This window comes from Schistocerca serialis, chromosome 4, assembly GCF_023864345.2.
Source record: "Schistocerca serialis cubense isolate TAMUIC-IGC-003099 chromosome 4, iqSchSeri2.2, whole genome shotgun sequence".
Lineage (NCBI taxonomy): Eukaryota > Metazoa > Arthropoda > Insecta > Orthoptera > Acrididae > Schistocerca > Schistocerca serialis.
In genome coordinates, this window is record NC_064641.1 from 788,886,388 (window position 1) to 788,958,476 (window position 72,089).

Sequence of the window (72,089 nt, forward strand, 5' to 3'; positions counted from 1 at the left end):
CCTCGAAAACCACATCACTAAATTTTCTCAGCAGTGTATCGCGAAAAGTGTCGTCTTCCGTCCAAAGATCCCATCTGATTTCATGAAACACCTCTATAGTATTCACGTGTCGACTGAACCTACTGGTAACAAATCTAACGGCACATCTCTAAATCGTTTCGATGCCTTTCTTAAATACCACGAGCTAGGAATTCCCAAGACATGGCCGGTCATGGTGGCCGAGCGGTTCTAGGCGCTTCAGTCTGGAACCGTGCGACCGCTACGATAGCCGGTTCGAATCCTGCCTCGGGCATGGAGGTGTGTGATGTCCTTACGTTAGTTAGGTTTAAGTAGTTCTAAGTTCTAGGGGACTTATGACCTCAGAAGTTAAGTCCCATAGCGCTCAGAGCCATTTTTGAACCCAAGACATGAGCTGTACACAAGAATAGGTTGTACGAGTGTTTTGTATTTGGTCTCCTGTACGCATAAGCTACACTTTCCAATCTAGGTCGACCATTCGTCTTCGCTGTTACGGATCTTACATGATAATTACATTTAGTATTGCTTTGGAACTTTACGCCTAAATATTTAACCGATATGACTGTTTCAGGCAGTATTCTACTAATGATGTCCTCGGACATTATGGGATTCTTTTTCTTACTCATTTGCATTAACTTACATCTTTCTACTTTTAGCGCAAGCTGCAATTCATTTCAACAAGTAGAAAGTTTTGCCTAAATAATCTTATATCCTCCTACAGTACCTCAAAGACGTTACCTACCCGTACACCACAGCATCATCGGCAAAAGGCCGCAGATTGCTGATCGCAATTTCCGTCAGGTTATTTACGTAGATGCAAAATAAGAGCGGTCCTACCACACTTCCCTTGGGCCCTCCTAATGATTCTTGTCTCTAATGAACATTCGTCATCGATTACAACGTACTTGATTCTATTACTTAAGAAGGCTTCGAATCAGTCACGTATCTGGGAACCTATTCGACAAGCTCGTACCTTCGTTAACAGTCTGCAATGGCACATGATGACAAACGCTTTCCCGAAATCTAGGAATGTAGGAACTGCCTCTTGCCCTTCATGCATGGTTCGCAGGATATTATGTGAGAAAGTGATAAACTGAGCGTCGCACGAGCGATGTCTTCTAAAACCGTGCTGGTCTGTGGACAGATGCTAGTCTCTCTCGGGAAAATATTCGAAGTTAGAATATGCTAAAGAATTCTGAAGCAAACCGATGTTGAGGATATTGGTCCGTAATTTTGAGGAAAATCATTGGGGAAAGTGGCAACAAAACATTCATGCTGGTGTGCAAAATATATGACTCTGGCGATATACTATTTCACTTTCGAAAAAATTTTGTCCGCACAGTCGCCAAAACTGACAACTGCGAGAATTATCGCACAATCAGGTAAATAGCTCACGTAGCCAAGTTGCTGCCAAGTATAATACCCAGCAGAACTGAGAAGAAAATTGCTGAAGTGTTACACGACGATCGGTCTGGTTTTAGGAAAAGTAAAGGCACCAGAGAGGCAGTTTTGACGTTATCAAATGGAAGCAATAATAAAAAAAATCGGAGCACGTACTAGGAGTTTTCCAGTTGGAAAAAGCGTTCGACAGTGTAAAATGGTGCCAGACGTTCGAAATTCTGAGGAAAACAGGGGTAAGATATAGGGAGAGACGGGTAATATACAACATGTACAAGAGCCAAGAGGGAATAAAAAGACTGGAAGACTAAGAACGAAGTGCTTGGATTAAAAAAGGTGTAAGACAAGGATGCAGTCTTTAGCCCCACTGTTCAATCTAAACATCGAAGAGGCAATGATGGAAATAAAAGAAAGGTTCAAGAGTGGCATTAAAATTCAGAGTGAAAGGATATCAACGATGAGATTCATTGATGACATTGCTATCCTCAGTGAAACGAAGAAGAATTACAGGTTCTGTTGAATGGAATGAGCAGTCTACTTAGAGTACAGAATATGAATTAAGAGCAAATCGAAGAGAGGTGAAAGCAATGAGAAATAGGTGAGGTTTAGGAATTCTGCTACCTAGGCAGCAAAATAACCATTGACGGACAGAGCAGGGAGGATATCAAAAGCAGAGGTGTGTTGGTGCATGTCAGGGTACGGTGCAGCGAGTAAGTGTGCAGACGTTTTCAGACGTACTAATAGTGACTGTGTATTGAAAATGGCTCAAAGAACACATAGTGACGACGTTATGACGGGTAGAATACTAGGGCAACTGGGTGCCACAAAGTGTGATGTCAGGTTTATCGCAACGAGTCCACCAGATAGGAAACGCATCCAGGCGCTACAGTGCGGGACGTCCACAGTGTACAACACCACAGGAAGACCGATATCTCACTATCAGTGCCCGCAGACGGCCACGGAGTACTGGAGGTAGCCTTGCTCGGGACCTTACCGCAGCCACTGGAACAGTTGTCTCCAGAAACACAGTCTACAGATGACTGAACAGACATGGTTTATTCACCCGGAGACCTCTGGTCACAGGAGAGCCCGTAAAGCCTGGTGTCAAGAACACAGTACATGGTCACTGGAACAGTGGTCCCAGGTTATGTTCACGGACGAGTCCAGGTATAGTCTGAACAGTGATTCTCGCCAGATTTTCATGTGTCGTGAACCAGGAACCAGGTACCAACTCCTTAATGTCCTTGAAAGGGACCTTTATGGAGGTCGTGGTTTGATGGTGTGGAATGGGATTATGATAGGTGCACGTACACCCATGCATGTCTTTGACAGAGGAACTGTAACAGGTGAGGTGTATCGGGACGTCATTTTGCAACAGTATGTCCGCCTTTTCAGGGCTGCAGTGGGTCCCGCCTTCCTCGTGATGTATAATAACGCACGGCCCAACCGAGCTGCCATCTTGGAGGAGTACCTTGAAACAGAACATATCAGGCGGATGGAGTGGCCTGCCTGTTCTCCAGACCTAAACCCCATCGAGCACGTCTGAGATGCTCTCGGTTGGCGTATCGCTGCACGTCTTCAAAGCCCTACGACACTTCATAAGCTCTGACAGGCACTCGTGCAAGAATAGGAGGATATGAGGCTATACCCAAGCAGCTGCTAGACAACCTAGTAAGGAGTATGCCAACCCGTTGTGCGGCCTGTGTGCGTGTTCATGGTGATCATATCCCGTATTGATGTCGGGGTACATACGCAGGAAACAGTGGCGTTTTGTAGCGCATGTTTTTCGGGACGGTTTTCTCAAATTATCACCAATACCGTGGACTTACAGATCTGTGTCGTGTGTGTTAGCTATGCTATTAGCGCCAGTTTTGTGTAGTGCCACGTTGTGTGGCACCACATTCTGCAATTATCTTAATTTATGTACATGAATGTCGTATCAAGCACAGACCATCTGAGGAAGAAATTTCTGAGAAAGTACGTTTGGGGCACATCACAGTGTGGTAGTGAAACCTGGACAGTGGGAAAACTGGAACAGACGCAATTCGGAGGAATAGTGATGTGATGCTACAGACTGATAAGGTAAGGAATGAGGAGGATCAACGCAGAATCAGAGAGGAATGGAATATATGGAAAACACTGACAAGAATAAGGGACAGGATGTGAGCTAGAGAGAGTAATAAGAGTAGACGAAGATATATACACTACTGGCCATTGAAATGGCTACAGACGCGAAATTTAACCGACAGGAAGAAGATGCTGTGATATGCAAATGATTAGCTTCACAGAGCATTCACACAAAGTTGGCGCCGGTGACGACACCTACAACGTGCTGACATGAGGAACGTTTCCAACCGATTTTTCACACAAACAGCAGTTGACCAGCGTTTCCTGGTGAAACGTTGTTGTGATGCTACGTGTAAGGAGGAGAAGTGCGTACCATCAGGTTCCGACTTTGATAAAGGTCGGATTGTAACCTATCCCGATTGTGGTTTATCGTATCGCGACATTGCTGCTCGCGTTGGTCGACATCCAATGACTGTTAGCAGAATATGGAATCGGTGGGTTCAGGAGGGTAATACGGAACGCCGTGCTGGATCCCAACTGCGTCGTATCACTAGCAGTGGAGATGAGAGGCATCTTATCCACATGGCTGTAACGGATCGTGCAGCCAAGTCTCGATCGCTGAGTCAACAGATGGGGACGTTTGCAAGACAACAACCATCTGCACGAGCAGTTCGACGACGTTTCCAGCAGCATGGACGATCAACTCGGAGACCATGGCTGCGGTTATCCTTGACGCTGCATCACAGACAAGAGCGCCTGCGATGGTGTACTCAACGACGAATGTGGGCGCACGAATGGCAAAACGTCATTTTTTCGGATGAATCCAGGTTCTGTTGACAGCATCATGATGGTCGTAATGATGATGGCCGCATCCGTGTTTGGCGACATCGCGGTGAACGCACATTGGAAGCGTGTATTCGTCATCGCCGTACTGGCGTATCACCCGGCGTGATGGTATGAGGTGCCATTGGTTACACGTCTCGGTCACCTCTTGTTCCCATTGACGGCACTTTGAACAGTGAACGCTACATTTCAGATGTGTTACGACCCGTGGCTCTACCTTTAATTCGATCCCCGCGAAACCCTACATTTCAGCAGGATAATGCACGACCGCATGTTGTAGGTCCTGTACGGGTCTTTCTGGATACAGAAAATGTTCGGCTGCTGCCCTGGCCAGCACATTCTCCAGATCTCTCTCGAATTGAAAACGTCTGGTCAATGGTGGCCGAGCAATTGGCTCGTCACAATACGTCAGTCACTACTCTTGATGAACAGTGGTATCGTGTTGAAGCTGCACGGGCAGCTGTACCTGTACGCGCCATCCAAGCTCTGTTTGACTCAATGCCCAGGCGTATCAAGGCCGTTATTACGGCCAGAGGTGGTTGTTCTGGGCACTGATTTCTCAGGATATACGCACCCAAACAGCGTGACAATGTAATCACATGTCAGTTCTAGTAAATTATATTTGTCCAATGAATACCGGTTTATCATCTGCATTTCTTCTTGGTGTAGCAATTTTAATGGCCAGTAGTGTGGTGGGATACATCCAGCTAATAATTGAGGACCTAGGTTGCAAGTGCTGCTCCGAGATGAAAAGGTTGGCACAAGGGCGCGAAGCATGCAGGAGCCCGGCAGTCGGCAAGTAATCTGTGGTTGGCGTCGGTGGGTCGGTCCGGCGTCGGCGTCGCGGCGTGTCAGGCCGGGCGCCGCGGAGCAATACTGCCAAGACGCAATCAGCGGCGGCGGCGGCTGCTGCGGCGGCGAACGGCCTCATTACGGACGGCGCCGCAATTAAACGCCGGCCTGTCTGCCACCGCCGCCTCCGGCTGACACCTCCCAGCTGCCGGGCGCCCTGCCAGCGCCGCCGCTGCATAAAGGGGCCGTGCTCTTTGCTGCTCCCAGGCGGCCGCGTTTGGCAGAAAGGATTAATGTACGAACTCCACCATTGTTTACAGAGGTAACAGTTTCCACGTCCAACTGGCGCCTCTATGCCACCGCGGACAAGGCCAGTAGTGCCTAAAGAAAATACCGAATTGGAAGGAAATCGACAGGTGTGACGTACATGTACAGTCAAGCAAGTGACTACTATTTTGGAAAAATTGTGTGATTTATTCAAAGAGCTTCACAAATTGAGCAAGCCACTAACGTGTCAGCCCTTTATTGACAGAGTTGCTGGATGCCCTCCTGAGGCATATCGTGCCGAATTTAGTCCAACTGGCGCTTTAGATCGTCAGAATTCCAAAGTGGTTGGAGGGCCGTGCCCACATTGCTCCAAAAGTTTTGAGGGAGGGAGAGATCCGGCGACATTGGTGGCCAAGGCGTGGTTTGGCAAGCACGATGACAAAGCAGTAGAAACTCTCACCGTCAGCGGGTAAGCATTAGCTTGCTGAACTGTAGGGCCAAGATGATTTGCCATGAACGGCAAGAAAACACGTCGAAGAATATCGTCGACGTACTGTTGTGCTGAATGGGAGCCATACATTACAATCGCAGGGGTTTTGCTACGAAAAGACTTGGCACACCATCAGTCGTGACTGTCGGGCTGTATGCCGGGCGAAAGTCATGTTCGAATTCCATCGCTATTTTGGGCCTCTCCAGACACGTCTTCTGCCTGGAATCTCATTTACTGGAGTAAAACACTGCTCAGTCGTGAGCCCCACTACCAACTGAGCGCAGCTGATGGCGTCTGCAGACGCCCCAAACCGTGTTGGGATGCCAACCGGCAGGTCAATGTGGCCGAGCGGTTCTAGGCGCTTCAGTCTGGAACCGCGCGACCGCTACGGTCACAGGTTCGAATCCTGCCTCGGGCATGGATGTGTGTGATGTCCATAGTTAGGTTTAAGTAGTTCTAAGTTCTAGGGGACTGATGACCTCAGATGTTAAGTCCCATAGTGCTCAGTGCCATTTGAACCATTTGAACCGTTTGATACCAACTCGACTGTCGTCCACCACACGGTTAAACAACCAGGAGTAATCGGTCTGAGGTCATCAGTCCCCTAGAACTTAGAACTACTTAAACCTAACTAACCTAAGGACATCACACACATCCATGCCCGAGGCAGGATTCGAACTTGCGACCGTAGCAGCAGAGCCGTTCCGGACTGAAACGCCTAGAACCGCTCGGCCACAGCGGCCGGCACCAGGAGTAATGGCCTGAGGTGGCACTTCTTTTCATAGCAGGACCCCTTGGTTGCTATACACGGCAACCTTTCCGCACAGCGGTACGTCAACGATATTTAACGTCTCGTTTTGTCGCGCTTCATGGCAAGCCACCTATGGGCTTACATTTCAGCAAAATAATACCCGCCTCCACATGACAAGTGTTCCTATTGCCGCATCTCTCTCCAATTGAGAAAGTTTGGAGCATTGAGGGCAGGGCCCTCCTACCATCTTGGGAGTTTGACGATCTAGTGCTTCAATTTGGCAATATCCCTCATCTCTGTCAATCAACGTCAAATCGAATACTGCTTGCATAAGTGCCAGAGGCGGACAAACGCGTTATTGACATGCTCAAATTGTGAATATCTTTGTCTTGAACAAATCGTCCAATTTTTTTCTGAAATTGTAATCATTTGCTTGTCTGTACTTTTTTGCCTTGGAGTGTACACCAAACATGTCCCCGAACACCTTACGGGGGAATAGCTTATATGCTAACGATACGGCAATATATTGCAATGCGCGAAGCCTTAACTACACATCTACGAGCCTCGGAATGCACATTCTAAATCTACATCTACATTTTTACTCTGCAATTCACACTTAAGTGCCTGGCAGAGGGTTCACCGAGCCATTTTCATGCTACTTCTCTACCTTTCCACTCTCGAATGGCGCGTAGGAAAAAGGAGAACCTAAATCTTTCCGGTCGAGCTCTGATTTCTCTTATTTTATTATGATGATCATTTTTCCCTACGTAGGTGGGTGTCAACAAAATATTTTCGCATTCGGAGGAGAAAGTTGGTGATTGAAATTTCGTAAATAGATCTCGCAGCAAAGAAAACCGCCTTTGTTTCAGTGACTGCCACCCCAACTCGCGTATCGTATCATTGACACTCTCACCCCTGTTGCGCGATAACACGAAATGAGCTGCCCTTCTTTGCACTTTTTCGATGTTCTCCGCCAATCGTACCTGGCAAGGATCCCACATCGCGCAGCAATATTCCAGCAGAGGACGGACAAGTGTAATGTAGGCTGTCTGTTTAGTGGGTTTGTCGCATCTTCTAAGTGTTCTGCCAAAAAAGCGCAGTCTTTGTTTTGCCTTCCCCACAATTGACGAAATTAATGTTGTAACCATAGCAAAATCAAAACTGAGCGCAATAAATGTGATCCATCATGTCCCCTCCAGGTCGTGTGATCTCATACATAAGTCACAGTCGAAAACAGAGTCGCCTTCTGGAGGGAATCGGGTACGTACTTAGGACTTATAATAGTATATCAGTTTTACTTTGCAAATCACAGAGGAATGTGACAAAGATTTAGCGGCTATTTCTCACGAACCGTCTCCTTAAAGGAGATGGGGTTACGGTGAGTACGAAACTAATAATAAATCAGGTAGTGGTTCTCTCCGTTGTTCTCCACATCAGCAAATCGGAGCGCTACGTGGCGTTCCGATGCACTGTGGTTCATTTTGAATTCCATCATTCATCAACATCAGGGACTTCGAACATCACCGAAATAAACAAAGAATGCTCTCAAAAATTTCATAATGAAAGAGAAACATTGTCTGAATATCTCATTTCATTATTAGGCCAAAATACATTGTCTGACAAAAAAAAAGTGAAGCACCGAGAAGACATGGTCCATATTTATGGAAATGGTTAGATTTTCAGTTCTCTGCGACACGCAATACGGCCACGGATGAGACAATGTTTCGATCTTGGACTGCATGAGAATATGAAGGCAGGCGGTTATGGCGGCGAACTTGGGAGAGGTCACTTTCTTCAAATATTTTGGAGGGGCAGAGTGGTACTATTCCTGAAGTTCTGATGTGGGGAGCCATCTGCTATGACTTCAGGTTACAGTTGGTAGTGGCCTAATTGAGGGAACTGTGTTGGCACGACAGTACGTGACGGTCATCCTGCATCCTGGATCCTCATGTGCTGCCTCTCATACGACAGTTTTTGGTGCCTTTTTGAACAGGACAATCCTCATTCACACGTGAAATGTGTGTCTATGAACTGTCTGCCTTATACTGAGAGACTCCCGTGGTCAACAAGATCCTCAGGTCTATCCCCAATAGAAAATCCGTGGCACCAGCTCGGACATCAACTCCGTACCAAAGTTATTAACCAGGATATAAAGGACCAGTTACAACAGTCGTGGGTCGCTTTCCTCAGGAGATGATACAATGCATATATGACACCCTCCCCAACCGAATCAGTGCATGCATCCAGGACAAAGGGGGTGCAGCTTCACAGTGATAAGTGGGCTCATGCTGCCAAGTTCTTTATACATCTGACTCGTTTTTGTAGTCGCTGAATTAACACCCGTTATCTTCGTGAAGTTCATTTCATTCGCTCTTCCTCTTCTGGGTGATATTTCATTTTCAATTTTTTTTATTATTTTTATTTTTTTTTAAACGCCCCGAACTAACTACGCCAAGAACAGTCAACTTGTCCACCGTTTCATTCAGTGGCACACAAAAATCCCTCCTGACTGCATTACCAGTCACTTACATCGCAGACTAGGAGAAAAGGGACGACTACTGGACCTTCAACAAATCTTAGTTTCTGAGCCAGTCATTGAAGGCATTGCACTTTCCGTATCATTTCATCCGAGAAAGAATTTACACATATATTAGTAAATAGACACGCCTCATCTTGCTTTTACGTAAGCTAGTAATGGGAACTTACCGAATAGGGTGACAGGCGAAGTACAATAACGCAGACAAAACAATACTCGAGACTTCTTCCATTTAAAAAAAAGGACGAGATGCTATAGATTGGTAGGAGTAGTTAATTGCACAATGAAAGTATCCGGGCACGTATGTCACTCTTCATCAGCGTTTTCTCCCTCCGGGCCTCTAGAAAGCAGTCGATCTTCTTCCTTAGTCATCCTTTCTCTTTGTTCTATTACTATCTCTATCACATTTCTAGCAAATTATAATTCGATTGGAATACTTTCTCTTGGCCTTTCTTGGACACCTCAGTAGCTTTTAAATAGCTTCGGATTTTGTAATAAATATTCATGTCCATTTTGGTAACATTTTCCGTACATCTTAGCTACAGTTAGCCACTTGTACTGGTTTAATAGTCGGACAAGTCACGTCCCTGTAGAGCAATTCCCCCATCATGATTGTCTTGCACGTCTCTTCTTTAGCTTTGACGTTTATGTTTCTGTCAGAGAGAATTTTTTTTGGTTTCTCCATACAGCTTGCGCTGCGTGATCTGTCTCAGAAGGCAAGTTCCGGTTTTTTGCCACAGTTGGTTCAAAAATGGTTCAAATGGCTCTGAGCACTATGGGACTTAACATCTGTGGTCATCAGTCGCCTAGAACTTAGAACTACTTAAACCTAACTAACCTAAGGACATCACACTCATCCATGCCCGAGGCGGGATTCGAACCTGCGATCGTAGCGGTCGCGCGGTTCCAGACTGTAGCGCCTAGAACCGCTCGGCCACTGTAAGGGTTCATTTTATGTAAGAGGAGATATTACTATGCCTAATATGCACATTAAATTATGACCTTGCGGGTAACAATCATCGTTAATTTAGTTTTGGGTTTGGTTAGAAACCCGCAGGACAAACAATTTGAAAAGACTGTTGGTCAAGTAGATGTAGTCATAGAAGTTTGGAAGTTCTGTGTGCTGCTGGACTATATTATTGTGGGAGGAGACACTTAAAAAGGAGACGGGATTTCCCGAGAAATGGAGCACGATTGTGCCAGTGTATGAGAGGAGAGCTGGCATAACGCTGTGTCAACCATAAAGGAATTAAACTGATGCCACACGCCATAAAAATCGAAGAAAGGATCGTGGAAAAGTGGCTCAGAGTCGAAAAGAGAGCATCGAGAGAGAGACGAGATGCATCATATAGTCCTCATAGAGCTAGAGAAAGCACTTGCTGGAGCGCCACGACAAGAAATTCGGAGATGAGTGCGAAAGAAGCTACTGCCTGAGAAGTATTAACGTACCGTGATGTCCTTAGGTTAGTTAGGTTTAAGTAGTTCTACGTTCTAGGGGACTGATGACCTCAGCAGTTAAGTCCCAGAGTGCTCAGAGCCATTTGAACCTTTTTTTTTTGATCCCTTAAAATAATAATTCTGTGAAATGAAATGACGTTGCAAGCCTCTGGAAGTGTAGGATCCAAAACGGATAGTCTGTTTGATCGATAACTACTCATCCAAAAATGTTTATTAATCCCAATTATTTCGACCAAAGTATCAAAACTGTAATTTCAAAGCATATCTGTTTAAGTAGCCAAACACACACACACACACACACACACACACACACACACTCAGGATAATTTCTCATTATCAATTTAAACAGGAAAAATTTCACGCATATAGCTAGGTTAAATGGATTTCTGAGCTTAAAAAAGGCGCAGGTGAATGAGAGGATGATTCGTAGTACGGCAATATTCAGCATAATGCTGAATGTTATCTGACACATAAATCAAAATTAAGTTTATTTCTCCACATCTTGGCATCATCTAGCACCCAGAAAATCAAGATATTACACACCATGTAAGTGATACACATTCTAACCAATTTCATAGTAGTGTGATGACAAGAATAAATTCGATACGCTTCAATTTCGAATTAAATACATTTCAATACAGTTTGCCGCCTAACATTACTGAAGACCTTAGAGGGTTGCACTTAGGGTGCCACGGCAGATATGTTTTTCGACTCAGCAAAGGTCGCATACAGCACGTTTGGTTGAAGCTGGTGTGTTCCAGTTCATGTCGATAGCACTCAAGGGACAGCTTACACGTGGTCGACACCACATTGCTGTCGATGTTCGTTGCTAGGTGGTTATGAGTAAGTGAAACTGTTTCATCGTAAGGCGTCAAGTTAGACTGAAGAAATCGGAGTAAAATAACGTGGAACTCTGATTCAGCCGTCAACAACAGCGTTGAAGGAGTTGGTATTGGAAGATAAATATAGATCTGAGGGGAGGAGGCGTCGGTTTTGAATTGTTTTCTGTCGAAAATTACAATTAATATTTTGTTAAAATGAGGATGAAGAACCTTACACCATGCTGGATATACCTGTATTTTGCTGTTGCGTTCGCCACACGAGACACAAAGGATATTCTCCATCTGTTAACAGCGTTAGGCTTGGTGCATCGCACTTCATCGGATATGTTTCTCACGTACTCGCTCAACGCCACTCCAGCAACCCAACCGCCGACATCCTCCGACAGCAAACATCAACACGGGGAACGCAGTTCCTGGAATAAATGCAATGGAAATCGTATTCGCCTGTCTACATAGCATTCGATCCCAAGTGCCTGTTTTAATTTCAGAGAGTGTAAGCAGTTTTGACCACCTGAATTTGATGCGCACGGCAAGGAAAGGGGAGCGGCACTCAGTTTCTGACTACTACCCGTGTACCGAGTTTCTAGGTTAAACTTGAAACCTCTCTGAAGTGCTTCATAAATGTTAACAGTGGTATAACTTCTTAAAAAGACTTCACATTCGCCACGACTGTTCATCGTTACGATATCCACAATTGCAATTTCGACCTTCTAGCCATTGTAAAATGGTTCTAGGTGCTGAAAATGCAACAGTAGTCACCTTTAAAAGATAAAAAGGGGCGATTCCAACTTCCGTCGCTCATGACAGTCTTCTTTTTATTAACGCTGACTCCTTCTGTGTTTTCAGCACATGTAACCACCAGAAAATAGCCAAAAGGTCGAAATTGTAATAGTGTGTGTTGTAATAAATGTGCAGTAATGGCGAATCTGAAGAGAGCGGTGCAAAGAATTCAGGGGCGTAGAAAGTAGCCATACTTGAAGTTGTTCTGGAAGTCGAGCAGCGGGAAAGCTGACTTGGGCAAGTGACGTATCATGTGGAGGAGCCACATTGGCTTTTGTACCTTCTAGTAGGTTAGCGTATGGATAGACTTCAGGAGAAAAGAAAAGTAAGACGCAATTTGAGTGAAGGCATAGCATTTGGGTCGAGAGGAATTGACACATCCATGACTCGGAAGTGGACGACATAAAATAGTGCATCAGTAAATGTGCTGCTTGGATAATAAAAATACATAGTAAGATTTCCGTAATAGTTGATTCGACTGAGAATAAGCTTTCGTCACAGACGGAGCTAACAAAAGTTTTGATTACTCTGTTTACAAAAACTTACATCTCTGACGTCACAAGTAAGGAATAATGTAGTTATAGAAGTACACTACTGGCCATTAAAATCGCTACACCAAGAAGAAATGCAGATGATAAACGGGTATTCATTGGACAAATATATTATACTAGAACTGACATGTGATTGCATTTTTACGCAATTTGGGTGCATAGATCCTGAGAAATCAGTACCCAGAACAAGCACCTCTGGCCGTAATAACGGCCTTGATACGCCTGGGCATTGAGTCAAACAGAGCTTGGATGGCGTGTACAGGTACAGCTGCCCATACAGCTTCAACACGATACCACAGTTCAATAACTGGCGTATTGTGACGAGCCAGTTGCTCGGCCACCTTTGACCAGACGTTTTCAATTCGAGAGAGATCTGGAGAATGTGCTGGCCAGGGCAGGAGTCGAACATTTTCTGTATCCAGAAAGGCCCGTACAGGACCTACAACATGCGGTCGTGCATTATCCTGCTGAAATGTAGGGTTTCGCAGGGATCGAATGAAGGGTAGAGCCACGGGTCGTAACACATCTGAAATGTAACGTCCACTGTTCAAAGTGCCGTCAATGCGAACAAGAGGTGACCGAGACGTGTAACCAATGGCACCCCATACCATCACGCCGGATGATGCGCCAGTACGGCGATGACGAATACACGCTTCCAATGTGCGTTCACCGCGATGTCGCCAAACACGGATGCGACCATCATGATGCTGTAAACAGAACCTGGATTCATCCGAAAAAATGACGTTTTGCCATTCGTGCTCCCAGGGATCGACGTAGAGTACACCATCGCTGGCGCTCCTGTCTGTGATGCAGCGACAAGGGTAACCGCAGCCACGGTCACCGAGCTGATAGTCCATGCTGCTGCAAACGTCGTCGAACTGTTCGTGCAGATGATTGTTGTCTTGCAAACGTCCCCATCTGTTGACGCAGGGATCGAGACGTGCCTGCACGATCCGTTACAGCCATGCGGATAAGATACCTGTCATCTCGACTGCTAGTGATACGAGGCCGTTGGGATCCAGCACGGCGTTCCGTATTACCGTTCTGAACCCACCGATTCCATATTCTGCTAACAGTCATTGGATATCGACCAACGTTAGCAACAATGTCGCGGTACGATAAACCGCAATCGCGATAGGCTACAAACCGACCTTTATCGAAGTCGGAAACGTGATGGTACGCAATGCTCCTCCTTACACGAGGCATCACAACAACGTTTCACCAGGCAACGCCGGTCAACTGCTGTTTGTGTACGAGAAATCGGTTGGAAACTTTCCTCATGTAAGCACGTTGCAGGTGTCACCACCGGCGCCAGCCTTGTGTGAATGCTCTGAAAAGCTTATTATTTGCATATCACAGCATCTTCTTCCTGTCGGTTAAAGTTCGCGTCTGTAGCACGTTATCTTCGTGGTGTAGAAATTTTAATGGCCAATAGTGTATATTAAATCATGCTAAGTCAGTGGTTATGGTAGATGTGCGAAGCAGCCACGCATAGCCCACTTTGACCGGCTGGGATCTTTTGCATTATGGGTTTCGCATTATGGACACTGGTATGCAGGTTACCAGTGTCTCATATTCTGAGTGATTCTATAGTTGTCGATGAAGTCACCAGCTGATTGGATAAATCTCTTCTGGAGTTAAGGTATTCAATTCACCTAATGGAGTTGGTTACTGAGGATACGTTTTTCTGTACGTGGAGTATCAACTGGGCCAGTCGTGTGCCTCCAGAAGAGAGTGTACAGACCTGTGAGGGTGAACGGGGAACGGGGATCCGGGCGTCGCGTTCTGGTGTTAGCTGTCTTTTCCCTGTGCTGTTCCCCCACTTCCAGAAAGGGGAACTAACGGCGCATTTCGTATGCAGCTTGCTTGTAAACCAATGAACGGTTGACAGTGATCTACCCATATACCCACAGACTCTTTGGAGACAGAGTTCCAGAATCCATCTCATTATGTTTAAAATCTGACGAGTGTTCTTCATTAATTCTGTTGATGCTGTGCTCTCCAGATTTTCTGTCTCTCCAAAGCGTGCGGTTCTTACATACACTATCTGATCAAAAGTATTTGGACACTTTTTAGTGGACATCAATGTGAGCTGTGTCCACACTTCTCCTTTATGACGGCTTAAACTCTTCTGGGAACCGTTTAAATGAGGCATATGAATGTCTATGGAGGAGCCGAAATCATAGATGGTACTGTTGTTTGACGTTTTAACTCGTCCAAAAGGTGTTCCATTGGGTTCAGATAGGGGCCCTGGGCAAGCCAGTCCATTTGGGGTATGTCGCTGTCGACAAACCATTGCCTCACAGATGCTACTTTCTGATGAAGTGTTCCTCTACTGTACACAGTAGAGAACGCTGTAATTTGTATTCTTATCCTTCCAGATTTAACGTTTTCATAGGTGATATTCTATGAGAAATTTGGTATCTTAATAGGAAACATAATTAGTTCACAAACATGTGTCTCACACACATTACTCACTTAGGATCTCTTGCTGTGTGAAGTTTCTTGACCTTTCAGTCGGCCGCGCGGGATTAGCCGAGCGGTCTCAGGCGCTGCAGTCATGGAGTGTGCGCCCGGTCCCGGCGGAGGTTCGAGTCCTCCCTCAGGCATGGGTGTGTTGTTTGTCCTTAGGATAATTTAGGTTAAGTAGTGTGTAAGCTTAGGGACTGATGACCTTAGCAGTTAAGTCCCCTAAGATTTCACACATATTTGAACATTTTTGATCTTTCAGTCCATATGTCAAAATAGCTTAGAACTCTTTTAATCTGTATAATTTTTATCTGAAAGCTTTGGGACACTTGCATATCTTTAACCAGTGCAGTAATGCTGGAGTCACGGCCATAATATTGGTCAGAGCATTTGTCAAGCATTTGTACTGTTCACTGCTGATATAAATGTACACGGCATAAAGTGGCAATGAGTGCAGAGTTCATCGTGACATGCTTTGGACCAGAGTATTAAATACTTCCGGAATAACAATGATTTAATGTTTCGCTCTCATGTAAACGCTAGCAGTTTCTGTTATACGTGGTGTAAGGAGTATAAGTGCTGATATTTCTATCGGTAATTAATGGCGGTGTACTCAACAACATTACATCAGTATCTACGTCATTTAAAAACTAATAATTATAGCATTTACAAATTGTATGTCTTTATGTCGGTTAGAACCTCCAATTACATGTGTCAAGAGCAAGTCATTAATGCTTATTTTCTTCTGAACAGCAGGTCAAGGTATTAAAGTGGACATGTTGATGCAAAACAGATGGCCTATACTGATAGGTGTAGTTCACTCTGTGATGCAGTTAGGACTATCCAGGAACCATAAGGTCGTGAAATTTGTGGCATAGGAAGACTGATCTACACAGAGTGGCTGCCACCAGCCGTCCTATATTGTAGCAGCAGAGGGCGCTCGTAGTCCAGAGTCGCTGGAGGTTTGGCTCAGCAGGTGCGCACCACTGGGCCCGCCAGATGCTGTCTGTGGCAAACGGAAACTTGTAACTCTATTGCCACCTTAACGCCTGTGGAGTGGTACTGATACGTGATATGGCAATACTGATAAGCGGTTTCACACTGCCAAGTTTTTTTTACAAATTTGGATCGATTTTGTAATCACTGAAATAACATCACATACCCCCTCAACTCACCAAGTTTCATTTCGTTTCCTCCTCCTCCTTCACTTTTTTTTTATTTAGCAAGGAGTCTGATGTCCTTCTGCCGTGATGTTGCAAAGACAGTGGGTGAACAACAAAACACAACACAGTTAAGATTAAAGTGAACTTAGACAATATTTTTCAGACGGCCGGTAAAAGCGACCATATGCAACAATGAGAACTTAAGGGGGTGAAGTCTCTTCTCTCGTTCCCTGCCTCCCTCTAACATGCTCTTCGGCTGCGCGATTACTCCGTACACGGCCAGCAAGTTCATTATAGTATTATTAGATTCGCTGAGAGACAGTCGAGTCACCTCTGTGGTTAAGTCGCTCTATCGCCGCAGCGTGGCTTCTTCGAGCGGCGCCTAACGCGGACGGCCAGAGCGACGAGGTGGAGCCAGCCAGTCGCCGGCCGGGCTCTTATCTCTGCCCCGCTCGCCTTTCGCCGTCCGCCCCCGCCGCCCCCGCCACCGCAGCCGCTGTTTACTTAATTTGTTCTCATTTGTCGCCTGACGAGACCGCGGCCAGGGCTGCCCCCGGGCCTGCCCCGGCGTCGCGACGGCCCGGCGCCGCTGCCCACCAGGCAGCGAGTCTTCCCCGCCAGACAGCCCACTCTGCTGGCAGGGCGCACAAAGGGGAGCACACACAATTACGGCGTATCTCACTGCGACACTCCACTATTCCAGTGTTTACTATTTTAGTCTGCTATAGTTGAGTCGCGGATCTGGTAGTACAAAAGAAGGTGGGGACGGACTATTGTGTTGCCAGTACAGATGGAGAAGCAGAGGAACTCAGTAACCTCGAACGTGAACTATAGACCGATTAAAATTACTTGATTGTTGACACTTCACGCGTTATAGTTGGTTTCCTCCAATCAGAGGGTTCAACATCACGGCCGAAACTTTCGCCGCTGCCAGACAGCGTCAACAACTACGAAGATTGAAACTTCCTGACAGATTAAAACTGTGTGCCGGACCGAGACTCTAACACGGGACCTTTACCTTTGGCGGGCAAGTGCTCTACCAACTGAGCTACCCAAGCACGACTCACGTCCCGTCCCCACTGTTGTGTTGGCAGAAGAGCCAACACCGTGTTACTAGTAGGGGCCGAAATGCACGCGTTTTAGCTCACGCAGGCTGGCGTGAGGAGGGAAGCACTCTACTGACGTGAGGTCTGGAACATGACAAGGAATTAGAATTTAGAAAGCGGACGTAATTAGTTTGATACTTAACTTTAATCCATTAATGATGAGCGTCGCTCTTGACGGTACATGATTCACAATGTTATGTGTTCATAATACATTCTATGATGATAGTAATTACAGTAACTGAATATGGCGCCTTGTTCGGTCGTAGCAAATGACGTAGCTGACGGCTATGCTAAACTGTTGTCTCTGCAAATGAGAGCGTATGTAGGCAGTGAACCATCGCTGGCAAAGTCGGCTATACAACTGGGGCGAGTGCTAGGAAGTCTCCAGACTAGACCTGCCGTGTGGCGGCGCTCGGTCTGCAATCACTGATAGTGGCGATACGCGGGTCCGACGTATACTAACGGACCGCGGCCGATTTAAAGGCTACCACCTAGCAAGTGTGGTGTCTGGCGGTGACACCACACCCACAGCTTTACTTCTGCCAGTACCTCGTCTCCTACCTTCCAAACTTTACAGAAGCTCTCCTGCGAACCTTGCAGAACTAGCACTCCTGAAAGGTAGGAGACGACGTACTGGCAGAAGTAAAGCTGTGAGGACGGGGCGTGAGTCGTGCTTGGGTAGCTCAGATGGTAGAGCACTTGCCCGCGAAAGGCAAAGGTCCCGACTTTGAGTCTCGGTGCGGCATACAGTTTTAATCTGCCAGGAAGTTTCATATCAGCGGACACTCCGCTTCAGAGTGAAAATCTCATTCTGAATTACGAAGGTTGGCCAGAATGCAACGCACCCCTTTTTTCTCAGCCAAAAACAATGCTACGAATGCGAAACGTTACGTGAGGACGGGGCGTGAGTCGTGCTTGGGTAGCTCAGATGGTAGAGCACTTGCCCCCGAAAGGCAAAGGTCCCGAGTTCGAGTCTCGGTGCGGCATACAGTTTTAATCTGCCAGGAAGTTTCATATCAGCGGACACTCCGCTTCAGAGTGAAAATCTCATTCTGAATTACGAAGGTTGGCCAGAATGCAACGCACCCCTTTTTTCTCAGCCAAAAACAATGCTACGAATGCGAAACGTTCCGTATGTATTATTTGACATCCCCCGAGCGAACGCACCAAGATTCCGTCACTTTCGACAGATAGCGTGGCTGCAGGACAGTTTCGAAATGGCATCTGTAGGTGACGTACATTACAAGCAACGTGCCGTCATTGAATTTCTCACTGCAGAGAAAGAAACTGTGAGTAATATTCACAAAGCTCGCCCGGTTAGCCGCTCGGTCTAACGCACGGCTTTCCGGATAGGGAAGGAGCGCCTCGTCCCCGGCACGAATCCGCCTGACGGACTTGTGTCGAGGTCTGGGGAGCCGGCCAGTCTACGGATGGTTTTTAGACGGTTTTCCATCTGCCTCGGCGAATGCGGGCTGGTTCCCCATATTCCGCCTCAGCTACACTACGTCGGCGATTGCTGCTCAAACAAGTTCTCCACGTACGCATACACCACCATTACTGTGTCCACCGGGGGCCGAAACGAACAGTAAACCTGAAAGAGTGGTTCGGTGTGGGGCGGCGGAGGGGTGAAGTGGACTGCGGTTGTCGTCGCGGGGTTTTGGACCACTGCGGCTGCAGCGGAGACGGAGCCCCTCCGTCGTTTCTAGGGCCCCGGTTAACATGCAATACAGTACATACAATATTCGCAAACGCTTGTACAGAGTTTATGAAGCATCTGCTGTTGACAGAAGTACAGTTAGTCGCTAGGCATGGAGGGTGACGTCATCAGAAGGCGGTTCCGCGGAGCTCCACGATATGCAGCGGTCGGGGAGACCACCCACCACTGTCACATCTGACATGTTGCAGCGAGCTGATGTTGTCGTTCGCGATGACAGACGCATTACGACTCGGCAGTTGGCGCTGCATCTGTGAATCAGCAAAAGGAAGTGTGGATCCAATTATCCGCACTCTTGGATATTCAAAAGTATGTGTACCGACAGAGCAAACACGCCCTTGTTTGGCGCTGGAGGAAAACCACAGAACAGGATGGAGATTACGTGGAAAAATGGGGTGTGTAGATAAAACACCACTCTTTCGTGCATGTAATTCACATTATGTTCAATACAGAATTGTTGAAGAAAAAAATGTGGTGCATTACTTTCTGGGCAATCCTCGTAGTTCACTTCTAACTCTTTACCCGGCTTTCTTTCTTAATGTGTTAGGATCCCGAATCCCGGGTCTGGCTCTTTTATTTCGTACTTCATCATGCACGATAACCAGACCAAAAACAACACACACACACACACACACACACACACACACACACACACAGCGATATTAACAAAGTACACACGTTACATAAACTGGACTAACTAAACACTACTGGATCCTCTCGCACAAGATGTGATTTAGCGTCATTTATACCGTCATTATAATGACAGCGGTCGGCTTACATTAAATATGCTTCAAACGGCATGTTTGAAGGCTGTCAAGTAATCGTTACGAATGGGATATCAGTGTCATAAATACAAGAGGTTTTGTAGTGTAATCGCATAGAGTACTGGTGAAACATCCCCATGAAAAATTATGAATGACTGTGCTCGCAAACTTCTGCTTTATTTGATACAAAGACAGCTGAGTAAAACAAAGTGCTCAGACAGTTCTCTCATTACTTATTCTGATCATCACTAAACTGACACACAATATTTTTTAGCGCAACGCAATTTGACTTTCAATAACCCCTACAAAAGAATTCTTCTTTCTTTCGCTTACGCCATAGTCCTGCAGCGATCGCAGGGTCGGCGTGGTTGCAACGGATTTGGCAGTGTTAGGAATAGCTGGATGCCCTTCCTGCCGCCACCTCGTACCCCCCAGGACAGGATCAGTGTGCCCCAAATGTCTGCGTATAGTGGAAATCGTGAAATAGTGCGGACGTGTTTCAAATGTCTGCGACGCTTGTAACTGAGGCGGAACGTGGGACAGCCCGGTATCCACCTAGCGGGATGTGGAAAACCGCCTAAAAACCACATCCAGGCTGGCCGGCACACCGGCCCTCGTCGTTAATCCGCCGGGGGTATTCGATCCGGGGCCGGCGCCCCAACCTGAGCCCAGGAAGCAGCGCGTTAGCGCGCTGGGCTACTCTGACGGGTAATCCCTACAAAAGAACGGCCCTGACTAGCAATTACCTATACCTTTCGTGAATCACTTACCTCACAAAAATCTTCGTTACTCGAACTACTGCAATACAGAGAGCGCCGATACTGCCAGGTAAATAAAATATTCTATGTACTGAAGGCACTAACTACTGATAGGCATAGTTAGCAAATGAAAGATTTTGATAGAGAACAACCAATGTGTTTACCTTAATAGTGGTTCAAATGGTTCAAATGGCTCTGAGCACTATGGGACTTAACTTCTGAGGTCATCAGTCCCCTAGAACTTAGAACTACTTAAACCTAACTAACCTAAGGACATCACACACATCCATGTCAGAGGCAGGATTCGAACCTGCGACCGCAGCGGTCGCGCAGTTCCAGACTGTAGCACCTAGAACCGCTCGGCCACTTCGGCCGGCCCTTAATAGTGTTCAGAAGTCATCGTAGGAGTATATCTATCAATTCATGACATCTCTCTTTACAAATTTCCTTTTTCTGGCGGACACACGTCCAGATCGTTCGCTTACAGTAACTTCTCAAAACCGGAATCTCTCTCTCCACATCCACCACTGCTGGGGGCTCACCTCCAACTGCGCAAAGCTACGCGCTGTTCCCATCCAACTGCCCAACAGTACACAAGCGAATATTCCAACAATGAGTCCAACCAGCCACACACACTGCACACAGCACAGTCAGTCATTTTCATACAGAGTGCTACGTGGCGTTACCAACATAAAAACCTAAACAGCCTACTCACACTGGTAAGAAGAGTACTGAAGAAGCTCCATGGTTCAAAAATCGTCAAATGCAACATTCTTTTTATTTTTCTAAATCTAATCGAAAAAGTTTGATTATCATTTTTATTCTCCCATTTCCGTCATACCTCGCGGATGCCGCTTCCAACAGTGCTCCACGTTACACATTAACAACATTTGTGAAGTGAGCCGGCCGGAGTGGTCGTACGGTTCTGGGCGCTACAGTCTGGAACCGAGCGACCGCTAGGTTGCAGGTTCGAATCCTGCCTCGGGCGTTGATGTGCGTGGTGTCTTTCGGTTAGTTAGGTTTAATTAGTTTTAAGTTCTAGGCGACTGATGACCTCAGAAGTTGAGTCAGAGCCGTTTTTTTGTGAAGTGACCCGCCGCGTTTGTGTAGCGCCTATAACCGACCTGTAGCTGGCAGCGGATGTGGCAACACCATAGCGGCGGGTGACATACGTCAACTATCATGTAATTTTAATCGGAATATAGTCATTTGATGCCACCTGAGAAACAAATCCTTCATGGGCATCTCAATCCTTCTAAAGCCGCCGAAGTCGGATGTTGGTGATGTGACTGCAAAGCGCAAACGCGAAGGAACAACCGCAGGTAAACCAAGTCCAACCAGATCTTATGTACTGACGGACAGGAACGTCGAACTTTTCGGACGCTGGTTGTACAAAATCGCATCCAATCAGCGGAAGCAATCGCTCGCGAGCGCTACCAGCAGTCCAGCTAACGCAGTGACTATGTGAAGTCTGACCGTTTCCCACCCTCTTGTTGCCCCAAGTAGGTTTATTACTGTTTGGAATAAGTTACGAACTTGGGCGACCGATCACATATTCACAGTACTTGCCACGTTCAGATAGTGACGCTCTGCAACGAGCGACAGGGAGAGTCGAATTTAAATAACTATTTCTGTTCAAAAATGGTTCAAATGTCTCTGAGCACTATTGGACTTAACATCTGAGGTCATCAGTCCCCTTGTCTTAGAAACACCTAAACCTAACTAACCTAAAGACATCACACACATCCATGCCCGACGCGGGATTCGAACCTGCGACCGTAGCAGCAACGCGGTAACGGACTGAAGCGCCTAGAACCGCTCGGCCACAAAGGCCGGCTTAGTTCTGTTAATAATAAAAGTACTCATCCTTTTTGTTGCTCTTCTTGTTATGTATTGATGACTCTTTGCACATTTCTTTGCTGTGGTTTATCTTTCTATAATCGTCTAAACGATAATCGGGTTGATGTTTCAATAATAGTATGAAATCTGGCGGACTTCCTGCAGAATCACACATATATTTTAAGTCATTTCACTTGAATAAAACACACGTAACTCCTTTTCGTCCTCGCGCTTCGAGCTCGTACAACCAACAGCACAAAAGTACGAAGATTTACCTCTAACGACAAGCAGCAAAGAAATTACTATGATTTATCGACCTATTTATGGAAAAAAAACGTACATTTCGTAAATAAAATATTATTAATTGTCTATCTTTTTAGATAACTCCATAATTATCGTTGTAATTACATTAAGTATTTATAAGCGTTGACATTTAAACATTTTTATACTAAAACTGACATGTGATTACATTTTCACGCAATTTGGGTGCACAGATCCTGAGAAATCGGTACCCAGAACAACCACCTCTGGCCGTAATAACGGCCTTGATACGACTGGACATTAAGTCAAACAGAGCTTGGATGGCGTGCACAGGTACAGCTGCCCATGCAGCTTCACCACGATACCACAGTTCATCAAGAATAGTGACTGGCGTGTTGTGACGAGCCAGTTGCTCGGCCACCATTGACCAGACGTTTTCAATTGGTGAGAGATCTAGAGAATGTGCTGGCCAGGGATGTAGTCGAACATTTTCTGTATCCAGAAAGGCCCGTACAGGACCTGCAACATGCGGTCGTGCATTATCCTGCTGAAATGTAGGGTTTCGCAGGGTTCGAATGAAGGGTCTAGCCACGGGTCGTAACACATCTGAAATGTAACGTCCACTGTTCAAAGTGCCGTCAATGCGAACAAGAGGTGACCGAGACGTGTAACCAATGGCACCCCATACCATCACGCCGGGTGATACGCCAGTATGGCGATGACGAATACACGCTTCCAACGTGCGTTCACCTCGATGTCGCCAAACACGGATGCGACCACCATGATGCTGTAAAAAGAACATGGATTCTTTCGAAAAAATTCGTGCACCCGGGTTCGTCGTTGAGTACACCATCGCAGGCGCTCCTGTCTGTGATGCAGCGTCAAGGGTAACCGCAACCATGGTCTCCGAGCTGATAGTCCATGCTGCTGCAAACGTCGTCGAACTGATAGTGCAGATGGTTGTTGTCTTGCAAAAGTCTCCATCTGTTGACTCAGGGACCGAGACGTGGCTGCACGATCCGTTACATCCTTGTGGATGAGATGCCTGTCATCTCGACTGCTAGTGATACGAGGCCGTTGGGATCCCCAGCACGGCGTACCGTATTACCCTCCTGAACCTACCGATTCCATATTCTGCTAACAGTCATTGGATCTCGACCAACGCAAGCAGCAATGTCGCGATACAATAAACCGCAATCGCGATAGGCTACAATCCGACCTTTATGAAAGTCGGAAATGTAATGGTACGCATTTCTCCTCTTTACACGAGGCATCACAACAACGTTTCACCAGGAAACGCCTGTCAGCTGCTGTTTGTATAGAAGAAATCGGTTGGAAACTTTCCTCATGTAAGCACGTTGTAGGTGTCGCCACCGGATCCAACCTAGTGTGAATGCTCTGAAAAGCTAATGACTTGCATATCACAGATGCTGTGATATGCAAATGATTAGCTTTTCAGAGCATTCACACTAGGTTGGATCCGGTGGCGACACCTACAACGTGCTTACATGAGGAAAGTTTCCAACCGATTTCTTCTATACAAACAGCAGCTGACAGGCGTTTCCTGGTGAAACGTTGTTGTGATGCCTCGTGTAAAGAGGAGAAATGCGTACCATTACATTTCCGACTTCCTGTCGGTCAAATTTCGCGTCTGTAGCACGTCATCTTCGTGGTGTAGCAATTTTAATGGCCAGTAGTATAGATTTTCGGTTTATATGTCCTCGGTGCGGCATCGTTCACTTCATATGACCCAAGATCGGTTAGCACATTCATCTCACCGTATTCAGTTTTATTAAAGTTGGGAGTTAAAAAGAACAGGGTACAATGGTCGAGGAGTTCCTCATAAGCGACGCATTTCTCTCGTCAGTAGTAAGCAACGATTGAGGTGCTGTAAGGAACAATACCACTGGACAGCAGGTTTTGGCTATCGGATGGAAGCGTTGGGTTTGGTTCATTCCTGGAAACGTTACCTGCCGTCATGTGTGGTGCCAACAGTGAAGTACGGAGATGGTGGAGTTGTTTTCCGTAGTTAGGGTCTGGTTCCCTTATTGCCCTTAGAAAAACGCTAATTACCGAGCGAGGTAGCGCAGCGGTTAGCACACTGGACTCGCATTCGGGAGGACGGCGGTTCAATCCCGCGTCCGGCCATCCTGATTTAGGTTTTCCGTGATTTCCCTAAATCGCTTCAGGCAAATGCCGGGATGGTTCCTTTGACAGGGCACGGCCGACTTCCTTCCCCATCCTTCCCTAATCCAATGAGACCGATGACCTCGCTGTTTGGCGTCTTTCCCCCAAATCAATCCAATCTAATCCAAAAACGTTAATTGCCGAAGGGTGTTAAGACATCTTAGTGAATTGTGTACAGCGTACAGTGAAGAAACACTTCCGAGATGAAGACTGTCTGCACCGGCAAGGCAACCCACCCTACGATAAAGCAGCATCTTTAAGTCGATGGCTGATGGACAATCCCGCCAAGAGTCCTGACCTAACCCAGCAGGACACCATTTGGATGATTTAGATTGTCAACTTCGCTCCAATTCCAGTGTCGAACATCACTTTCAACTCTGGTTTCAGCTACTGAGGAAGGATGCCACGTTATTCCTCCACAGGCAACAGAGTCCAAGCCGTCGTAAAGGCGAATGGTGGACACATCCCATATTAAAGTCCCTTAACAGGCGTCCGGATACTTTCGATCAAACAGTGTAAAGCTAACACCGTTGTAAGGCATCCACACTATATTTGGATTAAGCGTTAGTTCTATAGATTAAATTCGTTCATTTTTTTCGTTTGGTGTCGTTTTATTTTGGTATCGGACTCTTGATTATGACAGCATTGGTGAACGGCTCTATTCCCAAGGTGCACATATCACGGTAACAGAGTCTCAGCAATAGGGTCTCTAATCGTGCTCCTGTAAGACACGCCCAACGCTCCTCCCCGTAACCAACTCAGCAATGTATAAACTTTGTGAAAAGGTCTCTTGCAATCAGAAACAGTTTATATTAAACACTGAATTTATTATGCTTTTACGTAATAGAAAGCGTTGTTACGATGTCAAAAGTTCATTCACAACACATTAGCATTCACACGATTTAATAACTTCACACCGAATTAGCCACTACTTTACAGATTCCGCTCGATCGTCGTGCTACTCTGTAATGATGAGACATCCCCGCGCACTTGGGCGCGGACCCGCAAAGATGAGAAAGGGTGAAATTCGATATGTAGGAACTGTATCGATGTCTGTACCCCAACACCGTCTAAAGCCGCCTCTGACGTTAATAATGGCCTCCATTCGGTGAGGTATGCCAGATACAGTTAGATAACGTAGAGCTTCCAAACTGCGAGAATTTTGATTACTGCGTTACACTCGCTTTTCCAAATAGTCTGAGTGTCGTACGGTGTCTGAGTGTCAGGCAGACGACGAAAGTGCGAATGCAAGCCTGTGAACATGGATGTTCTGTTACAGCAAAAGACGGAAATGTCCGCAAAACACTCATCATGGACATATACAGGAAACGGCAGTGCTTAACCGAAATAAACATTCTAGTTCATCTTCACGGTAACCTGAGCAACTGGATCCAAGTCAATGTGCGGAAAAGACCCTCAGAAAACAGACGGCCACCTCCGGCCTGAACTACAATCTCCACATGCTGCGGGTTAACCGCCACATGGTCCTGTCGATGCACCCGATGATTTGTATCATTTAAAAAAACACAAAATTGTGACTCGTGTCAGCCAATGTTCAGTTTGTATGCTGCTTGACGCATCGACGACGTGCAGCTATACATAATGTAGGTACCCGGCTCCAAATTTTGATTGCAAACCAGGGATGTGCCAGCCGTGGCCTGCACGCGGCCCAAAGCAGGTAACAATGTGGCCGAAGTGAGCATCTATCACACGACCGGAAAAAAATATCCATAAAATTACGTTTATGTAAGGTTATGATATTTTCAGTCTCAAAATCAATCGGCACATGATACTATTTTCTCTCTCCCCCCACTCCTCTCTCTCTCTCTCTCTCTCTCTCTCTCTCTCTGTTGGTTGATGGTTGATTTGGGAGAGGAGACCAAACAGCGAGGTCATCGGTTCCATCGGATTAGGGGAGGATGGGGGAAGGGAGTCTGACGTGCCATTTCAGAGGAACCATCCCGGCATTTGTCTGAAGCGATTTAGGTTCAAATGGTTCAAATGGCTCTAAGTACTATGGGACTTAACATCTGAGGTCATCAGTCCCCTAGACTTAGAACTACCTAAACCTAACTAACCTAAGGACATCAGACACATCCACGCCTGAGGCAGGATTCGAACCTGGGACCGTAGCAGCTGCGTGATTCCGGACTGAAGCGCCTAGAACCGCTCGACCACAGCGGCCGGCAGCGATTTACGGAAATCACGGAAAACCTAAATCAGGATGACCGGACGCGGGTTTGAACCGTCGTCCTCCCGAATGCGAGTCCAATGTGCTAATCACTGCGCCACCTCACTCGGTCTTTCTCTCTTTCCTCATCGATTATTGTTAGTAGTATTAAGTATGTTATGTAAGGTCCATACATACTCGTTTCTTCCAGTGCGACCCAGGTAAGCTAAAAGATTTGTCACCCCTGCCTTAGACGATTTAGGAACATCAAAAAATGGTTCAAATGGCTCTGAGCACTATGGGACTTAACTTCTGAGGTCATCAGTCCCCTAGAACTTAGAACTACTTAAACCTAACTAACCTAAGGACATCACACGCATTCATGCCCGAGGCAGGATTCGAACCTACGACCGTAGCGGTCGCGCGGTTCCAGACTGTAGCGCCTAGAACCGCTTGGCCACCCCGGCCGGTGATTTAGGAACATCAAAAAAACCTAAATCAGAGGTATCAAGGGGGTGGGGCGAGGGGGGGGGGAAAGTGCCGAACAGTGTCCTCCCCCCGAAAGGGAGTCCCCATAGTAGATACTTGCATAGCTGGCCTTGTCTACCAATCTACTGGGATGAGGAGTGTAAGAACATCGTCACAATTTCTCTTGCTTAAGCAGGCAGGGCAGGCTTACACTCCTAAAGGACTTGGACAGCGAGTCAGCAAGTCCAGAAGAAGTCGCTTGAGATGCTCTAGACGTTGCACACTCACTGGGCTGTACACAGAACAGCTTCTTTCGAGCCTTCCGCTTTGCCTGCACCAAATCCGCCCTGAGGCACTTCCATACATGTTAATAAATCAAGAATGTTAAACATTCGGCCGAGGTGTCCGGTCAGGGACCTCACAAATTGTTCTGCCCGGTGTCTTGGTCATGAATACAGACACTCTTCCAATATGAGCCATATGTAGGTATAAGCAATTCCAGGTAGAAGGCAGTTAATATTCAAAATGAGTAGCAGGCCATTGTCATCCGAGAGCTCACCGGCGAGGAAATTAAAAGCATCTTTAGCGTCGAAATGCCGCACAGGCAGAGGCAGTGAGGAGGCGGCAAGATGTCTGTGTTGCCGCTGCGGATGCTGTCCTTCCGGCACGGCGGGTCGCCTTCTCGGTACTTGTTTACATATCTTTATCGGTGGCCGCGGCGGTGGCGATACTCGCGAGCACGCGGTTTCATTCACGGGCGTCTTTCAATGGCCCAGCAGTCCGACAATGGCTGCGACCGGCTGTAGCGGCTCAGCTGCAGCGACAGGGACAGGCGAAGGGAAGCGGCGAGCCCGGCCCTTTTGTCCTGCCGCCTGGACGACGTCCGCTGCGGCTCCTTATGAAGACGTCCTTTTGATTTAAGTGATTATTCAGCAGCGTGGCACCCGAGGACATCGTGGAATGCTCATCCCATGAGTCATTGGAAGGCCTACGTTGTGGTCGGTGTGGTACTTCCCCTCAAAACATATTACATTTTTTTTTCAAAAACTTTCATTGAAAGAAAACAATATTCAGTTCCACAAATTCTTGAACAGTCACCAACCCAACTACAATAATTTATGAGATACGCAGATATTAATTTATTGAATGAAGTCCTAGTACACAGCACGCAGAATGACGTTGCTAACTTCGGTGATGAAGCAAGACGTATAACTGTGTACGTGACACACAGTCGTGTATTCGACTTGGAAGATCTTTCACATTTATGGTACTATCCTGAATAACTGGAGCCCTGGCTGGACATGTTTGTTTTTACTGCCTCAGTGTCTTCAACGTCAGCGTCTCCATTGGGTGATCCAGTGGGCTATTGGTCGTCTGCTTGGGGTTGTGAACACTGGCGTCCTTCGTGCACGGAAGTGCTGAGTGGCTTTTTCGTTACCCAGATAGGGATGTAGGAACCCCTTGATGTGTGTGGTTAAAGATAATTTGGCTGTCCTAATCTTATTCCCGCGGTGGCTACAGTAAAGTTGGTTTCTGTATTCAATAGGAGCTCAGCTTTTTGACAAGTTATAATAAGTTTTATTAACTATGTTCATAAATGTGGTTAGCTGTTTGTGAAAAGCACGTGTCTACACGTACGCCATGTTTGAAGCAATCTTTCCCGTCCGCCATTTTATCGGTAGTCGATGGCATTATCTCCTTGTCGCATCGACTTGAAGTTGACTTTGACTAACTTCAAATAGCCCTTGCCGGCTTTAATTCTTGCTGTAAAAATAATATATTTATAAAAACTATCAAAAAATAAAAAATGTCCTTAACATCTTCAGTGCCACACTCTAATTATAAGCTGTTTAAATGAAGTTTGGGAAGTACCAATGGTCTTACGGTCTGTTGAAAATAATCTCCCTGTTGAAGTTTCGAGTCCTCCCTCGGGCATGGTTGTGTGTGTTCTCCTCAGCGTAAGTTAGTTTAAGTTAGGTTAGGTAGTGCGTAAGCCGAGGGACCGGTGACCTCAGCAGTTTGGTCCCACTGGAACTTGCCACAAATTTTTGTTGTTGAAAATGATCATTTATTTTGTTTCTAAAAATAGTAAACAGCTGTCACTGCTGTGTATACTGGTAGCAACAAGGGAAGTATTAGTAGAAATGTGAATAAAACTTCAAGATGAATCAAAACATAGAAATTCTTCCATCCACCTGTGGCATGACTCAGCAAACCAGTGTTTAATAGTATTAGTTGAAAACAGCCTTGTTTGCAATTTTAGTTTTTTTTATTTATCAACTACGCGTTTCACCCTATTTAGGCATCTTCAGGCTGATCTTAATCTGGTATTTCTTAGGAAGATCCATTAGACAGTGTAGCTAAAGGCATCGTCGAGTACATCAAGCCAACATCCCCTTCGTTAACCTCAGTAAATACTTTCTAGATGGACGTGAGTGACTCCAAGACCTCCATAACATGTTCACTTTCACAGGAGCAAATAATAGGATAAGATGGGGCTTAAGTAGTTAGCATTATTTACTGAGGTTAACGAAGGCGTTTTGGCCTGATGTACTGACGATACTCTTTAGATACACTGTCTAGTAGATCGTCCTAACAAATACCAAATTAAGATCAGCCTGAAGATGCCTAAATAAGGTGAAACGCATAGTTGATAAATAAAAAACTAAAATTGCAACCAAGACTAACTAATACTGAATCAAAACATGTTCGTCCACCCACGATAATTTCTTGTTGCTAGCAAAATGAATGTAAATCAATGCATTTTGAGGAGGCTCCATCCGAAGATTGGGGACGAAACATCAAAATGCGTTGTAGTGAACTGGAGCAGAAATTCCGTATTTTTGTTTGTATTTTAAGGATAGACACGGCTTCAAACACCAGTGCACTATGGACGAGAATATTGTTAAAAAAAGTATGTGTTGTAGGCAATTAACACAAATAATTCAGTAACAATAATGACTTACAAGCCAATTTGACAGTTAATTTCCACGATGTTTTACAGAAACTTCATTTTTCAATGTTTTCATTGGCATTTCGTTTTTACAGCGTTTTGATTGACACATGATTTTGCAACAACGTCACTGATCTTTACATAAAATAAGCTTAGTATACAGTCGTCTTACAGCTTCATCTCTCCGCTCAAAAGATTTAGATTTATATAAATGATATATACTGCAGATAAAATAATGCTTCAGGAGCAATTTTAGGCCTGTAAATTTCATATAATGCCTTTCTTCCCCAAATTCAGTTGCTGCAGAAGATGATCACTGTTTATAAATAAGGAGCTCCTGAGTAATTTTAGTAAACGGTTCTTGGGTGAGAAAATTTCACAAACTTTCGTAGGTAGTTATGTCTTAGTAAAATAAAAATGTATGGTCAGAACAAATTTTCTTAATTGTTGAGAATATTGTGTTGCTTTACCACTAGCTTGAAGTTCTAAAAACTCCTTCACCAGATCTGTTACATTTTCACTATTTAACATATCAGAAACAGAATTACGTAATCTTTTCTTCAAACCAGCAAATCAGGTTTCTGACCGCACTGTTGTTTTTCTGTGTCGTACATTCTTCAGTAGCACATTCTCTGGTTGTGCCCCGCCATATTGTGCTTTCAGCTTTTTTTTGTACTTTGAATTTCACCATAAGATTAAAATAGTCCGTAGCTCGTGGTCGTGCGGTAGCGTTCTCGCTTCCCAGTCCCGGGTTCCCGGGTTCGATTCCCGGCGGGGTCAGGGATTTTCTCTGCCTCGTGATGACTGGCTGTTGTGTGATGTCCTTAGGTTAACTAGGTTTAAGTAGTTATAAGTTCTATGGGACTGTTGACCATAGATGTTAAGTCCCATAGCGCTCAGAGCCATTTGAACCAAGATTACAATGATAATTTTACTGCATAAAAAGCAGAACTTATCAGTATCCGTCGGTGTCTACAGACTTAATCAAAGCCGGGAATTGACGATCCAGATTTTAACTCAATGGGCTCCTCTTAATGTCCTGACCACCATGGAAATGGCGGCTGAGTTGGTTGCCCCAAGGAGCGCTGTAAGGCGTATATTAGCCACTCTGTGGTTTTTTTTCTCTTTGGGATCCGCACAGTTTTAAGGTTGCTCTAGCAGTCTATACTGACAACCGGGGCCACATATCTACTGATTTTATTATTAATCATTGGCAACCTACATACATTACTATGTTATGAGTCCCCAGTAGACTAGCTCTATTAAAGGACTATATGCTGGCTACCGGCTCCCAGGTAGTGGTCGCCGAAAGTCAGCACCATTCGGAGTAACTTCGTGTTGCCTGTGCTCTGTTTCAGATTGCTGCTCAGCAAGGCCAGATCTGTGATACGTAATTGTCCAATGAAGTGCCTGCGTTAGCAGGTGATTAACTGATTAATAACGGAAACTGTACTTATATTTAAACGCATTATGTAACCAGTGGAAAAAGGCTCCTATTGGAGAACAAAAAATGGGAGTATTTTCCTGTTTATTTAAAAGACTACAGCTGGAAAGTGGGTACCACTTGCCTCATTCTACATTCTTCAGCAACTTTAATATTTCTCCCAAAAATTTTGGCATGCAAAAATATTCGCGCTTTGTTAAACATGCAACTCACCTCAAACTCCCACAAGCTCCCCCTCAGACTCCCACAAGCTCCCGTAACTGTAACTCATTCCAACTAGCCCATCGCTGTAAGTCGCGCATGACCATCAACTCCCAGTTACCCTTTCTCACTCACTCATTCAGCCCATCTCATTGTCATTGTCTCCTTGTGTCTCTCTGTCCTATCTCCTGTGTCACAGCCACAGTCCCCTTCCTTCTGTTCTACTACTGCAGTCTCTTCTCACTGTCACTGTCTCCATTTTGCTCTTTCTTAGTGCTAACATCTCATTCCTTCCTTCTTACTGCTACTGTCTTTTCTCAATCTCTCTCTTCCTCGTTGTCACTGTCATACACTCCATCTCTTATTGTCATTGGCTCTAATCCACTTCCACTTCCTCTATCTCTCTATTCCCATCCCCCCCCCCCCCCCCCGGCACTCTCTCCTTCACTCCTTTCCTTGCACTGTTCTTTCAATGTCAAATATGTTCCACTGCCACTGTGTCCCTTTGTTTCTCTCACACTGAAATTGCCTCTTTCGCTCTTTCTATGACACGACTGCTGTGTGCTATTTCCTAATATTTATTACTGTTCCATGTCTTTGCCACTGCCACTGTCTTCTTCTCTTTCAGCATAAAAATGAGCGAATATCTTCGCATGCCAAAATTTCGGAAATATTTTTAGACGTGCTGGGGAAAGTAGAGTGAGGCAGTTGGTACCTCACTTTTCAGTCAGAGTCTTCTAAATAAAAAAAGAACATAGTCGCATTTTTTGTGCTCCGAGAGAAGCATTTTTCCGCTGTTTCCCTTCTTTTCCCTGCTGGAGCACGGCATATAACTCATACGAAAATAAATGTATTGGTCACTAAAATTTAGACAGTTACTTATGTGAAATTTAAAGAACGCTTTAGACATCAGACCGCGGATTTTATATACAAAAAAAAGATGATAATGGAGACACTTTACAGCATTTTTCTCTGTGCTACCTCTCTTTATAAATTACGCTTTCGCTTCACACAGGATATTACGCACGTATTTTATTTCTACAAGAAGGATAACTCTGAATCCGCATGTTACGGAAACGGATAAAGATATCAAGAAAATCTTCAACGTTTTTCACCATCGGGATCTCAAGAATACATAGTAAAAATTTCAGCCATTCAGTTTCTAAACTTTTTCTCGCTTACATACTTAGGGGCAAATATTTAACACATTAATTATTTTGTAAAGTAATCAGACGTTCGAAGCTATTTTATACAGAGTGGCGCACGAAATGTGTTACCATTTTGTTTTTGAATATAAACTTTATTGTCAGTACAATCTGAAAGGAGCATATACTACAACGAAGAGCCGTCCGTGGAGATTTGTTGTAAGTCAGCACATGCTCAATATATCCACAATTTCGTTTCCTAACTTCCTTCAAACGAACACTGAAGTTAGTGACTACCCTACGGCACACGTCTTCCGTAATTTCACTGCAAGCTTGAAAAATAAGTCTTTTGAGATTCATTAAATCACATGGGCGTTTGTGGAAAAATTTTTCCTTTAGGTAACCCCAAAGAAGAAAGTCACATGGATTGAGGTCTGGGCTACTGGGGGGCCAATTTTGTCCGTCATTGAAGCGACCTGGAAACCTGAGTGACATGATCCGCAATTCGAAACGCTAGTGTAAAAACTCCAACACAATGTTTGCAGTATGTGGCCTTGCTCCATCTTGCATGAATCACTGCGTACTCAAGGGAAAAGCAGTAGCAAGAAGTTGTGGAATGAAGCTATTTCGAAGCATGCTCAAATAACGCTCGCTGTTCACAGTTTCTTCAAAGAAAAAGGGTCTAATAAGTCCGTGACTGGAAATTGCTGCCCACGCTGTAATCCTTGGAGCACAATGTTGTCGTTCATGAAGCACTTGTGGGTTTTCAGTGTCCCAAAAGCGTACATTTTGTTTGTTAACCACACCGTCTAAATGAAAATGCGCCTCGTCTGAAAACCAAACGTTGTTGAGAGTTTCTTCCCTATCCTCCGCCCACTGAGCAAACAGTAGTCTCTGCTGCTTGTGTTCTTCAGTGAGCTTCTGTGCACAGGTCATCTTGTATGGGTACATATGGAGGTAACTTTTAAGAATGCGTTGAACGGAGCGTCTGGATATTCCCAGTTGCACTGTTGCCTTTCTACACGATTTCCGCCGGCCGGTGTGGCCGAGCGGTTCTAGGCGCTTCAGTCCGAAACGGCGCTGCTGCTACGGTCGCAGGTTCGAATCCTACCTCGGGCATGGATGTGCGTGACGTCCTCAGGTAAGTTAGGTTTAAGTAGTTCTAAGGCTAGAGGACTGATGACCCATAGTACTTAGAGCCATTTGAACCATTTTACACCATTTCCAGGGACTTCTCTGTACAGCAACTCGTACCGCTTCAATATTCTCCGGCGAACAAACAGGCTTAGGCCGAGGTCGCTTCGCCTCCAATACTGTTCCCTCCTGTATAAATTTATCGTACAACCTGTGGATGGTCTTCTTGCAAGAGACCCATCGTGTGTTAAACTGTTGTCGAAAACGTCTCTGAGTCACAACAAGGCTTTTCGTTTCATGAAAATGTAACACAATTGCCGATCGTTGCTGTGTCGTCAGTCTTCCATTGTCAGATATTGCTGCTTACTAGTCTCCTAGCGGCAGTATCGTGAATTACACGTCACTTCGTAACTCATTTGTTTTTCCAAGCTGTGCTGGTACTGCTGTAGAGATCCCAGCGGGATATCTAATGTGCGTCGTAAATTGTGAAAGAAACAATTGGTAACACATTTCGTGCGCCACCCTGTATATGGAAGTTTAGTTCCTTACATAATCGGTGTTTTACTGCCTAATTATAAAATACGGCTGCGAACCGTGGGCCACACCAATACTTCACTGGGACAGCATGTGGTCCACAGGCCGCAGTTTGACGACCACTGCTCTAGAGCGTAACTAGCACTCGGCGCTTCAAACGAATCCTACCTAGTCTTGTCACCTGTTGGCGCTCGTCTCGGTATCGTCAGCTGAGGATGATTTAGTGGTTTTTCCGACGTTTAGCCAGCGCTAGTGACTAGAAATGTGGAAGATTCATACTCTACTTCTAATGGCTAGAAGTGTCAGGGTAAGTTTCACCACTTTTAGAATCCCGTTTAGTTTACACATTAAATGGAAACTGGTTATATGAAAACTGCATCCCGTGGAACTGGTGCCAAGGCCTTCCCGACCGTGGGCTTTGCGACCCGTGACGTCAGCATGGTGTTTCCGACCACTAATATTTTAGTCATGGATTTTCCGACCGTCGAAGGAAGTCGCAACAGGCTCTACCGAATGTTTTGTAATAAGATTCCTTTACAGTTTATCCAACCTTAGGACACAGTACCCAAGCATGTTCAAATGTTTTTAATTATTATTCTCATTTTTTCCTATTTATTTCTATTTTTACCTTTTTTATTTCTTCCGCAGCAAATGATTAAACTTGTTGGCTTATTTTACGAATTTTAACTTTCCACTCAATTTTTAATAAGAAAGCCAGAGATTTTAAACATCTTCTTAAATCCTCCAAGTCTTTATTTAGTCTTATAATGTCTTAATCTTTTATCAAGATCCATCTACCTTTTCCTTCTTCTTTGAAGACGTCGACCAATGGAATCTTTTATTTTTAAATCTCAAATATAGCAATTACTGCTTATTCCTTAAGCATATTTTTCAGAAAGTGTACGTTTGGATGTGTTAGATTTATTTAGGAGTTTAATATTCTACGCAAATCTTAAACTGCATTCGTGGTCCTGTGCCGCTCGTTGTAAACATTCCACATTTCAATTGGTATACTAGTACTCCATCCACTGATTGACTGTATAGTCTGCGAATCTCATGACCTTTTCTCCACTCTTCATTTACACTATTTGGTGGAAAATGTGTCTCTGCAGCACATATCCCTGTATTCCTCCGTTAATTCCAGTTCTTGTATTTTCTTCGTCTAACATTGGTAAAATGAAAACTTCAACAGGACTGGGATGTTCGGGGAACTCTGTTTTCATAGCTTTCATTGTAGGCATTTCAAAGCCTAGCTCTGCAGTTTTCGGTGACCAGCCATGTGTCTTATTTTTCATCCCAGAAAAGTCTCTCATAATACGTATTTTGACTTTCGTCTTGGAGCAAAGCAAATAAAACAGGAAATACGTTCGTCTCTTCTTCTGTGCTTCCGATATCAACGTGTATAGTCTAAAGTTGCTTGAATTGTTTCGAACAACTGTCAAATGTCTCTTCCATAAGACAGTTTTCACTTTCACATAAGATTTTCTCCGCTTGTTCACAACAGAACATCAGGACTCTTTCGTCAGGAACAGACCCATCGTCAATTTTCTAAAAACTTTTACCTGCATTTCATTAAAAATGTCTAAACTTCGGCGAATCCACGAATGGATCGTCCTAATAGCTTCCCTTGAGATAATGACTTCTTAAACCACTACCCTCGTCTGGCGCCCGCAGCGAGGAACTGTGAGCCGGCCGCTGTGCCGGAGCGTTTCTAGGCTCTTCAGTCTGGAACCGCGCGACTGCTACGGTCGCAGGTTCGAATACTGCCTCGGGCATGGATGTGTGTGATGTGTTTAGTTAGGTTTAAGTAGTTCTAAGTTCTAGCGGACTGATGACCTCAGATGTTAAGTCCCGTAGTGCTCAGAGCCATTTGAACCATTTTGAGGAACTGTGCCGCCATGTCCGAGCTGCGTCAACGCCGCCATGTAGATGACCTGCAGCTGCTGCTGGAAGGAGAACTCCAGCAACAGTCTACATTAAATTCTACAATATGCCTAATTACGTACACTTATGGCACTGACTGTAATTGTTTTAACGTTTAAATTCTGTTTCACCTTATTTTATGGTGCACAATTCTTCCTGACCAAAAAAAAATCGTATTACGCATTGTCCTTTTACAATTCTTTCTGTTCGTTATTGCCTAAGTTATTTTATGACGCATGCTCCCTCCCTTCAAAGTATAACTACGTAATACACAATTTTGCAATGCTCATATATGTTCCATTTGGCAATACTGACAATGATGTGCAGAATCATATTTACAAAGCAAGAGTCTTCTACGTGTTTTGAAGCCACATATAGAGGTCGCGCGTATTATGCGCTAGGAGTGGTTAGAGAAGCTATTTATACGTTAGGCACATACATACTTGCATACTTCTCACATTTCAGTTAGTGTGATAACGCATCTCACATTAAGTGTACCATACGCTGATCCACGCATATGGACCATATTTTAATTTGCGTTTCTTTTAAAGCAAGATTTTGTCAAGTAGAAGAGATATGATTTTTAAATCCCATGTTTAAAAGTCCGTGTTTATGATCTCCAATGCAGTTTCTCAGTATCCGGTCATAATTAATAGTTTTGTGATTACGTCAGACAGCACATAGAATAAATTGTGATTGCTTCCGATTGTTGTTGTTTGTTGTGGTCTTCAGTCCTGAGACTGGTTTGATGCAGCTCTCCAGTAAAGCTGCATGCCCTCGGGAAAAATTACGGCTGTAGTTTCCCCTTGCTTTCAGCCGTTCGCAGTACCACAACAGTAAGGCCGTTTTGGTTAGTGTTACAGGGCCAAATCAATCATCCAGACTGTTGCCCCTGCAACTACCGAAAAGGCTGGTGCCCCTCTCCAGGAACCACACGTTTGTCTCGCCTCTCAACAGATACCCCTCAGTTGTGGTTGCACCTACGGTACGGCTATCTGTATCGTTGAGGTACGCAAAAAAAAAAAAAAAAATGGCATTATAGTTCCTGTTCTAGCATCTCCATTCCTCTTTATCAGTAGATATTATAAAGTAAAAAGTCATGTATTGGCCCTCGGCTCTTCTACGTAACAGAAAAGTTGCGGAATTTGGACAAGGGGATTTTTGGGCTTCCCTCAGTTTAGAGAGCACCTACAATACTAGTCCCAAACTCAATGATAACCATTTCTGAACTGTCGAAATCTTGCAGGGCTCCTACGAGCAAGGTCGGAGCTAATTTGGTCTGCCATTCCGTTCCTCTCACCTGCTACGGGCCGTCCAATGTGTACCTTGTGCGGAGTATGGTTGTGGTTATGCTGCTATGGAATGTGTAGAGCGAAAGTAACAGACAAGACATGCATTGGCATTTGCGAATATGGACAACCAGCAGCTATATACTGGAATGACGAAACGAACATTTGTGCCGGACCGGGAATCGAATCGGATTTCCCGCTTACCGAGAGCAGTTGCCTCACCATTAGGCCCCCATGCACGACTCACGGTCAGATCCAAACCACCATACTCCGTCAAGCATGTGTCTCCTACCTTGACTCGTACATTCCTTATGTATATCCTCATACATGGAATTCAAGCCTGTGTTGTTAAGAAGTACGATGGGCAAAGCTCCTTCGGACAAGCATGCACGATCGAAGGAAATTTGTACGGTACTCCCGGCCAATATAGATTCGATATTGTATTCTTCAAGAAGAATACAATAGTTCCAATCCAGAAGAAAGCAGATGTTGACAGATGTGAAAATTACCGAACTATGTTTAATAAGCCACAGCTGCAAAATACTAACAAGAATTCTTTACAGACGAATGGAAAAACTGGTAGAAGCCGACCTTCGGGAATATCAGTTTGGATTCCGAACAAATTTTGAAATACGTGAGGCAATACTGACCCTACGACTTATCTTAGAAAATAGATTAAGGAAAGGCAAACCTACGTTTCTAGCTTTTGTAGACTTAGAGAAAGCATTTGACAATATTGACTGGAATACTCTCTTTCAAATTCTGAAGGTGGCAGGGGTAAAATACAGGAAGCGAAAGGCTATTTACAATTTGTACAGAAACCACGTGGCAATTATAAGAGTCGAGAGGCATGAAAGGGAAGCAGTGGTTGGGAAGGGAGTGAGACAGGGTTGTAGCCTGTCCCCGATGTTATTCAATCTGTATATTGAGCAAGCAGTAAAGGAAACAAAAGAAATATTCGGAGTAGGAATTAAAATCCATGGAGAAGAAATAAAAACTTTGAGGTTCGCCGATGACATTGTAATTCTGTCAGAGACAACAAAGGACCTGGAAGAGCAGCGGAACGGAATGGACAGTGTCTTGAAAGGAGGATATAAGATGAACATCAACAAAACCAAAACGGGTACAATGGAATGTAGTCGAAATAAATCGGGTGGACATTAGTCCTGTGTGTTGGTCTGGATAGATGTCTGCATATTACACATTACGACCCTCTTCAGTCAACAGACGAGGTTGGCCTGTCCTTTTACGATTCCACTTCACTATCGCATCGGTAACAGTGGACCTAGGGATGGTTAGGAGTGTGGAAATCTCGCGTACAAACGTATGACACAATGACACCCAATCGCCTGACAACGTTCGAAGTTCGTGAGTTCCGCGGAGCGCCCCATTCTGTACTCTCACGATGTCCAATGACTACTGTGGTCACTGATATGGAGTGCCTGGTAGTAGGTGGCAGCACAATGCATGTAATATGAAAAACGTATGTTTTTCGGGTGGCCGGATACTTTTGATCACATTGTGTAGGTACACAGAACAAGCCTAAGTCCGACCGCCATCGTTTGTGACTTTAATTACAGCCTTGTAAGTGCTGGTTTCCTGAATCCAATGTTCCAATCTTGCAAAAATGGCGTGTGGTGGACAGGCCCGACCGGAAGTCGTTCGTGATACAGGCATTGTGCGAATCGAACATTTCGTCTACCTTCACCGTAGATGAGAAACACACCAGCGTTCTCGGAAGACATGTGCTCTGCCATTCTGTAATGCACCGTTTTCTCGACCATTAAGAACCACTGATGTACATGCGCTTCAGTTCGCTGGGTGACATGATGCCACACCAACCTCTGTCAATGCTTATTGCCTTCCATCGTTCAAAGCTGTTTGTCTTCCAAGCGGCGGATTTGCGGACATGTTTTTATTATCAGCTATTGCTGTCATGAGCCTACTCCACGCCGGCCAGAGTGGCCGTGTGGTTCTAGGCGCTACAGTCTGGAACCGCGAGACCGCTACGGTCGCAGGTTCGAATCCTGCCTCGGGCATGGATGTGTGTGATGTCCTTAGGTTAGTTAGGTTTAAGTAGTTCTAAGTTCTAGGGGACTGATGACCTCAGCAGTTGAGTCCCATAGTGCTCAGAGCCATTTGAACCATTTGAGCCTACTCCACAACATCTATAACTGTGTTATAGCAATTCTGAATCAGCCTATATACAGGGTGTCCCAGTTATCTTGACTACCTTAAATAACTGTTTGTCCAGATGCAAATCACAAAATGTTTCAAGCAAATGTTCTTTAGCCGTCAGGGGGCATCAATCAGCACGATCGCCATCGTTGTAGCTTTTTTTTTTTGCAAAGATATGAACAGCGGTATGACTTTTTTAAATGACACCCTGTGTTTTTTATTTGGTAATTCGTGGCTTCTCCTAAAGACCTACTCAAATATGTATCACAGTGTACCATTCACTGAAACACAACGTTATTAATTACATAAAACATTGACTTTGAGCCCGGGATCACAAAATTGTCGACTTACTGGAGCTGTCAGAAAACAAATGAAAACCACGTAAAAACATAGCACTTTGACTCTCCTGTACCATTGCCTAGGAGTAGAACATTCAAAGGTGCTCAAAGTGGTGACCCTGGACACCGATACACTGGTGCACTCGGTGAAAGAAAGAATTATTTACTGCTTCCAGTGTTGCATGCTGAAGAGAATTACAAGCAAGCACGATACGTTCCTGCATGTCCTCTGGAGTTGTTCGAATATCGCGATAGACAACGCCTTTAACGCATCCCCAAAGAAAAAAGTCCAGGGGATTTAAATCAGGAGACCTAGCAGGCCAAGTAACTGTTCCTCCTCGACCAATCCATCTCGCACGATACCTTCGATTCAGAACACGACGCGCACGCAAGGCATTATGTGCTGGACATCCATCATGTTGATACCACATAAGCAGTCTGATTCTAAGCGACACTTCATCCAGGGGGAAGAATTCATCTGAGGAACTTGGCATACGCTGTGCCATATACACTACCGTTGATGAAATAAGGGCCAATAATTGTAGTACCAAGCATCACACACCAGACGTTAACTCTCCATTGACGCTGATGTTCCACCTGTGTAAGCCATCGTGGGTTGTCGCTGGACCAATAATGCATGTTCCTTGTTTTTGCCTGTCTTTTGTTCGAGATGGAACATTCTTCGGTAAATAGAACATTGGAGATGAAGTTCGGGTTGGCGATGATTTGCTGCTGTACCCACTGACAGAACTGTACACGATTCTGGAAATCATTCCCATGCAATTCTTGACGTAGGTGTACATGGTAAGCATGGAAGCGGTGACGCGTAAGAATACGATGTACACTGGTTTTGGGAATGCCAATCTCGTGTTCAAGCTGTCGTGTACTCACATGTGGATTCATAGCAACGGAAGCGAGAGCAGTGCTACGACGATTGCGTTGTCGTGGACTGAAACTTCCCGTTTCCTGAAGCGTCGCAACAAGATGAGAAAACATCCGTTGGGAAGGTGGGTTCTTGTCAGGATATCGCTCTCCGTACAGTTCGCTACCTGCGTAGCATTTCGCCTACCTTACAACAACAAAAGAAACGTTGCCGGCCGCGGTGGTCTAGCGGTTCTGGCGCTGCAGTCCGGAACCGCGGGACTGCTACGGTCGCAGGTTCGAATCCTGCCTCGGGCATGGGTGTGTGTGATGTCCTTAGGTTAGTTAGGTTTAAGTAGTTCTAAGCTCTAGGGGACTTATGACCTAAGATGTTGAGTCCCATAGTGCTCAGAGCCATTTGAACCAATTTGAAAAGAAACGTTATGTGGATGCAGTTTGTAGTAAGGACAGCCTTTACTGTATGCCTACTCTACACACCAGTATTTAAAAGGATTTAACTACTGTACTAAATGTACCCGTACATAAGAAAACAGTATTGCAATTACATTCCCCATAGCTGAGTAGCATTTCTACCTTCAACTGACGATGGTTGACGGAATGACGGGTGCGCTTTCTACTTATGTTTACATTTGGCCTCTGACAACGTCAGCATGTGGATGTGTTCCATTACCCCAAGTACCTGTAATAAGCGCTGGGAGCGTCAACGTCAGTGTTGTATTACGTGATTAATAACGTTGTCTTTCAATGAATGGTACACTGTGATACATTTTTGAATAGGTCTTTAGGACAGGAAATGAATTACCGAATAAAACATACAGGGTGCAAATTAAAAAAGTCATACCGTAGCTAGTCACTGAGATACAATGTGAGTTGTAATCATCGTATGGCAGCGAAACTTGGTGGATATTCTAAATTGTTAAGGCGGAGTAGACTTACGGTGAAAAAAAAATCAGTTTTGATTTTGGCGACCACGTCAAAATCTGGCGCTGTGATTGCTAGAAAGACACATAGAAATGTTTCATTATGTAATGGGTTGGGAAAGGGGCGTGGGTAGGAATAGTCTAGCAAGTGCGAAAGGGTGGTCTAACGCAGTGCTTCCGAGCCGAAAGGCGTGCCGGTCCCCGGCACGAATCCACCGGGCGGATTAGTGTCGAGGTCCGGTGTGCCGGCCAGCCTGTGGATGGTTTTTAAGGAGGTTTTCCATCTGCCTCGGCGAATGCGGGCAGGTTCCCCCTTTTCCGCCACAGTTACACTGTGTCGGCGATTGCTGCGCAAACATGTATCCACGTACGCGTACACCATAATTATTCTAACACGCAAATATTTGGGGTTTACACTCGTCTGGTAAGAGATGTTCCCGGGGGGGTGTCCACTGGGGGTCGAACCGCACAATGGTGGGGTGTGGAGTGGCGGTGGTGTGGGTGGACTGCTGTGGCCTGTTGTGGAGTTGTGAACCACTGAGCGCTACGGCGGGACGAAGCCTCTCCGTCGTTTCTAGGTCCCCGGTTCAATACACAATACGCAAGCCGTTATGTTGATATTATTAGTCAGTGGGACAGAATGTCAATCCTAAGGGCCCGGGTTCGATTCCCGGCTGTGTCGGCGATTTTCTCCGCTCAAGGACTGGGTGTTGTGTTGTGCTCTAATCATCATCATTTCATCCCCATCGACGCGCAAGTCGTCGAAGTGGCGTCCAAACGGAAGACTTGCATCCGGCGCACGGTCTACCCGATGGGAGGCCCTAGTCACACGACATTTACATTTTATTTACATCACCACTTACACAATATGTTCAATATGAGAACCAGAGACGTCGACTAGATGCTGCACAGCACCAGATTTGCACCTGGTGGCCAAATTAGAACTAATTTTTTTCCAGCGTAAATCGGTTCCACGTTAATTCATTAGCATATCTACCAAATTTCGCTGTCATACGATAATTACATTCCACAGTGGAACTATGTGAGTGCTGCACTTTATTTATAACCACCTGGTAGATGCAGTTCGTAAATTAGAGAAATTCGACATAGGACTCGGCGAGCCAAACTCGCGAAAGGAATAGGAGAAGAGGTCTGAGGGCGGAAATGAAGCTCGTACGCCACGTAGGTTACGTCGCACGCCGTACGGTTGCTCGGGGAGTACAAATGCAGCGCGCACGCAGACAGCGGGCAGCGGCGGCGGCGGCGGCGGCGGCGGCGATGGGGCCCATAGCGCATGCAGGTCGGGCGCGGGGGTGGCGGCCCGGGTTCAAAGCCCCGTCACAGCGGCCGGCCATTAATCGGGGAGGGAGGGGGCCGGCCACACACGCTCGTGGGAACAATGCGAGCCCTCGCTGCCTAGCGCTGCCCGCGCCGGCAGGGCTATCAGCATGCGCCGGCGCGCCGCCATCAGCATGCTGCCCGCGCGCCGCCGCTCTTCCCAGAAACGCGCTCTTCCCTCCAACACTTTACACACAAAAATCATAAATATAAAAAGGTTCGCATGTAGCGCGGACTCCTACCCCGCCGGAATCGGTAAAGCCGCTTTCTGGGAATCCAGGTGTCGTAGGAATTTCTCGACGCCGCGCCGAAAGGCAAATTGCAGCCGCGTCGACGAAATGGGGGACCGCTTTGATCCTTTATGGGCTATCTGTCCCTACCACCCTCAGCGGTGTGGCGGAGTTTTGCAGTCGCTTAAAGAAACGGTCAACAAGCTGTTGCGATGGTGGCTCTACTGGATTTTGGACATAGCACGGGAGCTCCATTAAGTAAGTGTAAAGAAAAAAATCTTAATACATTTTAAAAACACAGTACAATGACACAAGAAACCAGATTATCTAGAGAAATTATAGAGAAACTTTGGAAAGTGAAGCAACAAGTAGCATTGAAAAACGAAATCAGAGAAGATATGAAAGACCTAGAATTAACATTGGGAGACTTGCAAAACAAAACAGAAAATTTAAAGAAACCGAAAACATAAACGAAAGATTTAAACCAAAAACAGACAAACGACTAACAATAAAAATATTTACAGATGAAGAACGACAAGAAACATCAGAAGGAATGAAAAGATACTGAGCAAATCGGAAAGAAAACCTACTGAAGGAGATGACCGAAAACGATTGAAGTTGTCCAATGAGACGTAAAAGCAGAAGAAGAGGATGAAATACACGAAAAACTACAGGGATTATGCAGAAATATCAGTTCAATGTTATTTCATCCATGTTGGATCTTGTGAACCCCGCGGCCGTTAATGATAGTTGCTGAATGATGGAGCCTGCCACAAATACTTTTTGAATGTTTTATTTTACTGCCAAACCGGTTTCGATCTACCACGCCCATCTTTAGATGGCTAGTACTTTTCTTTACGTAGATGTTTTGGTCAACAGGATGTCGTCTGCTCCACAGTTCACACGAATATTTGAGTATTTAGTGCCACTTTATCAGTTGTTTTATTAATAAAAACACGCACTATATATATGATGCAAAATAATTGTCTTCACTTACGTATGTTCCAGGAGACACGGACCACAAAAACCCAAAACCAACCACCATCTACTGGAAGATATGTACGTTAACAACTATATATATATATATATATATATATATATATATATATATATATATATATGGTGGTCCATTGATAGTGACCGGGGCAAATATCTCACGAAATAAGCATCAAACGAAGCGAAAAAAGTGGTCCAACTAAAACATTCATATTTCTTTACGTACTACACGAATATGTAATAAAAAATGGGGGTTCCTATTTAAAAAAAACGCAGTTGATATCCGTTTGACCTATGGCAGCACCATCTAGCGGGCCAATCATAGCGCCATCTGGTATCCCCCTTCAAGCTAGACAAGTTTCGTTCTTTGTAGTTTTTTCGTTTGACGCTTATTCCGTGAGATATTTGGCTCGGTCACGATCAATGGACCACCGCACTTTAGCGTATTTTTTATTAACGAAACAACTGATAAAATTGCACTAAATACTCAAATATTCTTGTGCACTGTGGACCAGACGACATGTCGTTGACCAAAAAGATCTATGTAATATTACCAATCTGAATAGTCAAAAAGTATCTGTGGATGGTTGCGTCAATAATCAGATATCAGTGCAATTTAATTTATTGCCACAAGTTTTGGACCTGTTATCTGGAGATTTTGAAACGGGGCGTACAAATTCAATAGCCACGATAACATACAATGCTTTGTATTATACAGGGTGATTTTGCTAGATGGCAGCAAACTGCGAGAAACGATTCCTGAGAGTTTGAAGAACGAAACCGGTCATATGGTCACATCACCAGAAATGTGTTCCGAGATAGGTACACAAACTTGAAGGTAGAGACAAAAGACCTTTGAGAGTCTAGGCTTAAATGATTAAAGGCACACATGAGAATACACTAGGCATGTGGGAACGTTCTGTAGTAGTGTTAGCTGCAGCACAATCATGTATTACCTACATTATCCGCCATGCCACGAAAGCAACATCTCTCGGTAGGGGAGCCAGAGTCACACACAGGACGTGGAGATATGCGTCACGAGTGAGGTGTTGTGGAAAGGTGACTGGTCCCACGAGGCGGTCGTCGATATTCCCCATCCACAAACCGAGGCTGAATCGGTGCTGGTGATTCGTTGCCACCATACCATTAAAACAGTAGTGAAATGGAAATGATCGTATGGCATTGTTGGCCGGGAGGCCCCAAGGCGGAGTTCGGCCGCCGTATTGCAAGTCCTTTTTAGTTGACGCTACTTCGGCGACTTGCGGGTCAATGATGATGAAAATGATGATGAAGGACACACAACACCCAGTCCCCTGACCGGAATTAAACCCGGGACCCCCGCTACGCTACGGAGACTGACAAAACAGTAGTATATATACAGTGATAAAGTACCTTAAAATCAACTATTTTTCATGTATAATGTATAAATAAAACTCAACGATGAAAATATAATGAAGTAATATAAAATTAAGGGAGTGTAATTAAAGTGATTAACTTTCGGCTTATATTACTACATTACGGGCTGCCTCGGAAGAGTCGTTAAAATCGAGCTAACTACAATAATACCCACATCTAGACCTATTGTTATTGCAATACTCTACAGTGCCATCATTGATATAAGCATGCCTTCAATCCTAGATTGTACACCTATCCATGTGGTTAACCGTAGCATTTTTTACTTCTTTTATGATTTCGACGCATACAAATTATTTTAATTTATTTTTCATCCGGTTTGTCCAAGAATACCACTGCTGCATACCGCAGCCCAAACATTAACTTTGGGAGAATAAAGTGGTTTCGCTTTAAGCCAAATGGTGATTTTTAGTACCTCAAAATCGTCAGTTTAGTTTACTCAGGACTCCATCCAGGTCTAAGTGTATTTCATCTGTGGACCTCAAATCCTCCATTATCAATCACTGTGAGAATCTGGTTTGGAGAGTCAGCCCTCTGATGCACAGCTTGTACGGGTATGGCCTGACGGTTTTAGATTTTGAATGGAAACATGTACAGGGCTATTACAAATGATTGAAGCGATTTCATAAATTCACTGTAGCTCCATTCATTGACATATGGTCACGACACACTACAGATACGTACAAAAACTCATAAAGTTTTGTTCGGCTGAAGCCGCACTTCAGGTTTCTGCCGCCAGAGCGCTCGAGAGCGCAGTGAGACGAAATGGCGACAGGAGCCGAGTAAGCGTATGTCGTGCTTGAAATGCACTCACATCAGTCAGTCATAACAGTGCAACGACACTTCAGGACGAAGTTCAACAAAGATCCACCAACTGCAGACTCCATTCGGCGATGGTATGCGAAGTTTAAAGCTTCTGGATGCCTCTGTAAGGGGAAATCAACGGGTCGGCCTGCAGTGAGCGAAGAAACGGTTGAACGCGTGCGGGCAGTTTTACGCGTAGCCCGCGGAAGTCGACGAATAAAGCAAGCAGGGAGCTAAACGTACCACAGCCGACGGTTTGGAAAATCTTACGGAAAAGGCTAAAGCAGAAGCCTTACCGTTGACAATTGCTACAAGCCCTGACACCCGATGACAAAGTCAAACGCTTTGAATTTTCGGCGCGGTTGCAACAGCTCATGGAAGAGGATGCGTTCAGTGCGAAACTTGTTTTCAGTGATGAAGCAACATTTTTTTCTTAATGATGAAGTGAACAGACACAATGTGCGAATCTGGGCGGTAGAGAATCCTCACGCATTCGTGCAGCAAATTCGCAATTCACCAAAAGTTAACGTGTTTTGTGCAATCTCACGGTTTAAAGTTTACGGCCCCTTTTTCTTTTGCGAAAAAAACGTTACAGGACACGTGTATCTGGACATGCTGGAAAATTGGCTCATGCCACAACTGGAGACCGACAGCGCCGACTTCATCTTTCAACAGGATGGTGCTCCACCGCACTTCCATCATGATGTTCGGCATTTGTTAAACAGGAGATTGGAAAACCGATGGATCGGTCGTGGTGGAGATCATGATCGGCAATTCATGTCATGGCCTCCACGCTCTCCCGACTTAACCCCATGTGATTTCTTTCTGTGGGACTATGTGAAAGATTCAGTGTTTAAACCTCCTCTACCAAGAAACGTGCCAGAACTGCGAGCTCGCATCAACGATGCTTTCGAACTCATTGATGGGGACATGGGAGGAACTTGATTATCGGCTTGATGTCTGCCGAATCACTAAAGGGGCACATATCGAACATTTGTGAATGCCTAAAAAAACTTTTTGAGTTTTTGTATGTGTGTGCAAAGCATTGTGAAAATATCTCAAATAATAAAGTTATTGTAGAGCTGTGAAATCGCTTCAATCATTTGTAATAACCCTGTACAAGCAATGTCTCACTATTTTGTGTGTGCTGCAACGCTTCAAGCCAGTCTCTGTTGCAATTCTTCTGACTTCCCTGTATTTTGCCGAACAATTCCAGAAAGCGTGGCAACATTTTCAGGAGTAAGTATAGTTTGCCTAGGGCCCACATTTTCCGCTAGACCATCAGCCACGCTGCCTGTCAGTTGGAATTTAGCGAAGAGCCTACGAATGGTTTTTGCATGGAGTCCTTTTGGAACATTAAATCGTGTTTGAAAGCTGCGCCCTGTGGCCGTAGGACTTTGTTTTAACCTGTGACATTCCAGTACCGAAAAATACGCAATTCAGTACATGATTGCAACCTCTTCTTTCGGTACGCTAACCTCCTTCCACATTCCAACGGTGGAACTGAACGCTCTGAGCTATGGCACACAACACTGGGGTAACAAAAGTCATGAGATTCCTCCTCGTATCGATTCGGACCTCCTTTTTCCCGGCCGGGTTCGATTCCCGGCGGGGTCAGGGATTTTCACCTGCCTCGAGATAATTGGGTGTTCGTGTTGTCCTCATCATTTCATCCTCATTCATGCAAGTGGCGAGACTGGACTGAGCAAAGTTTGTGAATTTGTACAGACGCTGATAACCGCGCAGTTGAGCTCCCCGCAATCCAAAATCATCATCATCGTCATCTTTTTAAGGCTTGGTGCAGCAACTCGACGTGGTATGAACTCAACAAGTTGTTGGAAGTCTCCAGCAGAAATACTGAAACATGCTGCCACTATAGCCGTCCATAACTGCGAAAATGTTGCCGGTGCAGGATTTTGATTACGACGTTATCTCTTGATTATGTCCTATTAATGTTCGATGGAATTTACGTCGGGCGATCTGGTGGCCGAATCATTCGTATGCACTGTGCAGAATGTCCTTCAAACTAACTGCGAACAATTGTGCCCAGTGACAGGTCGCGTTGTCATCCATAAAAATGCCATCGTTGTTTGGTAACATGAAGTCCACGAATGCCTGCAAATGGTCTCCAGGTAGGGGAACATAGCCATTTCCAGTCAATAATCGCTTAAGTTGGACAAGAAAACCCAGCCCATTCCATGTGAACACAGCACATACCATTATGGAGCCACCGCCAGCTTGCACAGTGTTTTGTTGGCAACTTGCGTTCATGGCTTCGTGCGGTCTGCAACACACTTGAACCCTACCATCAGCTCTTACCAACTGAAATCGGGACTCATCTGACCAAGCCACCCCGTTTTCCAGTCGTCTAGGTTCAGATAGACACAGTCATGAGCCCAGGAGAGGCGCTGCAGGCGACGTCTTGGGTTCAGCACAGCACTCACGCCGGTCCTCCGCTGTCATAGCCCACTAGCGCCAAATTTCGCGTTACTCTCCTAACGGATACGTTAGTCGCACCTTCCACATTGATTTCTATGGTTATTTCACGCATTGTTGCTTGGCTGTTAGCATTTACAACTCTGCTTAAACGCCGCTGTTCTCGTTAGTTAAATGTAGGCCGTCGGCCGCTGCGTTGTCCATGGTGAGAGGCAATGCCTGAAATTTGGTATTCTTGACACACCCTTGACACTGTAGATCTGGGAATACCGAATTCCCTAAGGATTTCAGATGTGGCATGTCCCATGCATCTAGCTCCACCTCGTTCAAAGTCTGTTAATTTCCGTCGTGCGGCCATAATCACGTCGGAAACTTTTTCACATGAATCACTGAGTACAAATCACAGGTCCGGCAATGCACTGCCATTTTACGCCATGTGCACGCGATACTAGCGCCATGTGCATATGTGCATATCACTATCCTCTGAGTTTTGTCACCTCCCTGTATCTTTAGGCACCATGTATTGCGACTACAACGCCATCTGGTAACAGCTTTTCAGACTACTTCGAAACTTTCTGTATACGTTCTGTACAAATTCTTACAGCTTTAACAATAAACATACCAATTGTTGCACTCGTCTTTCGATTGTAGTTCACGAGATATTTGATTTTGGAATCAGAAACTCCTTAGTGAGACACACTGTAGAGACAACATAACTTGAGAAGGGGCAATGTCGTACATATCCAGATTATTTTAATGTTTGGGAATATGGTGTACACCCTCTTTTCAGTGGTTCTAGTATCCCACTCAGAGTACTGTTCATTTAATCTCCAACCTCACAGACGTCTTTGATTAGAAATATGAGCTCCTGTGATCTCGTATACTTAATCATATTGTACAAGCGCCAAAGTACACGACGTTGCCCTATAACTTAACACAACATCCAAGGGTCATATGGCCGAGCGGTTATAGGCGCTACAGTCCGGAACCGCGCGACCGCTGCGGTCGCAGGTTCGAATCCTGCCTCGGGCATGGATGTGAGTGATGTCCTTAGGTTAGTTAGGTTTAACTAGTTCTAAGTTCTAGGGGACTGATGACCTCAGAAGTTAAGTCCCATAGTGCTTCAAAAAATGGCTCTGAGCACAATGGGACTTAACAGCTGAGGTCATCAGTCCCCTAGAACTTAGAACTAGTTAAACCTAACTAATCTAAGGACGTCACACATATCCATGCCCGAGGCAGGATTCGAACCTGCGACCGTAGCGGTCGCGCGGATCCACACTGAAGCGTGCCATAGCGCTCAGAGCCATTTGAACCAAGGGACATATACCGAGAATGATCAGTAAAACCTTGACAGGTGTAGTGTGAAAGGTGCCGGTGAGCTTCGTTAGTACGCTCCGCTTTATTTGAGGTAGTACTAGACGCTGGATGGGAAGCCCACAATAGCGTTGAAGATAACTTCATGATATGACCGCACAACATGCAACGGTAACTGATAGACAGCAGTGCCACTGGGGGGCAATTTTACGCATTATTTTGACCCCTTTCTGAGAAAAGGATTTTTACATGTTCTACGAAGTTTCTTTTCTCATTTATAATAATGCCTAGATTCCTCCGAACAGCGCTGCGTTTTATAGGGATTCCTTCAAGCTACAGAGTAAGTTTTTTACTTCGCGCTGAAGGACAGCGAGTGCTCATACGGAGATACAGAGACTATCTGACGAGTGCTACAATCGACGATTGCTTGTACTTTTGCCCTTAGTGCGGCTAAAAATGCGGCTGTGATAAGTGAGGTTGCCTAAGTCTTCGTATGCACAGTACTTAGTACCACTCGAAATTCAGTTTACGCAGCACATGGATTGAATACAAACACTGTGCTGTAGGTGCGTGCGTTTTCCGAATTCGTGCAAATGTCTACGAGCGTACTGGGCCGGACGTCCATTTATGAATAGTAATCTTGTGAAGCATGTGCGGAAGTGCATTATGGAAAAACGCCGTTTTTCGCACAGGACTCAGCAGCAATTTCCAGCAGATATCCGGATCCCGGATACTGCAAACGACTATTCAAAACAAAATGCTGGCACGGTACTGGTCCACGAAAAACCTCACCTGCATAATAAAGCTGGACGCACAGAATGTTTTTCGTAGGCGTCACTGCGACGTTAACTAACAATCAGTCCCACAGCACTAATCTCGCTTCCATGGATTTCCGTTATTTATCACATCTGAAGAAATTCCTGTTAGTCGTTGACAGGCTTCACCTAACTAACCTAATGACATCACACACATCTATGTCCGAGGCAGGATTCGAACCTGCGACCGTAGCGGTCGCGCGGTTCCTGACTGTAGCGCCTAGAACCGCTCGGCCACTCCGGCCGGCCAACGGGCTTCACACAATGGCTGCGTATCACTACGATAAATAAACACAAACGTTGTTTTCACATGATGATTATTCCTTGTACTCTAATAATCATATATAGTTAATTAAGATTCTTTCCTCATTAACGCCCAAGCCTAATTTATTTCCTGGCTTAGACTCGTATTATTACAACTTCTGTGGAACTACTGCTGAGCATGAGAAATATAGATTACACTCATGGCTATCCGGAGAAATTTTTCCAAGAGGGGGTAAAGTTTTTAAGTTTCTGTTTTATATGTAACCGCATCGCTGAGCTAGAAAACGTGTCGTCCCCCAGGAACTAAACTGGGATAGGCATACACAAAACTTGCTGGACCTCAAACGATTGATATTTATCAAATTAGTATTCGTAAGATAGATCAATTTGATATCTCAAAGGTAAGCGTTATCAATTGGATTTGCAAAGTACGTATTTTACGTTATTAAAACGAATATAGATGCCACTTTTTCATTCAACGATTTAAAATGTTATTCTCATATGATTACATCCAGCACAACCAATGAGTTAGGAAATAAAGGTAGAAAAAGTTTACCAAAATTTATTTGTCTCTCCATTATGTGATATGAAACGAAAATAAAAAATCAGAAATAGAAAAACGTCAGAGCGATTGAGAAAATCCTGTTGAATATGAGCAAAACAAACCCTTGAAATGGAGAAACAGGCTGTAAACTTTGAAAAAACGCTTATTATATTTGATATTATCTAAAATACTTCCATCGCTTACAGAACTAATCTGATCACGTTAATGAGTTTATTTCATCACTTTCTTGCTTTCCATTTTTTATATTTTTTGCACAATTAAAATTGAATAAAACGTCTTTTGAAAAACTACGTCTTTTGTCTCGCTGACGTAAGGTATCGCCTATGGCCTTAGCCGTCTAGATGAACGGGAGAAACCTTCCGAAACCACCGTCAAATTGACAGCCTAGGATTGATCCAAGGCAGTCATCGTCTCTCCAGGTTGTCACTGGCGCTGTACGGGGTTGAGAAGGTTCCAATTCCTAGAGAGAACATTTTTTCGACGTTGAAATTTTACACTTCTTTCCACTCTTATAGTGCGGAAAATGAGATTTTTTTGTATCGACTGAAGCACTTGGGCTCACAGGTTAAGTGCAAACGGCTGTATTCTTCAGTCTACTACATCAGCTCCACCGTCTAAAACTGAAGGTAAAATTAGCAAGCCGTCACACGTCTACTTTGTCCACAGACAAACGGCATACTACTGTTGAGATTCCTTTGTACAGCAACTGGAGGAAGCTTCTTGAGAAATTGGCGACGGATCACAGGCACATATACTGCTGCCATGACTATCTTTCACTGAAAACCGCGCTTCAAGGAATTTCCTTAGCTGGAAAGAGCTTTACGAGGAAGAGGGAGAAGGAGAAAAGACTGGTGACATTATTTTAACGCTGTTGTCTAAGGTCCCACACCTAACCTGACTAGTGAATATCACCGAAACCGTCACCGCGCGAAAGAACCATCATAATTTTCCGTAAACGGTGTGAAATAAAAAAATCCCCAAGGTAAGTAGTCACTGCTGAAGTCATAGTAATTCCTGTTGCACCAGGCACTGTTAATCTCCAGTTTAGCAGCGTTGACGACAATCATTGCTAGAAATTCAAGAGAATTCTATAATGAATAAGGAGCCTGTGCGCAGGTTCCAGGAGAGGGAAAGTGCTACCTCTGCCGCCGCCCCTTCCAACCCCCCACACATTTTGCGGACGCCCATAGATACACCTTAGTTTGAACAAATTGCTAGAAGCCATACGACAATAGAAAATTTAGGATCTATCCCTTCATCTCCTAAACTGAAGATAAGTTTGTTGGTAAGATACCTCCATATGAAATACATGATATTAAAGTCTGGTGCACTGCAAGCGATATTTCCCAGGTACTGTGTTCTACATCTACATCTACATTTGTACTCCGCAAGCAACCCAACGGTGTGTGGCGGATGGCACTTTACGTGCCACTGTCATTACCTCCCTTTCCTGTTCCAGTCGCGTATGGTTAGCGGAAAGAACGACCGTCTGAAAGCCTCCGTGCGCGCTCTAATCTCTCTAATTTTTTCATTCCTGATCTCCTCGGGAGGTATAAGTAGGGGGAAGCAATATATTCGATACCTCATCCAGAAACGCACCCTCTCGAAACCTGGCGAGCAAGCTACACCGCGATGCAGAGCGCCTCTCTTGCAGTCTGCCACTTGAGTTTGCTAAACATCTCCGTAACGCTATCACGATTACCAAATAACCCTGTGACGAAACGCGCCGCTCTTCTTTGGATCTTCTCTATCTCCTCTGTCAACCCGACCTGGTACGGATCCCACACTGATGAGCAATACTCAAGTATAGGTCCTTTGTTGATGGACTACATTTCCTAAGGACTCTCGCAATGAATCTCAACCTGGCACCCGCCTTACCAACAATTAATTTTATATCATCATTCCACTTCAAATCGTTCCGTACGCATACTCCCAGATATTTTACAGAAGTAACTGCTACCAGTGTTTGTTCCGCTATCATATATTCATACAATAAAGGATCCTTCTTTCTGTGTATTCGCAATACATTACATTCGTCTATGTTAAGGGTCAGTTGCCACTCCCTGCACCAAGTGCCTATCCGCTGCAGATCTTCCTGCATTTCGCTGCAATTTTCTAATGCTGAAACTTCTCTGTATACTACAGCATCATCCGCGAAAAGCCGCATGGAACTTTCGACACTATCTACTAGGTCATTTATATATATTGTGAAAAGCAATGGTCCCATAACACTCCCCTCTGGCACGCCAGATGCTACTTTAACGTCTGTAGACATCTCTCCATTGAGAACAACATGCTGTGTTCTGTTTGCTAAAAACTCTTCTATCCAGCCACACAGCTTGTCTGATATTCCGTAGGCTCTTACTTTATCAGGCGACAGTGCGAAACTGTATCGAACGCCTTCCGGAAGTCAAGGTGACTTATCACATCAGAGGTAAGTGTGTGTCAGCGAGGAAATATAGGCGCTCTATTTTTATTTCATTTTGCCTTCGTCTCCTATTCTGGCGGTGATCATCGCTTGGCGAAGACTTGGTCCTTGTACCCGAATGCTACGTAATGCGCTGCCCGTGTTTTCGAATTAGTTCCACTCGTGAAATTTTCAGGCGGGCAGATGTAGAATTTTCAGAAGAAATGCGCCGAGAACATTCTGCCGCTACGAGTGCATTGTCGCTATTTTCAGAACGACAATAGACAGAGATCTTAAAAGCGCTAGGGGGCATTAGGAACGTTTGTTTACGCTGCGGCGAAGACCGCGGCAGATCGCGAAGTAAAGTCCTCTTGTGGATTCTCTAAAGTGAGGAAGTTAACTTTGTAAAATAAAGAGTTTGAAAGAATACCCCGAATGAGTCTTTTCAACTTGGAAACAAGTAAAAATGAAAATTAGACTCACGAAGAATCTCGCTGTCATCATTTCGCGAGAACACCACCATCACTTGACTAATACATGGACAATGTCCAGTTCGAATGGGTCTGAAGACCACTTCATGCTTCTTAGGAGGCTGAAACGAAGTGCACACCGGTCGGCCAGACGGCTGCATAGACTGCCGCATGTGTTTCAATTTCGGAAAGTCACTACTGTACCGAATTGTTACCATCTGCTTCTACAGTTCGATAACAGGTGGAAATTAGTCCGCATGGTATCGTATCTTTTGTCGTATGATGGAACAGATGTCTGTCATGAAACTTCCTGACAGATTAAATCTGTGTGCCGAACCGAGACTCGAACTCGGGACCTTTGCCTTTCTCGGGCAAGTTCTCTACCTTCTGAGCTACCCAAGCACGACTCACGCTCCGTCCTCACATCTTCACTTCTGCCAGTACCTCGTCTCCTACCTTTAGGAGAGCTTCCGTAAAGTTTGGAAGGTAGAAGACGAGGTACTGGCAGAAGTGAAGATGTGAGGACGGAGCGTGAGTCGTGCTTGGGTAGCTCAGATGGTAGAGCACTTGCCCGCGAAAGGCAAAGGTCCCGATTTCGAGTCTCGGTCCGGCACACAGTTTTAATCTGCCAGGAAGTTTCATATCAGCGCACACTCCGCTGCAGAGTGAAAATTTCATTCTACATGTCTGTCATGTTATCAGGAGTTATTCGTTGGATGCTGACGGGTCTGACATGGGCTCAGAGGTATAAGGAAATCCCACAGCGGATAGATCTCGTCTGCTCCAGAGCCTTAAAAGCTGCCCATAGCTCTGCGAAGTATAGTGAGGATATATTCAGCTGGCTGTGTCAGAAGGCTTGACAAGTCACTGTAATCCAGCATACTACGTTACGCTCATCAGCATATATACACTGTTTCAGAAGGAATATAAATATTTTAGGAGGCACTAGTACAGATTAAGTCAACTAATACATTACTTATAACATAGACGAATTTTTATTGCTTGCAGAGATACAGCTATTAGAATGCAACCCGAACAAACACTTGTGGAAGGTATTAAGCACAGACAAATGGTTAATTTCTAAGCTTATTTTCCTGAATTTCAACTCCAGTTTCAGTGCACTTTCGATTTCTCTTGACAACGGCACATGTACCTCTTCTGAGGTTGTCTTGGCGTTCTTTTATCTGGGCAGGACTATTCTTTAGCCAAACGATAGATTCCCCATTGGCAAAAATCTAAAGGACTAATGTCCGGGGACCTCGGTGGCCAGGAACCGTGGCGATTTCTGCCGATGACTCTTTCGGGGAATGTTAGGTCTAAATGATGTTGCACCTGACCACTAGAATGTGAAGGGCCTCGTCATGATGAAAGAGCATAGCCATCCTTGTAGTCAAAGCAGCCGCTTCAAAAAATGCTGGAAGCTCATTTCTAAGGCAGTACGTAGAACAGCGCCCTGTGAGACGATGCGGCAAGACAACAGGCCAAATCAACTGACTGTCTCTCATACTTCGCCACACATTTACAGAGAAGTGTTTTTGGTTATATGTCTCCACAAAGGCATATAGCTTTTCGTCAGAACCAGCTACGTGCCGGCCGCGGTGGCCGAGCGGTTCTAAGCACTTCAGTCCGGAACCGCACGACTGCTACGGTCGCAGGTTCGAATCCTGCCTCGGGCATGGATGTGTGTGATGTCCTTAGCTTAGTTAGGTTTAAGTAGTTCTGAATTCTAGGGGACTGATGACCTCAGATGTTAAGTCCCATAGTGCTCAGAGCCAATTGAATCATTTGAACCAGCTACGTGAGTTACGATTGTTGTTGGTACCAGCAAACGTGAAAGTGGTTTCATCGAATAATGGGATTACTCTCTGATTTGCAATTAGCCAATGGTCTGCCTTTATCTCTTGCTCGAAGGTATTGAATCCGCTATGAGTGATGATGATAGAGAACGTGCATACATAATGTCCGCGTTAGTCTTGTATGTGATACACCGATACGTGTAGAAATTCTGCGTGCGTTTCTTTGGTCTACCTTCTACCAGCTGAATAATGCCTTCTACTTCATTCACAGTCTGTTCGTGTTCACGTTCAGATGAAATATGAGTGCTGGGCATTGCGCCAGTCTCACTAAGTTTAGTGAAAACGCGAGTAAACGCTCTTGACTCTGCTTTTCCGCTGTTTCGTAATCGTCTGTGGCATTCTCTAGAAGCAGCAGCAGTTTTTGCATTACAGAACCCGTACGCAAATACTATGTCTATGTCTGTGTACTTAGTATTTGTAAATACGTACAGCATGCTTAATCGGTACAGAGGAATTGCCAAACATATCACAATCGTGGTTGAAATACTCGAGCACAAGAGCCGTTCTCTAGAACAAGGACTTCACTGAAATCCAAATCAGTCTGTCATTGTTACATATTATCATATATTCTGAAACTACAATGTTTCGTTTATATTTGACTGAAATTTAGTCCATGCATGAATGTTTAAAATGAATAAAAAAATGGAATGAAATTTTCACTTTACTGCGGTGTGTGCGCTAATGTGAAACTTCCTGCCGCGAAAGGCAAAGATCCCGAGTTCGAGTCTCGGTGTGGCACGCCGTTTTAATCTGCCAGAAAGTTTCAATAATAAAAAAAACCTATTTAAAACGTTTGGTGGTCAGTGCCTCGATCTCAACACATTTTTAAGTCGATTCTCCAGAGAACGCCCCTTTTCCAACTTGAACTTTAAAACAAAAATGACAAACGATAAATAGCCCGTGCCATACCAAATGGCGCAACAACAAACGAAATGAAAACTTATCTAAGTAACCAGCAGTATATCTGTAACCAATAAGGATTGGACATATTATATGGAAAGTTTTATTCGACTTAGTCTATTTTAGTACCTACTGGAAATATTGACTATTCCTGCTCTAGCACACTTTATAGTTGTGGTATTAAAAGTCACCTACAGGTTGTTTCGTAAAAAGAAAGAATCCGATATGATATCGGAAAGATGGAGTGTGCAGTTTGGAGAAAACTGCTGTATTAGAGATTATCTTGGGTCCTTTTGTTTCAGCTGTGTTTCAAGATACTAAATATGTATCTGCAACAGATTGTTTTCCAGACACAATGTACCTTGGATGACAGATGGTTTTTGGAACTATGGACGACTGTGATAGAGTGGTTCAAGAGACCGACAACAGAAAAAGACAACAGGTTGCAGAAGCGACCAATTCTGTATGCCTGTCACGATGTGAGACGTTGCCGCAAGATGAAAAGAGGCGGCTCCCCTGCCTCGGCACAAAGGGTGGAAGGGGACCGGAAGATAAGGGATAAGGTCCAGGCGACGATCAAGTCATTAGACACGGAGCACGAGGAATGGCGGGAAATGGACGAGGTGGAAACAGGTGAGAAGTTTTCAAGGTATTCATCTTATCAATCGTCAGAAGAGACTTACGGAAAGTTAAAACGTTATCTGACGAACAAATGTTGAACGAAGAGAAAATGAGCATAACGAAAGCAGTGAGACAAGGAACAGTGACTTTGAAACATAATTTTTTCAACCACTCTGACTAGAAACCCTAAGAGCTTCTGGCTTAACGTAAAATGAGTAAGCGGTTCCAAATCACCTTTTCAGACACTCAGTGATCATAACTGTACCGAAACGGAAAATGACGGACAGAAGTTTCCGAGACTGCTACGGTCGCAGGTTCGAATCCTGCCTCGGGCATGGATGTGTGTGGTGTCCTTAGGTTAGTTAGGTTTAAGTAGTTCTAAGTTCTATGGGACTTATGACATAAGACGTTAAGTCCCATAGTGCTGAGCCATTTGAACCAAGTCTTCCGAAACAGTTTCACCTCGGAAGATCGTAATGCGATCCCTGCTTTCAATCATCCTAAGAACTTTGAAATAACAGACACTAAAATTTGTAGTGGAAGGCATCAGGACAAGATGATGTACCTGTAAGATACTACAAAGAATGTGCAAAAAGACTTGCTCCCCTTCTAAGAGCAGTTTACTGTAGGTCGCTGGAGCAACGAAGGGTTCCTTGAGACAGGAAAAACGCACAGGTCACCCCGTTTTCAACAAGTGTTGTAAGACAGATGCACGTAATTGTAGGCGCATATAGTTGTCGTAAATCTGTCGTAGGACTATGAAAAATCGTGTTACCAGCCATCAGTGTAGTGCCAACAGCGAAATGCAGTGGAGGTGATACTACGGCGTGGAGAGAGTTTTTTGTGGTTATGGTGTGGTCCCTTTATCGCGCTCAAGAAAACGCTAAATGTGCAATCACATGAATACGTTTTAGAGCATTGTGTATTGTGTACAATTGAGGAACAGCTCGGAGACAACTACTGTTTGTATCAGCATGGCAACGTACTCTGTCATAAGGCAGCGAGGCAACGGTCTGTGGCGAATAAGATCCCTGAAATGGAGTGACTTGCCCAGAGTCCCAACCTGAACACAGTGGTCACATCTGGCGTGAGTGAGTTCGCTGATGTAGCTCCGGACTCCAGTTCAAATGGTTCAAATGGCTCTGAGCACTATGGGAGTTAACATCTGAGGTCATCAGTCCCGTGGTACTTAGAACTACTTAAACCTAACTAACCTAAGGACATCACACACATCCATTCCCGAGGCAGGATTCGAACCTGCGACAGTAGCAGTCACGCGGTTCCGGAATGCAGCTTCTAGAACCGCTCGGCCACAGCTGCCGGACCATACTCCAGTGTCCAACATCACTACCATCTCTGGTTTCGGCTCTTGAGGAAGAAGTGGCTGTTATTCCTATGCAGATATTCATGCACCTCATTGAAAATCTGCCCATCATACACTACTGGCCATTACAATTGCTACACCACGAAGATGGCGTGCTACAGACGCGAAATTTAACCAACAGGAACAAGATGCTGTGATATGCAAATGATTAGCTTTTCAGAGCATTCACACAAGGTTGGGGCCGGTGGCGACACCTACAACGTGCTGACAAGAGGAAAGTTTCCAACCGATTTCTCATACACAAACAGCAGTTGACCGGCGTTGCCTGGTGAAACGTTGTTGTGATGCCTCGTGTAAGGAGGAGAAATGCGTACCATCACGTTTCCAACTTGGTAAAGGTCGGATTGTAGCCTATCGCAATTGCGGTTTATCGTATCGCGACATTGCTGCTCGCGTTGGTCGAGATCCAATGACTGTTAGCAGAATATGGAATCGGTGGGTTCAGGAGGATAATACGGAACGCAGTGCTGGATCCCAACGGCCTCGTATCACTAGCAGTCGAAATGACAGGCATCTTATCCCTATGGCTGTAACGGATCGTGCAGCCACTTCTCGATCACTGAGTCAACAGATGGGAACGTTTCCAAGACAACAACCATCTGCACGAACAGTTCGACGACGTTTACAGCAGCATGGACTATCAGCTCGGAGACTATGGCTGCGGCTGCGATGGTGTACTCAACAACTAACGTGGGTGCACGAGTGGCAAAACGTCATTTTTTCGGATTAATTCAGGTTCTGTTTACAGTATCATTATTGTCGCATCCGTGTTTGGCGACCTAGCGGTGAACGCACATTGGAAGCGTGTATTCGTCATCGCCATACTGGCGTATCACCAGGCGTGATGGTATGGGTTGCCATTGGTTACACGTCTCGGTTACCTCTTTCTCGCATTGACGGCACTTTGAACAGTGGACGTTACATTTCAAATGTGTTACGACCCGTGGCTCTACCCTTAATTTGATGCCTGCGAAACCCTACATTTCAGCAGGATAATGCACGACCGCATGTTGCAGGTCCTGCACGTGCCTTTCTGGATACAGAAAATGTTCGACTGCTGCCCTGGCCAGCACATTCTCCAAATCTCTCACCAATTGAAAACGTTTGGTCAATGGTGGCCCAGCAACTGGCTCGTCACAATAAGCCAGTCACTACTCTTGATGAACTGTGGTATCGTGTTGAAGGTGCATGGGCAGCTGTACCTGTACACGCCATCCAAGCTCTGTTTGACTCAATGCCCAGGCGTATGAAGGCCAGAGGTGGTTGTTCTGGGTACTGATTTCTCACGATCTATGCACCCAAATTGCGTGAAAATGTAATCACATGTCAGTTCTAGTATAATATATTTGTCCAATGAATACCCGTTTATCATCTGCATTTCTTCTTGGTGTAGCATATTTTAATGGCCAGTAGTGTAGTTAAAGTAGTCATTAACGTAAAGGGTGGACAAACCCCGCATTAGTGTCGGCTGACAGATGTCCATACACTTTCGATCAGATAGTGTATACATACGTTCTCTAGCTATAATGGATGAAATTGTGATCTTACTGTGCAGCTCCCTCATAAATTCGGCCCCTTTTACAGGCTGTGTCATTGGCTCTGGTGCTCCTGTAGTTGCGCTCCCGCCTTCGTTGATAAACTCCTCTCACCTCTCTCAACTCTCCCGTGCTTGGATCTGACAGGCAGCTGGCCAGGCGGAGTCTGCACACCTAGCCAGCACGGGGGCGCCGCGGCGGCAGCCAGCCGACTAATTGACGGCGCTCCAAATTGATTCAAGTGGCGTCGGCGTCAGCGTCGGCTGCGGCCGCCCCCCGGCTGTCGCTCTAGAAATAGAGCCGCCGCCGCCGCCGCCGCCGCCGCCGCCGCCGCCAGACGCCCCGCTCTGTGATACAGGCCGCGCCAGCCCGCGGATCAAAGCGAGCCCACCACGGCACATGGCGGACAGCGGCCGGCGGGCAGTGGCACGCGCTACCGTATCCTAACGTCCTGTTCTCTGCCAAAGGACTGTCACTCTTCACGTAGTACCGGCTCGCTGGAATATGCTCGGAATATGCACCATAGGTATCACGATCAAATACTGAACTGCAAGGTACTGATTAGAGATGGGGAGACTAGACAAGTTATACACAGTAACTGGTGTGCCGATACAGACGGCACGTCTCCTTAAAAGCTGACGTTTGGATACACGGCAAGGTGAGTGGGACGTAAGTGATAAGAGACGCCGGCCGCTGGTGGCCGAGCGGTTCTAGGCGCTTCAGTCTGGAACCGCGCGACCGCTACGGTCGCAGGTTCCAATCCTGCCTCGGGCATGGATGTGTGTGATGTCCTTGAGTTGGTTAAGTTTAAGTACTTCTAAGTTCTAGGGGACTGATGGCCTCAGAAGTTAAGTCCCATAGTGCTCAAAGCCATTTGAACCATTTGATAAAAGACGTAGACTGTACGGCTTCCTCCCTGACATAAGGGAGCGTTTGAGAATGAAACAAGTCGATCCCAGCCGCAGTATGGTACATTTCTTAAATGGACACGGACGCTCATTAACCACGAGTCTGAGACAGACACCGACATGCCCATGCGGGGAATAAAGTTCCCCACATCTACATGTACATCTACGTGATTACTCTGCTGTTCACAATAAAGTGCCTGACGGAGGGTTCAATGAACCACCTTCAAGCTGTCTCTCTACAGTTCCACTCTCGAACGGCACGCGGGAAAAATGAGCGCATAAATTTTTCTGTGCGAGCCCTGATTTCCCTTATTTTATCGTGATGATCATTTCTCCCTATGTAGGTGGGTCCCAACAGAATGTTTTCGCAATCGTACGAGAAAACTGGTGATTGAAATTTCATGAGAAGTTCCCGTCGCAACGAAAAACGACTTTGTTTTAATCATTGCCACTCCAATTCACGTATCATGTCTGTGACACTATCTCCCCTATTTCGCGATAATACAAAACGAGCTGCCCTTCTTTGTACTTTTTCGATATCATCCGTCAGTCCCACCTGATGCGGATCCCGCACTGCGCTGCAATACTCCAGAATAGGTGGGACTAGCGTGGTGTAAGCAGTCTCTTTAATAGACCTGTTACACCTTCTAAGTGTTCTGCCAATGAATCGCAGTCTTTGGTTTGCTCTACCCACAATATTATCTATGTGATCGTTCAAATTTAGGTTATTTGTAATTGTAATCCCTAAGTATTTAGTTGAATTTACAGCCTTCAGATTTGTGTGACTTATCGCGCAATCGAAATTTAGCTGATGTCTTTTAGTACTCATGTGAATAAATTCGCTCTTTTCTTTATTCAGGGTCAACTGCCACTTTTCGCACGATACAGATATCTTATCTAAATCGTTTTGATCATCTGATGACTTTACAAGACGGTATATGACAGCAGCATCTGCAAACAATCTAAGACGGCTACTCAGATTGTCTCCTATGTCGTTAATATAGATCAGGAACATTAGAGGGCCTATAACACTTCCTTGGGGAAGGCCGGATATTGCTTCTGTTTTACTCGATGACTTTCCTGTTTTACTCGATGACTTCCCGTCTATTACTACGAACTGTGACCTTTCTGACAGGAAATCACGAATCCAATAGCACAACTGTGGCGATACTCCGTAGGCACGCTGTTTGGTTAGAAGACGCTTGTGAGAAACGGTGTCGAAAGCCTTCTAGAAATCTAAAAATATGAATCAATTTGACATAGCCTGTCGATAGCACTTATTACCCCATGAGTGTGAAGAGCTAGTTGTGTTTCACAAAAACAATTTTTTCTGCAACCGTGCTGACTGTGTGTTAATAAATAGTTTTCTTCGAGGTACTTCATAATGTTCGAATACAGTATATGTTCCTAAACCCTACCGCAAATCGACGTTAGTGATGGAGGCCTGTAATTAACTGGATTACTCCTACTTCCCTTTTGGGTATTGGTGTGACTTGAGCAATTTTCCAGTCTTTAGATACGGATCTTTCTGTGAACGAGTGGTTGTATATAATTGGTAAATATGGAACTATTTTATCAGCATACTCCGAGAGGAACCTGACTGGTACACAATCTGGACAGGGGGCCTTGCCTTTCTTAAGTGATTTAAGCTGCTTCGTTACACCGAGGATATCTACGTCTATGTTTCTCATCTTGGCAGTTGTTCTTGATTGGAATTCAGGAATATTTACTTCGACTTCTTTGGTGAAGGAGTTTCGGAAAACCGTGTTTAAAACTCTGCTTTAGTGGCACTGTCATCAGTGACTATACCATTGTTATCGTTCAGTGAAGGTATTGATTGCGTCTTGCCACTGGTGTGCTTTATGTATGACCAGAATCTCTTTGGGTTTTCTGCCAGATTTCGAGACAGAATTTCATAGTGGGAATTATTAAAAAGCATCTCGCATTGAAGTACGCGCCATATTTCGAACTTCTGTAAAACTTTTCCCCAGAGTACACTGTCTTTTTCTGTGGGAAATACGCGAACGATAGACATACACCGCACTTGCACTACACAGAAACAGACGTACACACCTGGTGCAAAGTATGAAACCAGAATTTCGTTACAATAATTACACGTCTGTTGTTTGAAACTGATAAACAATATTTTATTCAAACATAATCTCCATTGCTGTTTATACGTTTCTCCTACCTCTTCGGCAGGCTATGAACGCTACGCCAAAAAAGCAGTTCTTCTTTTGAAGCGAACCAGTCAGCGAATAATTTTCGTACATTTTCATACAAATTGAAGCGTTGTTCAGCGAAAGCGTGTCACAGTGATGCAAATAGATGATAATCGGACGGAGCCAAGTCTGGAGAATAAGCCGCATGCCCTAGTATTTTTCGACTGAACGCCTCGATCGTTTCCCTGGCCCGTTTTGCAGTGTGTGATGGGGCGTTATCCTGGAGTAATTCTACCCCGTCGGAGGTTCGAGTCCTCCCTCGGGCATGGGTATGTGTTGCCGTTAGCGTAAGTTAGTTTAAGTTACATTAAGTAGTGATTAAGCCTAACGACCAATGACCTCAGCAGTTTGGTCCCACAGGAACTTACCACCACCATGGAGCAATATGACTTTCTGTTGCCATTTTCCATATTCCGGTCGGTTTTCAAGTAATGCTCGGTGTAAATATATCATTTGCTGTTAGTAGAGATCACCAGGTTTTAGCAACTCATAATAGATGACACCCTTCTGATCGCACCAAACACAGAGCATTGTCTTCCTTCCAAAGCGGTTTGACCTTGTAGCGAATGTCGATTGTTTGCCTGGATTCACCCATGATTTACGACGCTCAGGATTCTCAAAAATGTCTATTTTTCATTACCTGTCACTATTCAATGGAGAAACGACTTTCTTTTGTATCTGGGGAGCAGAATTTCACGAGTGCTCTTACGATTTGCTTGCTGTCTTTCACTCAATTCATGCGGAACCCATTTTCCCCATTTTCTGCGCCTTTGCCATAGCTTTCAACAGAGGAGAAACGGCTTTCTGCGTCACATTCAATTATTCCGCGAGCCTGCTTGAGTTTGAGTATTATCTTCATCCAATAAGGCCTGCAATTCGTTGTCTTCGAGCTTTTTCGGTGGTTTCCCGCGCTCTTCGTTTCTCATGTCAAAATTACTACTTTTGAATTTTTTGAGCCACTCGAAACACTGTGTTTTCACAAGAACGTGTTCGTCGAAAGCTTCGAGAAGCATTCGATGCGATTCTGCAGCAGTTTTCTTCAAACGATAACAGGAAACCAATGCTGTCCGCAAATCTTAGTTCGTAGGCACAAAACTCGCCATGTTTTCAGGTTTGAAACAGATACCGATGCATGGTACTTGGGTTACTGTGTGTTGACATTTGTGGTCAGCCGTTACAGGAAGCAGATGGCGCTGCAGACGCGGTCTCATGGGCGCTACACTGACGGCCAGCACCATCTATAGGGAAATTCGGGTTTCATACTTCTGCACCTGGTATATACACAGCAATAAGAGACGAAGAATAATGGTCACAACTGAATGCATTAACAAACAGTATTTCAAAATGGTTCAAATGGCTATGAGCACTATGGGACTTAGAATCTGAGGTCACCAGTTTCCTAGAACTTAGAACTACTTAAACCTAACTAACCAATGGACATCACACACATCCATGCCCGAGGCAGGATTCGAACCTGCGACCGTAGCGGTTGCGCGGTTCCAGACTGAAGCATCTGGAACCGCTCGGCCACACCGGCCGGCAAACAGTATTTAAGAAAAACACATGAAGTGTACCTGCGGATACGACATAACAACATCCCTATATGCAACAACAATCTCCTTAGCAAGGACAGTGACACCCATAGTGACAGCGTAAATAGTGAAAGAGAAAAGGAACTGGAGGAGGAGGACAAGATGTAACAGTAAATAAGACACCTAGACTTATGAATCAGACATAACGTGCCAAAATGCACCGAAAAATTGTACATATCAGTCAAATAACACTTAAGGACAGTGAGTACTTCAGTAAATGTTGTGTAAGGTGCTGGCAATGTAGCCAAGAAAGCATCAAACGTTGTACACGCATGAGTGCCTGATCTTAATGTATAGAATTAGGAGTACCATTTCTCCGCTACTAACTAAGATTTTTTGTCGTGACTGTCGGTCAAAAGCTCGAAGAAACCATTCCGAGGTATTCACCACCACTCACAATTGTTGAAGGCGCCAGGAGATCTCCTCTCTATCCAACCATGCTTTTGCATTCTTCTAAAAAAGGCGAAATGTTATATATGTTTCAGTCTCAATATATGCAACGAATTTCGCACAGCTAAGAAATCAGAAGATACAATAAAAATAGTACTATTAGAATGAGAAGTAACTTTTTTATTTTTTTACGAAAATAAGCTTTCCGCAACGTTCATAAAACTTTTGGAGCTGTGTGTGAATGTTTCTTTTGGGTTCCATCGAAGCATCTATTTCATGCACTGCCATACTGCAGTGCCTGTGATGTTAAGAAGTACGATGTAGTGTTCCTTCCGACATGCATGCTTGTCCGAAGGAACAGGCACTGCGGCGACTAAAGCCATCTTGAAATACATGACATGTATTTGCAGTTGTGAAAACGAACAACCATCAGCTGTATAATGGAATGACAACAATGAAAATTTGTACCGGAATGGGGCTCGAATGCGGATTTCCCGCTCTACACGAGGAGTCACCTTAAGCGCTGTGGCTTGTAAGGTGGCGTGGTGGTCTCCTGACCTTCATGTCTTACAGACTCCGTCCTCACAATCGTACTCTGCACATCTAGACGCTTCATTCTAACCCAAACTCGATAAGGTAGAGTCAATTTTGTATGAATTTATGTAAGCGACATGCAAATCTAATAAGTAAATTGCAAGTGCGCACCGAGGTTGAAAAAAGTCGAGGCTGGCGTACACAACATGACGGCCACAGGAATTTTCGTTCTAAAGAGGAAACCAGCCCGCTGGGAAGACCATCCCTTCAGAGGGCTGGGTCAACAATGTACCTACTTCAGCTGAAGCGACCGCCCAGAGAGAAGATAGCTTCTGCCATAGCGAAGGGATAACGACCCCCGTGTTCGACTTAAGGGTGCACGGAACGCCCTGTGCTTACAATGTTAAATTGAGCTAAAAGTTAGGAACATTTTCTCATTTATTATTTGGACGATACTCTTGATTTTTTCGCAAAACGCAGAGATATGTTCTGCTTTTATGCTGAATTATTAATTTTGAAAAAACAATGTATAGTTTTTCAGATATTTTATTTTTTGTAAATGTTAAAAAGTTATACATTTTAACAAGTATTTTAAAATTTACATCCATTAATACAAAATAATTCCACATATCTTTTAATTCAGATATATTAGAAGGTCTTACGGAACAACTACAGAAAATTTCATCTTTCTACTATAAATAGGCTCTGAGAAAATGTATCTTATACACACTGAAGTTAAGGGAAATTACCTTCAAAGTTTTTACTTCAGTACAAGCCTGCTCCATAGCTTGTATCATCAGAATCGTCCAACAGCTTCCTCTTGATGGCTCTGCTATGCTGTCTAGCCATCTTTGAATATACTTTTATGGCATTATCTGAAGACCTGAGCCGTTCCTTGTCCAAACAAAGCATAGCTGCGGCAGTTCGTAGTCCTACACAGAGCCCCAACTTCTGCAGAACTTTGCACTTTGTTATATTGCCCTGATTGAATGATGAAACAGCATCATAAACGCCAAAGTGAAGTGTGTTTATACCCACAAACACAGTTTTAGGTAGTCTATTCCATATCACATGGTTCACACACTCATTTGGATTTTGAGTCCGGCCATGAAGACATTTCTTTAGTAGACTAATATCTGCGAGGTCTCGGAATATTGGTTTTATTTCATCCATTATGGCAGCTGGCAGGTGATGAGGGTGATTGTATTGTTTCTTAGTTACCTTGCCTCTGTTGTACTTGCACCAACTATCGTCTCCTTTTGGACATAGCCCATGTTGGGGATTCTCATTGTTTGAAGCTGTATGAAAAAACAGAGCCCAGACTGCTCTTGTCATTAATTCTGCATCTGCTGTATTCTGTCTTATTGCTAGACCATAGCACTTATGAATATGATCTATTGTAGCATCTGTCAGTCTATTTTTCCCATCTAAAGTTTTTCCATCGTTCAATTTCTTGCCTTTCATGCTAGCCTTGAGCCGTCGAAGTCTTGATCCCATCCTTTTCTGAACATGGCCAACACACTCCAGTTTGGAAATTTTCACATCGTTACCGTAGGGTCTCAGTTCCTCAATTTCTTTCAAAGCCTTTGAGTCACCATCTCCAAGAAAATTTATGTATGTGACGTTGTACCATTTTACTGAGCGTTGATAAATACTTCTTACACCAGCAACTTCCATACCACCACTTGACCCATAGTAATTTGCCATGCACTCCTCTTCATGTTTAGTTTTCATTTTCTCCTTGCATCTGCAATGCTTGGAAAGTATTGCCACATCAACTACCTTACCAGTGTCCACACTTTTAGCTGTTACTACACCATTCAGAGATGTGTGGCCTCTCTTCTGCCAGCTTCCATCAAAAGCTATGGATAACTCTCTGCTATTATTATTTTCAACAACTGCATCTTTCATGTTTTCCTGTGCCACATCTTCTACAGCAGAGCCTATTGCAATTATGTGTTTGTTAAATTTTGAAGGTGGAGGAGAGAGGTTCATCACACCACACAACATGGCACCTGCAGCCCTGCCCTTTCCTATACACCGTAATCCATAAACCAGTCTAATGTTTATATCGTATAGTTTACCTGTATCTGCAGTAACATGTGAGGAATTGAAGAAAGTAACACTGTGTTTGCAATAACTGCACATCAACTCTAATTCACAAGCAAGTCCTACATGTAAATTTGTTTTCAATGAAACACCACATTTTCCACATTGTTTGCAGCACACATTGTTCTCCAAAACGTCTGATAATAAAGAGACGTTAATTACCTCATATTTTGTAGTCCCAGCATTTAGTTTCTTGTATTCTTCTTCAATTCCAGCTAGTTTTCTTCTCGAAGCACTTTCCGGTGTAGTGGCAGCAGCATCACTCAATGTATCACTACCAGTGTTGAGGTTAGTCGCTACTGGGACATCAGATACTGATGAAGATGAATCAGACGAATTTTTAGTACACTTTACTTTCTTGCGCCAATGTACACGCTTTCTAAATACCTTCAGACTAGGTCTTGGCACGTTTAAGGAAAGAAAACTCAATGACTTCTCCACATACGACTTTCACAACAATGACATGAATGTACTCACAAAGGAAACAATACAAATGTTGCAGAATCTATTGTCAAGTGTCTAGCAGTGTAGCCAACAGAAAAGCTAACTCTCTTGTGCTCAGTTATATCTCTGGCAAGGCTGTCTATATCAGGTATATTTCGCGTCTCATATACAAGGTGCGGAACATCGTGTGTCAAAATTATTTTAAAAAAATTATTTAAAGTAGTTCTATTCACGTCATCCAAAAATTTTATACATGGTATCAAACGGGAGAGTCTAAATTTTTCGAAAATGCATTTACCCAAAAATCGATTTTTTCATCGAAAAACTCATTCCGTATACCCTTAAAAGCAAATTCCGCTACCTTGTGTGGGAGCGCCCAGAAGACGCATTTTTTCCACGGGCCGACTGCGTAGTTACGGAGTTCTTACAGGAGGACAGTATACACCTAACAGAGATGCTACAGATTTCCGCACTGGTCGACTTAAACGAAACGTCATTCTCCCGTTTAAAAGAGCAACGCTGATTGGCGAAATATTTCTGACTCAAAGAGTCAGAGGAGCGAGGGAAGGCAGGGAATGATATACCCTAGCAACTTTTCCAGAAAAAGGTGCCATTCCGTTGTCGTTCTTGGAGCGGGAAGAGGTAATCAGAGTGAGTGCGCTCGTACGCGTATGCAAAGAGCCAGGAACAAAGTCTCTCCTCAGTACTTCACTGGGAGAGCAGCTCTGTCGTTAGCGAATTGGAGTGACACTCTACATTGAGTTGCTCGCGATTAAGCGTTGTTCACTGTCTTGGCTGCCACACTTATTGTGTGGTGTGAACACGGACAGAGTACTAGTTAAACACCTGCGAGCGAGTATTGAGTGGCATCGCGGTGGACTGGTTATCTGACCGGTGTACCACGCCAATAGTTAGACTAGGGGCGGATAGTAGTCCTTGACTTCATCAAGGCTTAGGAAGAGTTTGACTGGTGAAGGTCAATCCAGATAGAAAGAGATAGTTGTGTTATTTGTCAGCAGCGGGAGACACAGGCAGCAGTCGTCGCAGCTCATGGTATAGTGCGCTACAGCATATGCGAGACCCATCTGTCCTCCGTAACTGTACACTCCATTACAATTCTAAGGCGACAGCCTTGACCGTACCTAGGAAAGTTATTCAAGTTGTGTAGGTGTGGCTCTAAGCTGCTCTGCCGAGTAAATAACGTTCTTAAAAAAAAAAAAACGGAGAAAAGAACCTTTCAAATACTTTGTAAAAATAATACCATTGCTATCCATAAGAGGCAATATACTGTTCCAAAAAGAACCCGGAAATTTATTAATTTTTTACAAGAAAAAGTTTCACTTGATTTCTAAGATTTTTTTTACAATAAATAATATTTTTCGTTCGTTTAATGTTTTTCTTACACTAACTAGGAATACTCCTGTACCCAAGTATACCACTAGTTATGTAAGAATATAGAATATTTTTGTGTCTTTTCCTTACAGCGGGCGACTCCAGAAGATATTTGTTGCTGAATATTTTTCAAGCAGTTCTTGTTGGTACATTAGGAACGTCTGTCTGATTTCTGTAGTAGTGTGAGGTCGAAACTGTTTCCTGCAGAAGCCAAAGGGTACTTATTGGATCAATCCATTGCGTGACTTGACAAAATAAAACCAACACACTCACAGGCTATACGTGCATGACCCACGGCGAGACCCAAATTTCAGTATGTCGCCTTTCATGCATTCATGCATTCATGCATCACAACCTGCGATCTTCTCGGTGTGTAGGTCCCCTACAGGTGGAGCATATTTTAATTGAAAACTGATGCCTGGTATCGGTGGATAAATACGATATTGCTGTGTCCGTGTTAAGAAGTGCGATGCAATGTTCCTTCAGACATGCAACACGGGCACTGAAATATCAT